Raw genomic sequence first — 72,089 nt, 5'->3', positions numbered from 1 at the left:
CTAGGCTACTAGAAAGTGCTTAAAACGATCATTCTCGTATCGATCTGATACTAACAATACCCTTGGTATTTACGCAATTAATATATGGATGGTTCCACCCACCCCGACTAGAAAATTGACAGTGCTACAATAGCATCGATACAATACTGACAATACCCTTGGTGCCACTCCAACCGATATTTGGAACGACCTGCCAACTCCTGCCAGTAAAAAGGATAAAACAGTTGTGCTAGTAAAGTTGACAAAACTGTTGTGCTCGTATCGTTCCAATACTGACAAGACCCTTAGTATTGATACAATCGACATTTGGATCGATCTATGCGCTCCCTGCTAGAAAGTGGATAAAACCATCAAGCTAGTATCGATCCCATACTGGCAATACGCTCAGTACTGATACATTGGGTATTTGATCTATAAACACCTGCTAAATGAAACCTTATGCTCTGAATGCTTGTTTGTATATGGCTGATAAACAAGTCTGCAATCTTCATGTATGTTAGAACTATATGAATAATCAATGTTGTGTAAATAATGCATACATTACAAACTCTTCTATAATGTTGAAATATATTATTGCTATAGATCCAATTATAATACATCTGTTGTTTAATGTGACACTTTCTAATATAGTGGTCCGTTTTGTCTGAAATAGAAATGGTTTATTGCTCTCAGTTCTTTTTTTGTTGTTTTTTTTATAGGATGCTGACATTTTGAAAAAAAAATCTGCTCATCTGTTGGGCGTGGGGGTTGTGAAGAAACCAGCAGGAAGTGGAACAAAAGCAAATGGCTGTGAAGTCAGCCAGTAAAAAGCTTGTGTTTTGACAAGGATTGCAGGGGACTATTACATTTCTCTGCAACGAGACCTTTATTGTATCCTGTCATGGCGAGCATGTGACCGTGGGCATGCAGGGCACACCGCTGCTTTTTAATAACGGAGGAAAGTAGATATAGAGAGAATGCACTGCAAAAACTGAAATCTAAGTAAGATGAAATACCTCAAATAAGGGTGATATTTGCTTATTTTCTGTCTGATAAGATAATTCTTCTCACTAAGCAGATTTTATGTTAGAGTGTTTACTTCTTTTAAGGGTTTTGGTCCTAAATGATCTCAGTAAGATATTACAGCTTGTTGCTGAGATTTGATGACCTATATTGAGTAAAACATGCTTGAAACTAGAATATCAACTGTTGCAAAGCTGTGTCATCAACACTCACAAGTATAAAACTACTTTTTCAAAGTAATAATTTCTTACTTCAAGCATGAAAAAAAAATCATGTTGCCGAGCGCATATCATTATGTCAAGATAATGGCACTAGCATTTACTTAAAGGCCTACTGAAAGCCACTACTACCGACCACGCAGTATATATCAATGATGAAATCTTAACATTGCAACACATGCCAATACGGCCGGGTTAACTTATAAAGTGACATTTTAAATCTCCCGGGAAATATCCGGCTGAAACGTCGCGGTATGATGACGTATGCGCGTGACGTAGTCATTTAAACGAAAGTTATGGTACCCCGTAGAATCCTATACAAAAAGCTCTGTTTTCATTTCATAATTCCACAGTATTCTGGACATCTTTTGCAATTTGTTTAATGAACAATGAAGGCTGCAAAGAAGAAAGTTGTAGGTGGGATCGGTGTATTAGCAGCGGACTACAGCAACACAACCAGGAGGACTTTGTTGGAGAGCAGACGCGCTAGCCGCGACCTCACCTTGACTTCCTACGTCTCCGGGCCTCCAAACGCATCGGGTGAAGTCCTTCGTCCTCCCGTCGATCGCTGGAACGCAGGTGAGCACGGGTGTTGATGAGCAGATGAAGGCTGGCTGGCGTAGGTGGAGAGCTAATGTTTTTAGCATAGCTCTGTGAGGTCACTCTCCCTTACCACCTGAGGGTACCACAGACTGTGGATGCTTTTTAAAAAAGGCTTAAAAACCCTTCTTTTTAAAAAAGCCTTTTTTTTATTTTTATATATATATATGCATACTAGTTCTAGCTATTTGGCTGTTCTAGTTTTAATTTTTATTTATTTTTTATTATCTTTTTATTTTATTTTTCTAATACACTGTAGCACTTTGAGGTTGTTTACTCAATGTAAAGTGCTTTTTACAAATAAAATCTATTATCATTATTATTATTAGAGTGTCCGCCCTGAGATCGGTAGGTTGTGAGTTCAAACCCCGGCCGAGTCCAACCAAATACTATAAAAATGGGACCCATTACCTCCCTGCTTGGCACTCACCATCAAGGGTTGGAATTGGGGGTTAAATCACCAAAAATGATTCCCGGGCGCGGCCACCGATGCTGCCCACTGCTCCCCTCACCTCCCAGGGGGTGAACAAGGGAATGGGTCAAATGCAGAGGACACATTTCACCACACCTAGTGTGTGTGTGACAGTCATTGATAGTTTAAATTTAACTTTATTTTTTCTACCAAGAAAAGTGCACTTGTTATTAGTGAGAGTATACTTATTTTAAGGTATTTTTGGGTTCTTTGAGGATAGCTAATTTTACTTGTTTTGGAAAGTCTTGACAAGCCAAATTTTCTTGTTCTATTTGCTTAGTTCAAGTAAAATACCCCTAATTTTTGTATTTTTTTTTCTTGTTTTTGATCACTGACTTTTTGCAGTGTGCGTGATGTGCTTAAGTCCGATTTCAGTCTCCCAGTCTTACATTATGTCGATATTATGTACTTCAATAGACACCAGGATGCTTGCTATGTCATGCTTTCCATTAACTTAATGGATTTCTTTGCTTATTTTGCAGGGAAATGCACACAAGTCCAAACATAAGATTTAGCGAAAGGGCATTTCAGAAACTGTTTGAAACTCCTATGTGTCCTCTTCTTAGGGTGGTTTTAAGTATCCTTGGCCTCATCAAACTTTAGCCATCGTCAAACCACATGAGGTTTGCAGCATGGAGCAGGGATGCTCGCTCAGACTAAAATGAAAAACTGTTTTAATAAGAAAGCTCTGGTTTCATGCAGGGGGTCGCCTGTTTTCTTGCCTGTGTGTCCTTGGGTCAGTTTTACAGGCAAAGTTCAGTGTTCATCTATATTGGAAGGTTAAATTAGTGCATACTTGCCAACCTTGAGACCTCCAATATCGAGGGGGGGGCGTGGCTAAGGGCGTGGTTAAGAGGAGAGTATATTTACAGCTAGAATTCACCAAATCAAGTATTTCATATATATATATATATATATATATATATATATATATATATATATATATATATATATATATATATATATATATATATATATATATATATATATATATATATATATATATATGTATGAAATACTTGACTTTCAGTGAATTCTAGCTATATATATATATTTTTAATTTTTTTCAATTTTATTATACATATAAATAAAAGACATACTTGGTTAAGAGGAGAGTATATTTACAGCTAGAATTCACCAAATCAAGTATTTCATATATATATATATATATATATATATATATATATATATATATATATATATATATATATATATATATATATATATATATATATATATATATGTATGAAATACTTGACTTTCAGTGAATTCTAGCTATATATATATATTTTTTCAATTTTTTTCAATTTTATTATACATATAAATAAAAGACATACTTGAATTTCAGTGTTCTGCAGGCTATCCAGTAGGTGGCAGTATTGTCCTGTTTAAGAGTGTCACAACATTGCTGTTTATGGCAGACAAACTGCTTTACGGTAGACTAAAGGTGACTGCTGTTGTTGTGTGTTGTTACCGCGCTGGGAGGACGTTAATGAAACTGCCTAACAATAAACCCACATAAGAAACCAAGAACTCTCTCTCCTTGTTGTGCACTCTACTCTCTAAAAGCCGTAGATGTTATGACGTGAGAACGGCTGTCCCCACTCAGGTCCGCATTGAGCTGGAGGGGGCGTGGCCTCCAGCTCCGGCTGAATACCGGGAGTTTGTCGGGAGAAAATCTCTGCCGGGAGGTTGTCGGGAGAGGCGCTGAATACCGGGATTCTCCCGCTGAAAACGGGAGGGTTGGCAAGTATGAATTAGTGGCTCAGTTTGGCCAATTCTGACATCCATCTATCCATTTTCTACTGCTTGTCCCTCTCGGGCCAGAGCTTATCCCAGATGCGAGACAGCCGAGTACCGCCTAGCTCCTCCCAGTCGACCGATCGAAAGCCAACCCGTCTGTCCTGGTTGTCCTGCATCAGCGCCCTGTCGGTTCGGTGTTTAAGTGCCCTGTAAATGCGAAAAAAGGGTTTCCATCGTGCTTTTGTGACACACTTCAATATGGAAACTGTCACGGCCCGGGCGCACACCAGTGCACATTCATCTGTGCGCTGCGCTAGGTGCACCTCCAAGAGCGCGCCGGCAAGCAGCTGCATTCAATCAATCATCAGCAATCAACACACCTGTCACTGATGACAGGCAACACAGACTGACAACATTCCCACTCACATTCACACACTAAGGACCATTTAGTGTTGCCAATCAACCTATCCCCAGGTGCATGTCTTTGGAGGTGGGAGGAAGCCAGAGTACTCGGGGGGGGGGGGGGGAACCCACGGAGTCACGGGGAGAACATGCAAACTCCACACAGAAAGACCCCGAGCCCGGGATTGAACCCAGGACCTTCTTATTGTGAGGCACATGCACTAACCACCGTGCTGCCCCGATGTATGTTTCAATGATGTTAAAATTATTCAATGCACTAAACCAGCATATTGATAAAAAAGTGGATTGTTACAAAATCAAGGTTCAAGATGTCAGGTTCAAACACCGATGACATCTATTAAACAAGACAAGAAGCAAAGAATTAAACAGAGACAGAATTAATTAAAGCTGCAAGCAGCGTTGGTCAGGTCCGCATTTTGGCTGGTGCTAGTCCTAGGTGTCCCAATACTTTTGTCCAGTGGTAGTCCTGAGTGAGACCTACATAGAGGTTTTTGTTTCGTGTCTCTGCGATATTCGTACTGGGAGTTACAGGAAGTCGTGTCTGTGTTTTTTTCCTAGGTGTTGCGGCACAGTGGTTGTTTTCTTTGAAGGCGCGTAAAATCACAGCAGCGGCGCAGCAAAACGGTAGCACTAAACGAAACGCCGTCGACAACTTTTAATCAGAAGGGTTCAATCTCTCTCCTGTAGCAGTTTGAAGCCGAAACGACAAACGCGCTCGGAGGAGATAATGTTTGATGTTAGGTGACCGGTTTTAACAAAAATTTTGTTTTGAAGGAGGGATAGCAAACTTCCTGTTGATTTTTGCTGAAGGATGTCAATCTAAGAAATGTAGGTCTAGGTGAGATCTACATAGAGGTATTTGTTTCATGTCTCTAAGACGTTACAAGCAGTTTTGTCTGAGTTTTCCTCTGAGAAGCAGTTTTTTCTCTGTTTTATTCAAAATTTAGAGCGCAATTTTGAGTTTTGGGGTTCGGTTTTTTTTTTAGATCGCAATTTCCACCAGTTCCGATGTGTGTGAGAAGTTGTGTGAGTTTTGAAGTGTTTTAAGGGGGTCAAATTACAGCTCAAAAAGCAAAAATGAGTGTTTTTAGTACATTTTTGTCTTAAATGGGAAATTGCCAACTTCCTGTTGGTTTTTGCCCGAGGATGTGTCATTATGAATTGTCGGTCTAAGTGAGACCTACATACAGGTTTTTGTTTCATGTCTCTACGACCTTCCTAGCGGGAGTTACAGGCAATTTGTTTTTGTTTTTTCCTAGGGGGCGCTAGAGCGCAATTTTGATTTTTGGGGTTTGGTTTTTTGACTAAAGTGTGCTGTCCCAGTTGTTGTATGTGTGAAAAAAATTTGGTGATTTTTGAAGCATGTTTAGGGGGGCAAAGTAGTGCGCAAAGCTGCGGAATAATAATAAAGAATAATAATGATAATAATAATAAAATAATAATAAAGGAGAGTGCGTCTGGGCTGTACTCTTGTACAGTCTCCCAGCATGCTCTGGCGAAAGATTGTACGCATCCTCTTTTATTTGGACTTTCCCTGATTACATGGCAACAGCTGTTTCTAAGGGAGGTGGGTCGTAAACAGCCATCGCCTTTGGTTACAGAACAGTTCAAACAGGTGATATTGGGGAAGGGGGGGGGGGGGGGGGAGTCAAATCCGCCCACCATGGGAAGGCAGGAACTGTAAGGGGAGGAGAAATTAAGTCAAAATACAAAGTCAACTGCACCAAAAGAGGAAAACTGAGTACAAACCACAGGGTGGCAGCAGGTGGTGACAGCTACATTCTTACTTTATTGTGCTTTTTTTTTTTTTTAATTTTGTGTCCTTTTTTCTTACTTATAAAGTTAATAAAATGTTGGATACATCCCTAGTTTATTAGTATTTTGAATTGTGATATTAATCGATATCGGATAATTTTTTTCTGCAATATCACCCAGCACTAAGGTCTGATAATCAGTTAAAGTTAGGTTAAAGTCCCAATGATAGTCACACACCCACTAGGTGTGGTGAAATTACTCTCTGCATTTGACCCATCCCCGTGTTCCACCCCCCAGGAGGTGAGGGAAGCAGTGAGCAGCAGCGATGGCCACGCTCGGGAATCATTTTTGGTGATTTAACCCCCAATTCCAACCTTTTATGCTGAGTGCCAAGCAAGGAGGTAATGGGTCCCATTTTTATAGTCTTTGGTATGACTCGGCCGGGGTTTGAACTCATAACCTACCGATCTCAGGGCGGACACTCTAACCCAAGGGTCACCAACCTTTTTGAAACCAAGAGCTACTTCTTGGGTACTGATTAATGCGAAGGGCTACCAGTTTGATACACACTTAAATAAATTGCCAGAAATGGCCAATTTGCTCAATTTACCTTTAACTCTATGTTATTATTAATAATTAATGATATTTACACTTAATTGAACGGTTTAAAAGAGGACAAAACAGGAAAAAAATGACAATTAAATTTTGAAACCTAGTTTATCTTCAATTTCGACTCTTTAAAATTCAAAATTCAACCGAAAAAAAGAAGAGAAAAACTAGCTAATTTGAATCTTTTTGAAAAAATTAAAAAAAGAATTTATGGAACATCATTAGTAATTTTTCCTGATTAAGATTAATTTTAGAATTTGGATGACATGTTTTAAATTGGTTAAAATCCAATCTGCACTTTGTTAGAATATATAACAAATTGGACCAAGCTATATTTCTAACAAAGACAAATCATTATTTCTTCTAGATTTTCCAGAACAAAAATTTGAAAAGAAATTCAAAAGACTTTGAAATAAGATTTAAATTTGATTCTACAGATTTTCTAGATTTGCCAGAATAATTTTTTTGAATTTTAAACATGATAAGTTTGAAGAAATATTTCACAAATATTCTTCGTCGAAAAAACAGAAGCTAAAATGAAGAATTAAATTAAAATGTATTTATTATTCTTTACAATAAAATTTTTTTTTTTCACTTGAACATTGATTTAAATTGTCAGGAAATAAGAGGAAGGAATTTAAAAGGTAAAAAGGTATATATGTTTAAAAATCCTAAAATAATTTTTAAGGTTGTATTTTTTTTAATCTAAAATTGTCTTTCTGAAAGTTATAAGAAGCAAAGTAAAAAAATAATGAATTTATTTAAACAAGTGAAGACCAAGTCTTTAAAATATTTTCTTGTATTTTCAAATTCTATTTGAGTTTTGTCTCTCTTAGAATTAAAAATGTCGAGCACAGCGGGACCAGCTTGCTAGTAAATAAATAAAAAATAAAAAATAGAGGCAGCTCACTGGTAAGTGCTGCTATTTGAGCTATTTTTAGAACAGGCCAGCGGGCGACTCATCTGGTCCTTACGGGCTACCTGGTGCCCGCGGGCACCGCGTTGGTGACCCCTGCTCTAACCAGAAGGCCACTGAGCATGTATAATCAAAAATAAGGAAGCTATAATAATAAAAAAGAATACAGGTAGTAAAAATGGTAAGAAAAAAATATTGATACCTAGTGGATAGAGTGTCCGCCCTGAGATCGGTAGGTTGTGAGTTCAAACCCATTACCTCCCTGCTTGGCACTCAGCATCAAGAGTTGGAATTGGGGGTTAAATCACCAAAAATGATTCCCGGGCGCGGCCACCGCTGCTGCTCACTGCTCCCCTCACCTCCCAGGGGGTGATCAAGGGTGATGGGTCAAATGCAGAGAATAATTTCGCCACACCTAGTGTGTGTGTGACAATCATGGGTACTTTAACTTTAACTCTTTTATCCACCATCCACTTCCCAGTAGGGGGTGGGCAGATCGATCCAAATATCGATTGTATCGATTACAAAGGGTATTATCAGTACTGTCAGTTTTCATTAAAACTTGCAAGAAGTAAAGGCTTCAAATACGTCATATAATGTATTGGTATCAGTATCAATAAAATCCTAATGATATACATCCCTAGATTGGACTAGTAATTAGTTTTAGCTAAGGGAAGAGTTTTTAAGTTATGAAGAGAGGAGAACTTTTTGTCCTAATAAAATGTCTAATAAAGTCCTTGTCAATTTTCAGATTGACCGTCTCAGATGTATTTTACAGTGTGATTGGTTGAAGAAGAAAGAGAGAACATCAGAGATCATCTCAGCCACCAAACCAAGCAGTTTTGTCTGCTCCAGAGGGTCTTTCCAGGAAGATTTTTTCCAAGGATGCCTGCCTCAGAATCTGTCCCTAATTTGCCCAGCACATCCAGAGCAGACTTTGCTCCACAGGGGTCCTCTGGCATCTCCCCACCTCCACTTGTGGGGGTGATGTATCTGCTTCACATCATCTTGTTAATGACAGCATCTGATAGCAGAGGCTCAAACGTCCCGAGAGCTCCGAGTTCATGACCATGACCCAAAGGTTACCATGAGGCTGATTACATTTCAAAGGAATGAATCTGACACAAAGAAAGGGAACTGATGAGAGCTTTAGGCCCCGTTTACACTAAGCCGGATCCAGGGTAAATCCCACCTAACCTTACCCCTGGTCCCCTCCGTCAGCCGGCGCAAGGCGACCTAGTACGCATGCGCGGAAAATGCGCACGTCATAATCACCTCTAGTGTTGCTTTGTGTGCAAGTTCTTAAATGTAACTTATCTGAACAATATCCAGTGTTGTGGTATTTCGATGAACTGGAATCCAGTGTGCTGTGGGGCCCTATTGTAGTGAATCACACCTGAGACATCATAAATGAATCACATTTTAATTGGACACATAAACAATGTGATAAAGAACATTTTCATTTTCTAGATAATTACATAGTTTGCAGGCATTTACTGGCTGCTCCGGTTCTGCCCATTGCAAAAAAAACTAAACAAATAAAAACATGTATGATTCATTTCCTATCAGTTTCATTGCTTTGTTACCAGATGAAGCGCTCTGGCAGCCATGCTGATATTTGAACATTAGGCTGTAACTTGTAATTTATCCGTTTTTGTCAGTTCAGGGACGGCATCTCCCAAGTCACACAACATAAGAAGCAATGCAGCAGGACTTGGAGTCAACCAGCGATGTAAAGCAAAATGTGACTCATTTTGCCACTGAAAACAAATGAAAAATAATACTACTTATCGACAACTTTAAAACATGTGTCTTCTTTGGTCAGCAACAATGTTTGGGGCCCTTAATAATTTTCTTTCCTAAGGTGAATTTTATTCAAACAACATTCATGTTCAGTTATTAAAAAAAAATAAAAAAATGAAACAATTTTGTCAGGTTCAAACACTGATGACATCTATTAAACAGACAAGAAGCAAGGAATCATGCAGAGACAGGAGTTCAATTTGGCTCATTGAGGAGACACGTGTTTTGGGCTGTATTCCAGTTACAGATCCAAACTACGTTCTAAAAGTCCAGCCCGCGTGCTTCCTCTATTTATTTGGGAGGTCCCTGTTACGTCGCTGAAGCTGTCGCTGAGGGAAGGGGGTAATCTCGACAACTCCAGTTAGACACAATATATAATTGTACAAAAATGCAAATGTGTTGACGCCGGTGATATCGCCTTGTCTCTGCTCTGTCACGGCGGTGTTCGGCCTTGGCCGTCAGCAGGCCGTTTCCTGGACACAAACACTGATACCAGACTGGCTTGCAATCTTTTGGATTGCCAGCAAAGAAAAATACCACTTCAGCACAATTGACAATAATTATAGCAACGGCCCTTAAGCATAAAAGTTGTGTGATAATATATACATAATTATTCTAACAAATTTTAATTTTTTTGGGGGGGCATTAGGCCTGCCTTGGACTCATGATTTTCATAGTCGAATCTGATTTTGCAAATAGTTGACGACTAATTGACTATATTTCTTTTAATGTTGTTTTTGTATGCTAGCCTACACGTAACATACGTGTAGCAGCCTGGCAGGGATCGTCTTTTGTTTGGTAGATAATCAAACTTGACTAATTAGATCAAATAAGAATTGTAACAAGGTTTCTGTGTGGGGGAACTTGAGAAAAGAACCATTACCCTTGCCAGAGGGGAGCAATTAAGGAAGCTTCCTGCCAGACCGGACTGGTCAAACTAGACCTCGGCAGCACAGGGTTGTCACACCGCGGTGAGGGATGTCTTGTCTTGGTTTCTTCTGTCTTGTGAATTGCATGTTTTAGTTTGAAAAGTAACTCCTCTCGTTTCAGTCTGACGTCATCCCTGATACCTGATTTTTTCCACCTGTTCCCAGGGGCGGATTAAGAAATTTTGGCCCCCTGGGCCTGACATGGTCTTGGCCCCTCAACCCCCCGCGCGTGTGGGCGCACACACACGCACGCACTATGCAAGAAATACTGTATACTGTGAACAGACATGCACACTGTACTGTACAGAAGAGTGCACATACTGCACACACACTATTAGGTATACCACACAGACACTGACAAGCACAGGTTTCACACAGACACAGGGGGAGGGGATAAATGGCCTAAAAATAAACATTTTTGAAAATGATTACGCCCACTTCAGTGATGGTGCATTGGGTCATTTGAGAGATATTATGTATTGGAAGTTGGTAGCTATCATGAAATAAACCCCCCAACCCACCCAAAAAACTAAATCGGACATGATTTTTGCCCCCTTTTCCTCCCTTCTATCATTAAAAATAAAATAATATCTTAGGAAAACACATTGGCATAACGGCAGCTGTGCAGCAAATTGAGGCTCAAAGTCTGTATCTATTTGTGGTTAAGCTTGAGGAGAAGGAGAAAGGTAAAATGATAACATGCATCGGAGAGCACCACAAAGAAAGGTGTAGGCCAGTTCATGGTACAAGGGCTGCATGCAGGTCAAGATAGCCCATTTCCAAGAATGCTATAGTGGCTGGACAGGCACTGGACATGTCCTGAACTCAGTGTCAGACGTGGCTGCCGAATACTTGGATGAAGTGAAGCAGCTGACAGATCTCATGCTGCCCCATCTGAAGACTGTCCTGGCCAGGCAGAGGATGGATGAGGAGACCTTCCCAATGGACCCTGTCAGTGAACAGGCTAGTAACATTGATGGCACCCCTGTGCACAACATTGGGATGGAGAGACAATGTGGCAAGGTGGACTACAAACTGAAGAAGTTGGGCACACTGAACGCAGTCAATAGGTCAATAATTTTACAGAAGAGCCAGGAGCTTCAGAGGTTTCAAGGCAGCAGCACAAGCAAAAAGGGAGGTTGAACTCAACTGGAGTAAATTCATGAAGGCAAAATTCGAGAGTAGGGCAGATGAGAAACAAGAGATGGCTCAAAGAAAGGAGAGTAAGAGACTAGACATGCTGGACACACTGAAATCTTTTGATGGCCCCTTCACGATAGTGGGGAAGTTGAAAAGTTCCTTGTGGATGAAAGTCTGCACAAGAATGCAAAGCTGCAGAGAATGAAGCTTGAGGTTCAGTTTGCCAGAGAAAGCACCAAGCTTCTGCCTAAAGTCAATCCTATCTTCACAATCCAGGTGACACTTCCCAGAAATGGCAAAAGTGCAATTCTCCAAGTCATAATGGATACTTAGAATTTTATGGTGGTGGTAAGTATTCATGAAAACAGGTAGCCTAACATTAGTGAATGGGTGAATTCTGGAAATAACCTAAAAATCTTACACAGTGCACCTTTAAGCAAGGGGTTTCTTTCGTGCTTTCAATTTTGCAAAATCATCCACCACATCATTGAAGTCCAACTCTCTTGTCAGCTCACTCTCAATTGCCATTAGAGATAACGCATTTAATCTTTTCTGAGTCATTCTTGTGCGCAGCTCATTTTTTACTCTTGACAAAAGAGAGAATGAGCGTTCTCCCTCACAGTTACTGACCGGTAGAGTGAGAAAAATCTGTAGCGCAATGTATGTATTAGGAAACGTAGGCTGTAGTCCAAAATGTATTATTGTTTTGAGCAGTCCTGAAGGGGTCCTCTCCTCATCAGTGTTGTTGAGCTGTACAAAAGATTTGAACTGTATAAGCTCCTGTCCAAGACTTTCATTGAGGTCAGATGGGTATGATTCAGTGAGAATCTTGGCCTTGTGAAGGACTGAAGCATTGGACTCTGTATCCAAAGAGAAAAGGACACTGAACAAATTGTTCAGATGTTTGTAGGCCTCCAGACGGTGATTAAGGCTTGAACTCAGTTGATCAATAGAGGCAATAAATGTCTCTATTTGAAACAGTTGCCTTCCCTCAAGCACAACATCTGGGGATGCTGATTCATCAGCAAACTTTTTACGTTTCCTCGTCCGTTCAGCCCTGTAAGATGGGGTGCCACCCAACATGTTTAAGGCTTTCTGCTCAAAATGATCAAATAGATCTCTTTGGGAGAGAACAAAGGTGCGCAGAGATTCCAGCAATCTAACTGCTGTACCAAGGTCCATGTCTGCTTTTTGAAGTTGCAGACTTGTGGCCTGAAATCTGGACAGAACAGTGTCCCAAAAGCCTGCCATGAAGGCCATCTCAAGTGAATCCAGCTTCCGCACTAGACTGTCAGCTTCAGTTCGTGTGTCTCGTTTCTCTGTGTCATCAGTGGAAATAACCTGTAGTGCTGCTTTTATTTTACTGTAGTTCTGCCACAGTGCTTTGGTAGATTCTGCACGGCAACTCCAACGCGTGTTGGATAAAGCTTTAAGTGTGAGATCTATGTTGGAATTGCCAAATACCCTGTCCCATCGGTGTGTGGATGCAGTTGTGAAGTTGTAAATAGACTGAATCAAGTCAAAATACTTAGAGACTTCATTTCCACATCTGTCAATGCTGTTGACTCCCACCAAATTCAAAGAGTGAGCTGCACATGGAATATAGTGTATTAATGGGTTGCTTTTCTTTAAGTGAGCCTGCAACCCATTATACCTCCCTGACATGTTGCTGGCATTATCATAAGCCTGCCCCCTGCAATTTGACAGCTCTAACCCTAGATTTTCCAACACAGACATGACACAGTTAGCCAAACTTTCACCTGTATGGCTAGTAATGGGCTCAAAACCCACAAAGCGTTCAACAACACTGCCCTCTTTGCTAACAAAACGGAATATGAATGTCAATTGGTCCACATGAGATAAATCTGGGGTTGAATCCACAATGATAGAGTAGTATTTGCTTGCTTGCAGTTCATCTGCTATAGCCTGTTTGGTTTTTGCACCCATCAATTCAATGAATTCCTCACAAATGGTGGAGGACAGATATGAGGTATTACCTCGACCCATCTGCCCAAACTTTCTGATGTGATCCTTTAGAAAGGGATCAAATTCAGCCAGGACCTCCAGAATACCAAGGTAGTTCCCATTGAGAGGAGACCCTAACGATTCATTTTTACCCCTAAATGCAAGGCCCCTTTCTGCAAGGAATTTAATGACTGCAACAACTCTTTGTAACACCTGCCTCCAATAGCTGCTCTCTGCCTGAAACTGTTTGAACAGGTCTGCATCAACTGTGGCACCTTTGGCGCGGTTCAAGACTGCTTGCATGCAGGTTATGTGCTCAGCACTTCGCTCATGTTCACCAAATCTTTCTGAGTGTTTCCAATCACAATAGCCTGTCACAAAAGAATGTGTTTTTGGGGAAAACAGTTTGCATGCAAAGCAGTAAACATTACCAGTAGAGGGAGAGTACATCAGCCACTCTCTTTGTACTCGTTGTCCATTGGGCAAGTGTGAAGTAAAATGTTCATTGTTTAGGCATCGGGTTTTGCCTCCTAGCCCACTGTTCCTCACAGAAGCTGGATAATGGCTGTGACGGTTGTGAAATGATTTTGCACCTCTTTGAATAAGAACTTCCTTCATTGACTCAGTGAGGGTCTCAGCCCATTTAGCGGGATCACTAGGTAGAGTTGTCACTGTAGATGGTGTTGAAGAAAGATTCAGCTCATTTTCTATGCTGTCCAGAGGTGCAGTGACCTCACATTCATCCGAGCAACTGGCTACTGCTGAATTGGTTGAATCATAAGCATCAGAAGCATTTGGTTCAGTGTCTACACTTGTAGTGGTCTCAGGATCTTGGGAGCTACATGCTAGCTCAGGTGCATTGCTAACCTTAGCTGAATTTGCAGTAGCATTTATAGAATTGCTTTCAGCAGATGTCTTTGTACTGAAGAAGCTGGAGATATTTGGAACACTCTCAAGTAAAACTGATTCCTTTTTTTTCTTTTCTTGCTGAATTTTTTTTCTAGCTCCTCCACTTAAACGTTTATGATCCATATTTCCCTTCTTTCTTTGCACATTGGCTCTTTGCCTATCACAACAGATAAACCAACTATGTGTGTGTGTGTGTGTGTGTGTGTGTGTGTGTGTGTGTGAGTTTGTTTGTGTGTTTATGATCGGTGCTGCTTCCTTCAAGTGTGTGAGGTGATTTAGAAAACTAGCAACCCAGCATCAACACTCCAAAGCAGAGAATAACAGCTTACTAGCATAGACAATTGAGAGCAGAGAATCAACTGATTCGTCTGATAGACAGCAGGAGAGCAGAGTGGTCAGTGATGATCGAATCAAGAAAATGTCTAAATGGCAAGGGAACAGACTGATTTGTACTGAGGAGAAAGAGAGAGAGAGAGCCAATTACAGTGAAATATATTCCAAAAGAGCCAAGTGACTAGCTGAAGGCAGGGACAAATGCCTTGGAGTGACCAACAAGAGTGCAAAGTACCAAATGGCAAAATGTGGAAAGACCAACAGGCAGATCTGCTTTTACCTCTTATCTTCACAACCAAAAAGTTGCTAAATGATGTTTTCAGTCGCTAGCCAGGTATGGCCAAAAGACGCGAAATCTAGCGGCAAAGTCGGTCAATCACACTGACAGTGAAACAAATATTTTGAAAAGATAATAATTGTACACCTTTGTGCACTTTAGTCTTCTATCTAAATATTTTCACAAAGGACACCAAGGCAGCTTGCTAGCTATGATGGGAGCAACAATGTCTGATAGACAGCAGGAGAGCAGAGTGGTCAGTGATGATCCAATCAAGAAAATGTCTAAATGGCAAGGGAACAGACTGATTTGTACTGAGGAGAAAGAGAGAGCCAAGTACAGTTAAATATATTCCAGAGCCAAGTGACTAACTGAAGGCAAAGACAACAGCCAGATACCTTAGCAGAGACCAACAAGAATTCAAAGTACCTAATAGCAAGATGGCGAGACCAACACAATAAATTGTATTAGGATTTAATTTATTAACGTTAATCTTAACAGCCAAAAAGTTGCTGAATAATGTTTGTAGTCGCTAGCCAGGTATGCCCAAAACAAGAGTCGCTAAACCTAGCAGCAAAGTTGCTTAATTGCAACACACTCTAGGATTCAGGGGAATTAAGGATAATAAAGATATTAATTGTACAACTTTTTGTACTTTTTTTCTAGTTTTTTGAGTCGCCAGCCATGTATGGCCAAAAGTCGCTAATTGAATGCCAACGTTGCTTAATCGCCAACACACTGGGACTCACTGAAGGACTGACTGAATAAAAAAGATAATTAAGATAATTGTGTACTTTTCTCTTCTGATATTTTCTCTAAGGACCCCAAGCTATCTGCAAGCAGCAATAATGTCTGACAGACAGGAGAGCAGAGTGGTCAGTGATGAATGGCAAGGGAACAGGCTGATTTGTACTGAGGAGAAAGAGAGAGAGAGAGCCAATTACAGTGAAATATATTCCAAAAGAGCCAAGTGACTAGCTGAAGGCAGGGACAAATGCCTTGGAGTGACCAAGAAGAGTGCAAAGTACCAAATGGCAAAATGTGGGAAGACCAACAGGAAGATCTGCTTTTACCACTTATCTTCACAACCAAAAAGTCGCTAAATGATGTTTTTAGTCGCTAGCCAGGTATGGCCAAAAGACGCGAAATCTAGCGGCAAAGTCGGTCAATCACACAGTGAAACAAATAATTTTAAAAAGATAGTAATCGTACAATGTCTTGTACTTTTGTCTTCTTTCTTAATATTTCTCAAAGGACACCAAAATGTCGCTATCTGCAGGCAGCTTGCTAGCTATGATGGCAGCAACAATGTACCTTAGAGTGACTGACCAACAAGAGCTCAAAGTACCTAATGGCAAAATGTGGAGAGACAGACACAATAAATTGCATTAAGATGAAGAGAACTGTTGCTATTATTAATCTTAACATCAACCAGAAAGTCGCTAAATGTCACCAGCCAGGTATGGCCAAAAGTCGCTTAATTGGCCACACACAGTAACAGAGAAACTAACAAAAAAAAGATCATAAAGATAATAGTTGTACAACTGTGTGTACTTTTGTCTTCTTTCTAAATATTTTCCCAAAGGACACCAAAATGTTGCTATCTGCAGGCGGGAGCGTGCCTATGTTCCCCGGGTCCTATGTTCCCCGGGTCCTATGTTCCCCGGTTGTTCCTGGGTCTTTGTATGCGACCGGGGAACTTAGGACCCTTTTTCTAAAAAAGGGTCCTATGTTCCCTGCATTGTATCTGGCGAAATTGCGAAATTGTGCCCTGACCAAAACCATCCCTAAACCTAACCTGTCACAGGGCGTTGTGGAGCACTTTTTTTTGGCGAAATTGTGCCCTGACCAAAACTATCCCTAAACCTAACCTGTCACAGGGCGTTGTGGAGCACTTTTTTGGCGAAATTGTGCCCTGACCAAAACCATCCCTAAACCTAACCTGTCACAGGGCGTGCGGCAGCAGATAGAGCAACTCAAACGCGAACTTCCTTCCTTCGACAACTTAAACGCGTCTCTGTCATGCGTGTCTGCGTGCGTCTTACTTAGTCGCGCATTGGAAGCAGCGGGGAACATAGAACCCTTTTCTGGAAAAAGTGTTGTACGTTCCCCGCAGCGGGGAACATAGAACCCTTTTTTTTAAAAAGGGTCCTTAGTTCCCCGGTAGAGGGGAACATAGGACCCGGGTAACATAGGGACGGGGAACATAGGGATGACCCGCTGCAGGCAGCTTGCTAGCTATGATGGCAGCAACGATGTCTGCCAGACAGGAGAGAGTGGTCAGTGACGATCAAATCGAGAAAATGACAAAATGGGTCAAAGACCAAAAAGTTATTAACTGACAGCAGTGACAAATGTCAGACTGTAAACTTTCTCGAAAGAAAAGGACAAAATGGGAAGATGCTGATAATAACAGCAAAATGGAAAATATAAGAATTTCCAAGTAATGCTCAACTCAAGTGTGTGTGTGTGTGTGTGTGCGCGCGTTAAACTTCTTGTTGAATGATTTCAAATTATCTCTGAGTCTGAACTGAGGGAAAGGAAACCAAATTTTGAGCAGTCTCTCACGAGTTCAAAATACCAAATGAGGAGATTCTAAAAGAACAGACCGGTTTATGAAAGACTTGATGGGGGAGGGGCACAGCTAAGAATACTTGAGTGAGATTCTGTGATCCAAATTCGAGATAGAGCTTTTTGATAATGATAATTTGTCAGAGTAAGGTTGTGTAATCAAAATTTGAGAATGAGCTTTGTCAATCAATCAAGAATATTTGCATTAAGTTCTGTGATCAAAATTCAGAAACAACCTTTAATAATTGATAAAGAATATGTGAGTGAGGTTGTGTGATCCATCCAATTTGAGAATTAGCTTTGATAATAATGATTGAGAGCCTCTGGCCCTCTGTGGATCATGGCCGCGGGGCCAATTTTGCCTGGCCCCTTGGGGCCTCTGTGGGTCGTGGCCGCGGGGCCAAGTTGGCCTGGCCCCTTGGGGCCTCTGACCCTCTATGGATCGGGGCCAAGTTGGCCTGACCCCTCGGGGCCTCTGGCCCTCTATGGATCATGGCCGCGGGGCCAAGTTGGCCTGACCCCTTAGGACCTCAGGCCCTCTGTGGGTCGCGGCCGCGGGGCCAAGTTGACCTGGCCCCTTGGGGCCTCTTACCCTCTATGGATCGTGGCCGAGGGGCCAAGTTGACCTGGCCCCTTGGGGCCTCTGGCCTTCTGTGGCTCGCGGCCGCGGGGCCAAGTTGGCCTGGCCCTTTGGGGCCTCTGGCCTTCTGTGGGTCGTGGCCGCGGGGCCAAGTTGGCCTGGCCCCTTGGGGCCTCTGACCGTCTATGGATCGTGGCCGCGGGGCCAAGTTGACCTGGCCCCCTGGGGCCTCTGACCCTCTATGGATCGTGGCCGCGGGGCCAAGTTGGCCTGGCCCCTTGGGGCCTCTGACCGTCTATGGATCATGGCCGCGGGGCCATGTTGGCCTGGCCCCTTGGGGCCTCTGGCCCTCTGTGGGTCGCGGCCGCGGGGCCAAGTTGACCTGGCCCCTTGGGGCCTCTTACCCTCTATGGATCATGGCCGCGGGGCCAAGTTGGCCTGGCCCCTTGGGGCTTAAGATTATTATTTTTGCAAAAGTAGTTTTGCTTGGGTCGCGGCCGCGGGGCCAAGTTGGCCTGGCCCCTTGGGGCCTCTGGCCCCCTGGGCCTGGGCCCGGTAGGCCCGGTCATTAATCCACCTATGCCTGTTCCCCATTACCCTAATGTGTCTTATAAGCCCACGCCTCCCTTTGTTCTGTGCCAGATTGTCTCGTTTATTCGTGCCTCTCTAGCTTCCTGTCCATGCCTTGCCTCGTCTCGTGTTTGAATACCTTGATCCTGAATTCCTTCGTTGCTATTTTGAGTTTTCTTTTTCTCCTCCTCAGCAAAGTGATTTTGTGTTATTTACTTTTACAGCCGAAGTGGTGAGTTTTCAGTTTTTCTTACAGTTCTTTCTTTTCCTCAATTTTTTGAGTGACATTTTTTGTTAACCTTTATTAGATTAGAGAAAGTGTAGAAGTTTCATAGCCATTGTTTCTTCCTCCTGTTGGAGCTTTTTGTGTTTATAATAAGTTTCATATAATATACGGTGCCAAGTATAGTTTGTCATTGTTTTTGTGTTTTCCTCCTTTTGGAGTGATTTTCGGTTGTTCCTTTTTTTTGGAACCTTTTTCGCCGACTTGTTTAGTTATAGCCTATATTGAATTGCCCTGACTCTGGAGGTGAAAGGAAGCTGTAGTGGAAAGTCCAGGTTGTCAATGAGAACCAAAGTAGATTTAACACAAGAGTTTTATTTTACTCATAATCAAATGGTACAATGGTTGGGTTGAGTTGTCTAGCACACAGAAAGTTTCCCCCCCGGGCGCACCCGTCACCATGAAAAAGAAGATGGTGCCCAAAACACTGTCTTCGTTTGGCTTTATCCCTTTCTTATCTCTCTTGTTAGTGCGTCAATGTCTTATTTTGTTTTCCCTATCTGTTCCATAGCAACTCGAATCTTTTAGACAGTCAACACATTCACTAGACAGGTTGGCATGACTCAAAGTTCACTTTTGTCCCACAGAAGAGGAAGAGAAATCAAAATGAGCATACATTTTTGACAGACATGAACTATAGGTCAAAGGTCAGAAATTCTACTACATACCCGCCTTCCAGGGTCTTAAGACCCTGGACCAAAACAATTTCTGATATAGACCACTAAATTAAATCTCTACCGCAGATAGAGGCAAAAACCTCAATGTTTTTATACGAGGCAAAAATTCCGTCTATGACCCTCCTTCAGAGCGATCGCTGTTACCAGCCTGCAGTAAAACCATCTCACAGAACACAATTAGTGGCCTACCCTTTGAGTTAGTAACGTAATACCAAAATACTTTGATCATGAACATAATTAGATGAATATATATATGCTTATTCAAGATGTATTTTCACATTAATAATGAATCAAACAAGATTTGGTTTAGAATTAATATAGACTTATGACTGTAAGCTGTTGCATTATTATTTTTCCCGGCATTTGCAATGAATGTAGTTACCAATTGATTTTGTACACACAACTGAATTTCGTATGAGTCCATGTTCGATTAGTGCTCGTATGGATGGCTCGGTGGTGCCTCAGGCTGGTGGCCTGCCGACACCTCGTTGGGCTTTTGGCTGCCTTGGTGAAGAAAGAGATCCACTCAAACAGTCTGTCTCTGTCTGTTCTTGGGGTGTGGTTCAGTCCATTGGGCAGACTGTTTAATGGCATGTCCGTGCTGGCCGAAATTGGGGAAAAGTATGGGGCTTTGGGGAAGGCGGGGCAAAGTATGGGGCGTTGGGGCTTTGGTCCAGGCCCTCGGCTTGCTTCAACGCCTCCTCGCTGCTTCGGCACTCCCGACACTTCTTTCCACAGCTGCTGGAGTCCCGGTGGACACATTGGCTGGCAACGTTAGTTGTTCTCGTCATCGCTGGCAAGGTGTTGTCTCTCCTCTCGGTTCCTTCCAGTCAGGTATCGGGTGTTGGTCCTGGATCGGCTTTGACCGTGCCCCTCTTAGCGAGTGCAAGGGAATCTGGAGTGGCTGCTTTCATCCTCAAATCTGCACAGAGGAACTGGCACACAAATTCTACATTTTGCAAACTTACCATTTTGGTCTCATGGTCTTTCCACCTTCCTAGGAAGCTGCTGGTCCTGAGAAGTGCTGATCTTGTGACTGAAGATGATAACCTGTTTTCTTAAAATGGGTGCCGTTGTTTGACCTAATCTTTTTGGGGAAACCATGTCGGGATATTAGATCATTCACAAAACATTTAATTACTGAATTGGCACCCTCCTTTGAGGTTGGGGTTGCTTCCGCCAACCACTGCAATTGTCAATCTCAATCATTACGTTCCTTTATCCTTGTACCGGATTGATCATATCGATTAAATAAAACCTCAACACGCTCAAACTTGACCCAATCCAAACTCACCTCCCCCCTCTGTCCCTCTCACAGGGACAGTGTTAGTCGTAGTAATAGTAATAGTAGTAGTAGTAGTAGTATTAGTAGTTTCAGAAACATCCAAGAAAAAGAAAAGGCAGCTGATAGTCAAGTGCAGCAAGAACAGAGGCGGAGGACAGGTCATGTTTGAGGTCACTGTTCGCTTTTGCAATAGTACTTTGATATTTTACAACACCTAGTGAATTATTGTGGCCTCAATAATTCACTAAATAGTTGTATTTAATTTAGTCTATCTATGATGGGACAATGCACAGAAACATTACGTTCAGAAACAGATATGTTCTGTACTAGATTATATCTAAATAGCTACTTTCCATCTGTAGTCCCTGGCTACCTAAATTAAAGGGATCCACAAATCAAGCAATAAAATTATGACACTAATTAATCATAATAAATATATACATTCATAATAATCAATAATTAATCAAAAATAATCATACTGTAGCATGTATTCAATTATAACAAAAGTCACCAAATGCCCCTTCATGGACACATACTTACCATACGATACAACCACACCTTATTTACATCATCACACAAAGACCATACATGCTCTTGTTCACATCTGTCATCATTCGTAAAAACAACCAAGATTTTAACAGCCATACCTCACAATTTACAACAAAAATGCTCTCATAGATAAATATAATACTCATTACATTGATTTGTCAACATAATGCCCCTCTTAGTGACCATCTGAGCAGCCTTGATTGCTCCAAAGCCACTTTTTAATTTCAAATGTTCTATTCCTTTTGTTATAACATGGAGAAAGCTAATTGGTCTGTACATGTTCTGGTCTTCTTTATTTCCTGCTTTATGGATTTAATCATAGTAGCAGTTTCTCCACGTGGTAGGGAAAGTGTTTTCCGTTATTGATTTATTTATCAATCGTTGTTATACGAGCAATAATACAATCCTTATATGTTTTTAGGAAGATAGTGTCCAACCCATATATATATCTCTAGATCGTGAGTCTGATAATGCAGTGAAGATTTTGTTTAACTTTGTTTAATTTGTTAATTCTAAAATTAGTCCATCCTGAATAAATGACAATTATTTGCACTGATTTTGAGGGATTTTTTATTCAGGGTTTGTACAGACTGGATGAAATGTTCATCAAAATTACCACTTATGTCCAGACTGTCTGCGATAGTAGCGCCATTGATATTTAATGTTATAGTGTTGTTTCTTGTTTGCTCTCTTTCCGTAAGTTTGTATCTGGTTTTCCATAACTCTCTATTGTTCCCTTTTACAGCTTTGATTAATTCTAAGTGAAAGTCAGCCTTTGTTCCTCAAAACTTTTGAAAACATACGATCTGTATTTAGACCTGTTATAATTGCTCTTATGAGAGCTGAGTCCTCATGTCTTTATTAGAATCCAATGGTATTTTTATTTTAACACTCTTCTTTCTGGTTTTGTATCCGTTTATTTACAGATGTTCTCTTTAATTTTTGTCATCCAATTGTAATTCTAGTAGGGCTGCTTTCATTTGTATTATGTAGAAGCCGTTTATAATATCCTTAAGTTTCTTTCTACGCGTCTTATTTAACCAGTCCAGATTAACGTCCTCCATGACGTTACTTCTGTCATACTATGCTGTTTGAGGATGTCTGAAAATGAATCAAGAAAAATGTCTTTAGCTGTGGTCGGTCGGTATACTACAATTAACTTGAAATACATTTCTGAGGAAAATGTGATTTTAATTTCAACATACTCAAATTGATCTACTTTTAATCTTTTCCCTTTCATAAATCATAATTCCTCCCCCCTTTGTCACTCGATCTGTCTTTTCTGTAATCTTGTCCCCCGGGACATTAATTAGAACGAAAGGTGTTGTGGGTTTTAACCATGTCTCTGATAGACTAGGTAATCCGGATTAGAGTCTGACAGTAACTGCTGTATTTGTTCAGTATGTTTCCTGTGGTAGAAAGTTTAATAATGCGGACACGTTTGTTACTGAATACTTTCTACAGACTTCTGTCTCTCTGCGACTTTGTGTATGTAATAAACAACTATAAATATTTGATATGCTTGAATTTTGTTTTAGCTCAGCTGTTGTGTAGCTGCTAGCTCTTTGTAGCCTACAGCAGAAATGTCCAAATTGCAACCAATAGCTATGTTTTTAACAGACAACCGAAATAATTGATTTGCGTATCGGTTCAATCAGCGGCAGCTACGCCCTGTTTTATCATTTGACCTAAAATTTTTTTTTGTTTCGTAGGCAGGACAGAGAGCAAAGGAACAATGTGGGTCATTAGTTGTCCATCTTATACCTTTCTAATTGTTTTAAGGATAGTTCACATGAGCGGCCATACCTTGAGTCCCACCATATATAAGAGTCAAAAGGCTCCTATTATGAGTCATCTAATTGGTGATCATACACTTTGGCGGTTTGGGTGGCAGGACACACGGACGCACCTCCGTCAGCCAGTGCTAGGACAGTAGGAGCAGTCCCCGTCTTCCACTCATTCCTGGGAGGCGTCCCCAGTAGTTGTCAGCTGATGTCGTGCTGTCAGGCAACATCAGGAAGTTCCTTCTGTGCAGTATTGAATTGTCAGGGCACAGTTTGTAAGCAGGTCATTACAAGGTGTGTGCAGGTTGACCACAAAGGAATGCTTCAAAGATTGTGTTGAACATTGTCCGTTGACACTTATGTCCAGCAGGGGTCTGTTTGTATCCTGCTGTTCGTCCTGCTGTCACACCTGTATTTTTTGTGAGCATGTTCTGGCTACACCTTTGGAGCTTGTCTTGTTCAGATTGGCAGTCCCCCGGCTGCATATCCTTTCCACCCTCGCTTGACCTAGCACAACCGTGGCTATCACCCAAGTCCGTCTGTATGGTTTTACGTTTTGTTGAGGTTTTTTCCTCCAGAATTTGGAACTCAAAACATGTACACCCATCGTTTTCATATCCTCTCGGTTAGTTCAATTTGCATATCACGTTTTAAAATTACAGTCTTAACTATCCCATTAATTGCTAATCAAAAACCTTAATTCAAAGATTATACGTACTACTTCATGTGTATTTAAGTACCCTTTTAATTCACTTAAAGATTATCTATAAGTTAATTTAAACTATCATTTGTCTATCAGTAGGCGCGAGCAAGCTGTCATGCTTGCACTCTGACCTCCCGCTGTGCGTGATACTCTCCAAAACAAAGAAATATTTTTATTCACGTTTCTCCTTATCTTTCAGCTAAATCTTTTAATCTTTTAACTTTTAACGTCCGTACTGTGTTTATTTTTATTGTCTGCATTTTAAAATATTTAAAATCTCAGGTACCCCTTGGCATACCTTCAAGTACCTCCCTTTTTTGTCCAGGCGGAAACACCATACCCTCCTTTGAGAACTACTGGTTTAGCCTATGAAAAATCATTTGTCTCATACATCATTACACTGTACAACTCCTCTTTGGGGGGCTAGGATGACAGGGAATGCAAAACAATAACAGTGCAATACTTTTTTTTATATCATGGTCGTTAATGCCTAGTTTCTCTTTTAATAGAATCTATTTTGTTTCCATTTATACCCTTATTAGTTACTGTTTACTTTTTAGTTCTTCTTCCAAAGGGAACTCTCCTGAAGGAATCAATAACGTTTTATCTGTCTATCTATCTATCTATTACTAACCCGAGCACAATTCATGACGTCATGCTCATCTTGCAGACAGTTATTTCCATTTAGTTTTATTCTCTATTTGTAATTCTACATGCACCAATGTCACATAGAAATTTGCTTTCTTTGTTATTTATTTACATTATTATTTCTGGTTTACTTGCTGTCTGTTTACTTAAGTTCTCATATTTTAGTCTGTCTTCCTTCTGATTAGAATTTGTTTAACGCTTCTCTACGTTTTGTTTTGACAACGGCGCTGAGTGGCTCTTATCTGTACTTCTTCAGACTCTATGTTTCACAGATGCCCTTAGATGTATTAGAATATAAAGTTAACTTTTGTTTTATTGTGTGTTTATTCCTAAAAAATTTAAAATGTCAATGTATAATCAATTTATCTTTCTCAAATTTAAATTCAATATTATTAATTTATTTGTTGTATAACTATTAATTCCAAAGTTACAGTCTGTCCTAATCTATGATGTTCGTGCGTGTGTGTTTGTCTCAACTTCCACACAGAAACTGGATGGATCAGATAAGCAACAAGGCTGTACCAAAAAAAATACTAGACATATAAATGAATGATTAATTAAACAATGTTTCAATGTCCCACAATCCGTATTTATTTATTGATATTTAAACGTGTAATTTTCCATATATCTATTATTTTACTGGACTTAGCAAGCACCTACTACTAACACACTCTACAGACCGAGAATAACTGTTTAACCACACTTAGTAATGCCAAGCTAGATGCTAACCTAGCCTTACTATGCCTCAGTAAGCAAACTTTTGCTAACCTAGCCCAATGCTATGCTAACACAATGCTAACCTAGCTCAATGCTATGCTAACACAATGCTAACCTAGCTCAATGCTATGCTAACACAATGCTAACCTAGCTCAATGCTATGTGTCACTCCTCTTCGAACTAATGCCTCACGCAGCTGTCATTCACACAGCCTCGTCACACGCACACACTCTTATCCATAGGTGGATTAATGACCGGGCCTACCGGGCCCAGGCCCAGGGGGCCAGAGGCCCCAAGGGGCCAGGCCAACTTGGCCCCGCGGCCGCGACCCAAGCAAAACTACTTTTGCAAAAATAATAATCTTAAGCCCCAAGGGGCCAGGCCAACTTGGCCCCGCGGCCATGATCCATAGAGGGTAAGAGGCCCCAAGGGGCCAGGTCAACTTGGCCCCGCGGCCGCGACCCACAGAGGGCCAGAGGCCCCAAGGGGCCAGGCCAACATGGCCCCGCGGCCATGATCCATAGACGGTCAGAGGCCCCAAGGGGCCAGGCCAACTTGGCCCCGCGGCCACGATCCATAGAGGGTCAGAGGCCCCAGGGGGCCAGGTCAACTTGGCCCCGCGGCCACGATCCATAGACGGTCAGAGGCCCCAAGGGGCCAGGCCAACTTGGCCCCGCGGCCACGACCCACAGAAGGCCAGAGGCCCCAAAGGGCCAGGCCAACTTGGCCCCGCGGCCGCGAGCCACAGAAGGCCAGAGGCCCCAAGGGGCCAGGTCAACTTGGCCCCTCGGCCACGATCCATAGAGGGTAAGAGGCCCCAAGGGGCCAGGTCAACTTGGCCCCGCGGCCGCGACCCACAGAGGGCCTGAGGTCCTAAGGGGTCAGGCCAACTTGGCCCCGCGGCCATGATCCATAGAGGGCCAGAGGCCCCGAGGGGTCAGGCCAACTTGGCCCCGATCCATAGAGGGTCAGAGGCCCCAAGGGGCCAGGCCAACTTGGCCCCGCGGCCACGACCCACAGAGGCCCCAAGGGGCCAGGCAAAATTGGCCCCGCGGCCATGATCCACAGAGGGCCAGAGGCTCTCAATCATTATTATCAAAGCTAATTCTCAAATTGGATGGATCACACAACCTCACTCACATATTCTTTATCAATTATTAAAGGTTGTTTCTGAATTTTGATCACAGAACTTAATGCAAATATTCTTGATTGATTGACAAAGCTCATTCTCAAATTTTGATTACACAACCTTACTCTGACAAATTATCATTATCAAAAAGCTCTATCTCGAATTTGGATCACAGAATCTCACTCAAGTATTCTTAGCTGTGCCCCTCCCCCATCAAGTCTTTCATAAACCGGTCTGTTCTTTTAGAATCTCCTCATTTGGTATTTTGAACTCGTGAGAGACTGCTCAAAATTTGGTTTCCTTTCCCTCAGTTCAGACTCAGAGATAATTTGAAATCATTCAACAAGAAGTTTAACGCGCGCACACACACACACACACACACTTGAGTTGAGCATTACTTGGAAATTCTTATATTTTCCATTTTGCTGTTATTATCAGCATCTTCCCATTTTGTCCTTTTCTTTCGAGAAAGTTTACAGTCTGACATTTGTCACTGCTGTCAGTTAATAACTTTTTGGTCTTTGACCCATTTTGTCATTTTCTCGATTTGATCGTCACTGACCACTCTCTCCTGTCTGGCAGACATCGTTGCTGCCATCATAGCTAGCAAGCTGCCTGCAGCGGGTCATCCCTATGTTCCCCGTCCCTATGTTACCCGGGTCCTATGTTCCCCTCTACCGGGGAACTAAGGACCCTTTTTAAAAAAAAGGGTTCTATGTTCCCCGCTGCGGGGAACGTACAACACTTTTTCCAGAAAAGGGTTCTATGTTCCCCGCTGCTTCCAATGCGCGACTAAGTAAGACGCACGCAGACACGCATGACAGAGACGCGTTTAAGTTGTCGAAGGAAGGAAGTTCGCGTTTGAGTTGCTCTATCTGCTGCCGCACGCCCTGTGACAGGTTAGGTTTAGGGATGGTTTTGGTCAGGGCACAATTTCGCCAAAAAAGTGCTCCACAACGCCCTGTGACAGGTTAGGTTTAGGGATAGTTTTGGTCAGGGCACAATTTCGCCAAAAAAAAGTGCTCCACAACGCCCTGTGACAGGTTAGGTTTAGGGATGGTTTTGGTCAGGGCACAATTTCGCAATTTCGCCAGATACAATGCAGGGAACATAGGACCCTTTTTTAGAAAAAGGGTCCTAAGTTCCCCGGTCGCATACAAAGACCCAGGAACAACCGGGGAACATAGGACCCGGGGAACATAGGACCCGGGGAACATAGGCACGCTCCCGCCTGCAGATAGCAACATTTTGGTGTCCTTTGGGAAAATATTTAGAAAGAAGACAAAAGTACACACAGTTGTACAACTATTATCTTTATGATCTTTTTTTTGTTAGTTTCTCTGTTACTGTGTGTGGCCAATTAAGCGACTTTTGGCCATACCTGGCTGGTGACATTTAGCGACTTTCTGGTTGATGTTAAGATTAATAATAGCAACAGTTCTCTTCATCTTAATGCAATTTATTGTGTCTGTCTCTCCACATTTTGCCATTAGGTACTTTGAGCTCTTGTTGGTCAGTCACTCTAAGGTACATTGTTGCTGCCATCATAGCTAGCAAGCTGCCTGCAGATAGCGACATTTTGGTGTCCTTTGAGAAATATTAAGAAAGAAGACAAAAGTACAAGACATTGTACGATTACTATCTTTTTAAAATTATTTGTTTCACTGTGTGATTGACCGACTTTGCCGCTAGATTTCGCGTCTTTTGGCCATACCTGGCTAGCGACTAAAAACATCATTTAGCGACTTTTTGGTTGTGAAGATAAGTGGTAAAAGCAGATCTTCCTGTTGGTCTTCCCACATTTTGCCATTTGGTACTTTGCACTCTTCTTGGTCACTCCAAGGCATTTGTCCCTGCCTTCAGCTAGTCACTTGGCTCTTTTGGAATATATTTCACTGTAATTGGCTCTCTCTCTCTCTTTCTCCTCAGTACAAATCAGCCTGTTCCCTTGCCATTCATCACTGACCACTCTGCTCTCCTGTCTGTCAGACATTATTGCTGCTTGCAGATAGCTTGGGGTCCTTAGAGAAAATATCAGAAGAGAAAAGTACACAATTATCTTAATTATCTTTTTTATTCAGTCAGTCCTTCAGTGAGTCCCAGTGTGTTGGCGATTAAGCAACGTTGGCATTCAATTAGCGACTTTTGGCCATACATGGCTGGCGACTCAAAAAACTAGAAAAAAAGTACAAAAAGTTGTACAATTAATATCTTTATTATCCTTAATTCCCCTGAATCCTAGAGTGTGTTGCAATTAAGCAACTTTGCTGCTAGGTTTAGCGACTCTTGTTTTGGGCATACCTGGCTAGCGACTACAAACATTATTCAGCAACTTTTTGGCTGTTAAGATTAACGTTAATAAATTAAATCCTAATACAATTTATTGTGTTGGTCTCGCCATCTTGCTATTAGGTACTTTGAATTCTTGTTGGTCTCTGCTAAGGTATCTGGCTGTTGTCTTTGCCTTCAGTTAGTCACTTGGCTCTGGAATATATTTAACTGTACTTGGCTCTCTCTTTCTCCTCAGTACAAATCAGTCTGTTCCCTTGCCATTTAGACATTTTCTTGATTGGATCATCACTGACCACTCTGCTCTCCTGCTGTCTATCAGACATTGTTGCTCCCATCATAGCTAGCAAGCTGCCTTGGTGTCCTTTGTGAAAATATTTAGATAGAAGACTAAAGTGCACAAAGGTGTACAATTATTATCTTTTCAAAATATTTGTTTCACTGTCAGTGTGATTGACCGACTTTGCCGCTAGATTTCGCGTCTTTTGGCCATACCTGGCTAGCGACTGAAAACATCATTTAGCAACTTTTTGGTTGTGAAGATAAGAGGTAAAAGCAGATCTGCCTGTTGGTCTTTCCACATTTTGCCATTTGGTACTTTGCACTCTTGTTGGTCACTCCAAGGCATTTGTCCCTGCCTTCAGCTAGTCACTTGGCTCTTTTGGAATATATTTCACTGTAATTGGCTCTCTCTCTCTCTTTCTCCTCAGTACAAATCAGTCTGTTCCCTTGCCATTTAGACATTTTCTTGATTCGATCATCACTGACCACTCTGCTCTCCTGCTGTCTATCAGACGAATCAGTTGATTCTCTGCTCTCAATTGTCTATGCTAGTAAGCTGTTATTCTCTGCTTTGGAGTGTTGATGCTGGGTTGCTAGTTTTCTAAATCACCTCACACACTTGAAGGAAGCAGCACCGATCATAAACACACAAACAAACTCACACACACACACACACACACACACACACACACACACACATAGTTGGTTTATCTGTTGTGATAGGCAAAGAGCCAATGTGCAAAGAAAGAAGGGAAATATGGATCATAAACGTTTAAGTGGAGGAGCTAGAAAAAAAATTCAGCAAGAAAAGAAAAAAAAGGAATCAGTTTTACTTGAGAGTGTTCCAAATATCTCCAGCTTCTTCAGTACAAAGACATCTGCTGAAAGCAATTCTATAAATGCTACTGCAAATTCAGCTAAGGTTAGCAATGCACCTGAGCTAGCATGTAGCTCCCAAGATCCTGAGACCACTACAAGTGTAGACACTGAACCAAATGCTTCTGATGCTTATGATTCAACCAATTCAGCAGTAGCCAGTTGCTCGGATGAATGTGAGGTCACTGCACCTCTGGACAGCATAGAAAATGAGCTGAATCTTTCTTCAACACCATCTACAGTGACAACTCTACCTAGTGATCCCGCTAAATGGGCTGAGACCCTCACTGAGTCAATGAAGGAAGTTCTTATTCAAAGAGGTGCAAAATCATTTCACAACCGTCACAGCCATTATCCAGCTTCTGTGAGGAACAGTGGGCTAGGAGGCAAAACCCGATGCCTAAACAATGAACATTTTACTTCACACTTGCCCAATGGACAACGAGTACAAAGAGAGTGGCTGATGTACTCTCCCTCTACTGGTAATGTTTACTGCTTTGCATGCAAACTGTTTTCCCCAAAAACACATTCTTTTGTGACAGGCTATTGTGATTGGAAACACTCAGAAAGATTTGGTGAACATGAGCGAAGTGCTGAGCACATAACCTGCATGCAAGCAGTCTTGAACCGCGCCAAAGGTGCCACAGTTGATGCAGACCTGTTCAAACAGTTTCAGGCAGAGAGCAGCTATTGGAGGCAGGTGTTACAAAGAGTTGTTGCAGTCATTAAATTCCTTGCAGAAAGGGGCCTTGCATTTAGGGGTAAAAATGAATCGTTAGGGTCTCCTCTCAATGGGAACTACCTTGGTATTCTGGAGGTCCTGGCTGAATTTGATCCCTTTCTAAAGGATCACATCAGAAAGTTTGGGCAGATGGGTCGAGGTAATACCTCATATCTGTCCTCCACCATTTGTGAGGAATTCATTGAATTGATGGGTGCAAAAACCAAACAGGCTATAGCAGATGAACTGCAAGCAAGCAAATACTACTCTATCATTGTGGATTCAACCCCAGATTTATCTCATGTGGACCAATTGACATTCATATTCCGTTTTGTTAGCAAAGAGGGCAGTGTTGTTGAACGCTTTGTGGGTTTTGAGCCCATTACTAGCCATACAGGTGAAAGTTTGGCTAACTGTGTCATGTCTGTGTTGGAAAATCTAGGGTTAGAGCTGTCAAATTGCAGGGGGCAGGCTTATGATAATGCCAGCAACATGTCAGGGAGGTATAATGGGTTGCAGGCTCACTTAAAGAAAAGCAACCCATTAATACACTATATTCCATGTGCAGCTCACTCTTTGAATTTGGTGGGAGTCAACAGCATTGACAGATGTGGAAATGAAGTCTCTAAGTATTTTGACTTGATTCAGTCTATTTACAACTTCACAACTGCATCCACACACCGATGGGACAGGGTATTTGGCAATTCCAACATAGATCTCACACTTAAAGCTTTATCCAACACGCGTTGGAGTTGCCGTGCAGAATCTACCAAAGCACTGTGGCAGAACTACAGTAAAATAAAAGCAGCACTACAGGTTATTTCCACTGATGACACAGAGAAACGAGACACACGAACTGAAGCTGACAGTCTAGTGCGGAAGCTGGATTCACTTGAGATGGCCTTCATGGCAGGCTTTTGGGACACTGTTCTGTCCAGATTTCAGGCCACAAGTCTGCAACTTCAAAAAGCAGACATGGACCTTGGTACAGCAGTTAGATTGCTGGAATCTCTGCGCACCTTTGTTCTCTCCCAAAGAGATCTATTTGATCATTTTGAGCAGAAAGCCTTAAACATGTTGGGTGGCACCCCATCTTACAGGGCTGAACGGACGAGGAAACGTAAAAAGTTTGCTGATGAATCAGCATCCCCAGATGTTGTGCTTGAGGGAAGGCAACTGTTTCAAATAGAGACATTTATTGCCTCTATTGATCAACTGAGTTCAAGCCTTAATCACCGTCTGGAGGCCTACAAACATCTGAACAATTTGTTCAGTGTCCTTTTCTCTTTGGATACAGAGTCCAATGCTTCAGTCCTTCACAAGGCCAAGATTCTCACTGAATCATACCCATCTGACCTCAATGAAAGTCTTGGACAGGAGCTTATACAGTTCAAATCTTTTGTACAGCTCAACAACACTGATGAGGAGAGGACCCCTTCAGGACTGCTCAAAACAATAATACATTTTGGACTACAGCCTACGTTTCCTAATACATACATTGCGCTACAGATTTTTCTCACTCTACCGGTCAGTAACTGTGAGGGAGAACGCTCATTCTCTCTTTTGTCAAGAGTAAAAAATGAGCTGCGCACAAGAATGACTCAGAAAAGATTAAATGCGTTATCTCTAATGGCAATTGAGAGTGAGCTGACAAGAGAGTTGGACTTCAATGATGTGGTGGATGATTTTGCAAAATTGAAAGCACGAAAGAAACCCCTTGCTTAAAGGTGCACTGTGTAAGATTTTTAGGTTATTTCCAGAATTCACCCATTCACTAATGTTAGGCTACCTGTTTTCATGAATACTTACCACCACCATAAAATTCTAAGTATCCATTATGACTTGGAGAATTGCACTTTTGCCATTTCTGGGAAGTGTCACCTGGATTGTGAAGATAGGATTGACTTTAGGCAGAAGCTTGGTGCTTTCTCTGGCAAACTGAACCTCAAGCTTCATTCTCTGCAGCTTTGCATTCTTGTGCAGACTTTCATCCACAAGGAACTTTTCAACTTCCCCACTATCGTGAAGGGGCCATCAAAAGATTTCAGTGTGTCCAGCATGTCTAGTCTCTTACTCTCCTTTCTTTGAGCCATCTCTTGTTTCTCATCTGCCCTACTCTCGAATTTTGCCTTCATGAATTTACTCCAGTTGAGTTCAACCTCCCTTTTTGCTTGTGCTGCTGCCTTGAAACCTCTGAAGCTCCTGGCTCTTCTGTAAAATTATTGACCTATTGACTGCGTTCAGTGTGCCCAACTTCTTCAGTTTGTAGTCCACCTTGCCACATTGTCTCTCCATCCCAATGTTGTGCACAGGGGTGCCATCAATGTTACTAGCCTGTTCACTGACAGGGTCCATTGGGAAGGTCTCCTCATCCATCCTCTGCCTGGCCAGGACAGTCTTCAGATGGGGCAGCATGAGATCTGTCAGCTGCTTCACTTCATCCAAGTATTCGGCAGCCACGTCTGACACTGAGTTCAGGACATGTCCAGTGCCTGTCCAGCCACTATAGCATTCTTGGAAATGGGCTATCTTGACCTGCATGCAGCCCTTGTACCATGAACTGGCCTACACCTTTCTTTGTGGTGCTCTCCGATGCATGTTATCATTTTACCTTTCTCCTTCTCCTCAAGCTTAACCACAAATAGATACAGACTTTGAGCCTCAATTTGCTGCACAGCTGCCGTTATGCCAATGTGTTTTCCTAAGATATTATTTTATTTTTAATGATAGAAGGGAGGAAAAGGGGGCAAAAATCATGTCCGATTTAGTTTTTTGGGTGGGTTGGGGGGTTTATTTCATGATAGCTACCAACTTCCAATACATAATATCTCTCAAATGACCCAATGCACCATCACTGAAGTGGGCGTAATCATTTTCAAAAATGTTTATTTTTAGGCCATTTATCCCCTCCCCCTGTGTCTGTGTGAAACCTGTGCTTGTCAGTGTCTGTGTGGTATACCTAATAGTGTGTGTGCAGTATGTGCACTCTTCTGTACAGTACAGTGTGCATGTCTGTTCACAGTATACAGTATTTCTTGCATAGTGCGTGCGTGTGTGTGCGCCCACACGCGCGGGGGGTTGAGGGGCCAAGACCATGTCAGGCCCAGGGGGCCAAAATTTCTTAATCCGCCCCTGCTCTTATCTCAAAATGTCTCCCAGCTCTTTTTTTTTTTTTATGCGTCACACAGTCACTCACACACAGAGAATTTACCAGCGAGCAAGAGCTGGTAAATTAAAACAACTGTAATATCGCACAGTCACAATCACCAGTATAGTTAAAAACAAATTCAAATGACTGGAATTAGCTCGCAGCGCCCACGAGGGGGAGCCTCCCTGCTTAGGCTGCTGCCTCCGCGATCCAACCTCTTGATAAGCTAAAGAAAATAATTATATGGATGGATCATTCACTCATGTGTTTTCTGTACATAACTTTGTCTATTTTCTCACACGCACACACATAACCAACAATTTCCCAGCTCTTGCAGATCAGCGTGGGTGCGAAAAAAGCGTTAGGGAACTCTCACAAAAGCATGAGGGAGAATTAAAACAGATAAGAAACCAGGTGCTACACAAAAGTTATTAAAATACACAGATATATATATAAATTTAAAAACACACATTTTTATCCCACTAAACACTCCCCCCTGGTCCGGACCAATATAAACAACTAATGCACGCGTGCTTTTGTGGAATCGGCCGTCTCATAACACACACACGCAGGTCATTCTTACTCATATAATGGCGATTAACCCATTCAGCGGAGCAAATCCTGCTTTTCCTTCCTGACCAACACGGATAACAGCCTAAGGCGCTGTAGAATTACCAGGAATCACCCTTCAATTTCTACAGTACATCGTGTCTGGTCAGTCCATATAGTTTCACCAAGGCTCTACCATATGGAGCCCTTACTCTATCCATCTATACTGCAGCAAATTTCCAAATTCGTGACAACTTGGCTCAGTTGATCTCCTTTACCGGAGTCACTGAACGATCACCTTATATCAGGCTTTTTACCCGGCTGCAGCTTCCACATAGACAGATACGTAGGACCTTCATAGACGTCATAAATTTGTGTGGGCCAAATGTCACATCAGTTTAGCCAACCTTGCCTTAAATTTCGCTGTGTCCAACTCCGGCTAACCATGTACTTGCCAAGAAATTTTTCGTCTCACATCGTCTATGCTTCTACACTCCAAACCACCAAAATTCTATCAACAATCCCCATTTGTTAAAAACAAGAGATTACAAGTTTTCAACAAACACACAGACAAATGATCACATATAATACAACTCAAACCAACCAACACATGCCCCAGTCTAGGTTGTTTTTGGAGAACTATCTTTTATGAAAAAAAATTTCAGTTTTCATCTTACCGATCCCGTTTCTCTTCAGACAGACAACTTTTACACAATAAGCAAAATAGCTTACCTTTTATTAGATGCGCGCGTGCAAGCGTTGTCTGCCTGAGAGAGAAGCCGGATCGGATGTTGACTTGCAGAGTTCTGGACCATCCTAGTTCGTGACGCCAATTTTGTAGTGGAAAGTCCAGGTTGTCAATGAGAACCAAAGTAGATTTAACACAAGAGTTTTATTTTACTCATAATCAAATGGTACAATGGTTGGGTTGAGTTGTCTAGCACACAGAAAGTTTCCCCCCCGGGCGCGCCCGTCACCATGAAAAAGAAGATGGTGCCCAAAACACTCTCTTCGTTTGGCTTTATCCCTTTCTTATCTCTCTTGTTAGTGCGTCAATGTCTTATTTTGTTTTCCCTATCTGTTCCATAGCAACTCGAATCTTTTAGACAGTCAACACATTCACTAGACAGGTTGGCATGACTCAAAGTTCACTTTTGTCCCACAGAAGAGGAAGAGAAATCAAAATGAGCATACATTTTTGACAGACATGAACTATAGGTCAAAGGTCAGAAATTCTACTACAAAGCTTTCAAAATAAAAGCCTGCCGAATTATTCCCCACTCTGCATCTGAGTCCTATCTTTTGACCAAGCCTGACAAGGGTCCATTTTTGGTGAGTCCCAGCAGGGCTGTGAGGCCGATAGTTGAACCAGACTCCTCCGATTAAAATCGTTAAATAGCCGACTCTTCATGGACATGCCCACTGTACGCAGAGTTTAAATTATACATAAAATATTGAAATAAAATGTGAATATCAAGAAAAAGTCATTGTAAAAAGGTAAAACCCATATATTGTATGACGTATTTGAAGCCTTTACTTCTTGCAAGTTTAATGAAAACTGACAGTACTGATAATACCCTTTGTAATCGATACAATCGATATTTGGATCGATCTGCCCACCCCATACTGGGAAGTGGATGGTGGATAAAAAAGTTAAAGTTAAAGTACCAATGATAGTCAAACACACTAGGTGTGGTGAGATTATCCTCTGCATTTGACCCATCGCCCTTGATCACCCCCTGGGAGGTGAGGGGAGCAGTGAGCAGCAGCGGTGGCCGCACCCGGGAATCATTTTGGTGATTTAATTCCAACCCTTGATGCTGAGTGTCAAGCAGGGAGGTACTGGGTCCCATTTTTATAGTCTTTGGTATGACTCGGCCGGGGTTTGAACCATACTTGCCAACCCTCCCGTTTTTAGCGGGAGAATCCCCGCATTCAGCGCCTCTCCCGACAACCTCCCGGCAGAGATTTTCCCCCGACAAACTCCCGGTATTCAGCCGGAGCTGGAGGCCACGCCCCCTCCAGCTCAATGCGGACCTGAGTGGGGACAGCCTGTTCTCACGTCCGCTTTCCCACAATATAAACAGCTTGCCTGCCCAATGACGTCATAACATCTACGGCTTTTAGAGAGTAGAGTGCACAACAAGGAGAGAGAGTTCTTGGTTTCTTATGTGGGTTTATTGTTAGGCAGTTTCATTAACGTCCTCCCAGCGCGGTAACAACACACAACAACAGCAGTCACGTTTAGTCTACCGTAAAGCAGTTCGTCTGCAGTAAACAGAAATGTTGTGACACTCTTAAACAGGACAATACTGCCATCTACTGGATAGCCTGCAGAACACTGAAATTCAAGTATTTTATTTATATGTATAATAAAATTTTAAAAAATAAATAAATAAAAAAATAAAAAAAATAAAATATATATATATATATATATATATATAGCTAGAATTCACTGAAAGTCAAGTATTTCATACATATATATATATATATTATATATATATATGAAATACTTGATTTGGTGAGTTTTAGCTGTAAATATACACTCCTCTTAACCACGCCCCAACCACGCCCCCCGACCACGCCCCCCCACCCCCCACCTACCGATATCGGAGGTCTTAAGGTTGGCAAGTATGGTTTGAACTCAGATACTGACAATACCCTTGTTACTTATACAATTGATATTTGAATGGTTCTGTCCACCGCTACTACCAAGTGGATAGTGGATAAAACCATCATGCTCGTATTAATACAATATTGAGAAAAACTTTTAATATTGACAGGATTGTTTGTGTAGCTTTTCTTCCTGGTTCTTGGGACCGCAAAGTCTTGGGAGAACTTGTCAAAAATCATCAAGATTAAAAGGTTTACAAATTGTATTAAAAATGAAAGGGATTAATACAGATCAATATTTTTTAATTCAGCGCTGGTCTCTAGGAATGGCAGAGAGAGAGAGAGAAGAATGGACATGAGGTTGTATATGTATTCATATAATGAGAAACAAAGCTTTCTTGAACCAGTCGGCCTATCTGTGGTTTCCGAGGCCTTCTCTCTGGGTGTTCCCACTACGTGTCCAGTCATGTTCCATTCTAAGGCATGCTTGTGTATTGATGAAAGGGTATGTGTATGAGCCATTACAATAAATAACATATCAATACCTAACATAATTATTATTCGGATTGATCTGCCTCTACACCCCCTGGTACAAAGTGGATAAAACCATCAAGCTAGATTTACCCCAAAACTTGTTTTAAAATTTATCTCGGAAAGTCCCTTTGGGATTAAGAATATATTTTTCAAGACAGTACTGCTACAAACATGAGTGGCACTGGGCGCAAGAAGGGTACAGTGTCTTACCCTAACTCTTGCCAGAGGACCAGTGGTCTTTGGTCTGATGGTCTTTCCAGTATAGGGGAAGCTATTTTCAGCTACTTTCTAAACACAAGAACAGTCCCCAATTTCTGTCAATCAAAAGGGGATTAAGCCTTGGACGGCTCATCCAATTATCATGCAGAAGCTCAGCGCCAAGGCTCGCCTAGGGCAAGCCCACTCCTCATTCACTTCCAGACTGGGCAGTAACCAGGAAAACAATGGTGGTCCAAGAGGCGCTTTGAAAGGCTGAAATTATGGGTTTCTCAGCACCATATAAATAATATTACTAGAGCCAATAAATGCTTTAAAATGTAATATCGGAAATTATCGGTATCGGTTTCAAAAATATCGGTATCGGTTTCAAAAAGTAAAATTTATGACTTCTTAAAACGCCGCTGTGTACACGGACATAGGGAGAAGTACAGAGCGCCAATAAACCTTAAAGGCACTGCCTTTGCGTGCCGGCCCAGTCACATAATATCTACGGCTTTTCACACACACAAGTGAATGCATAGCATACCTGGTCAACAGCCATACAGGTCACACTGAGGGTAGCCGTGTAAACAACTTTAACACTGTTACAAATATGCGCCACACTGTGAACCCACACCGAACAAGAATGACAAACACATTTCGGGAGAACATCCGCACCGTAACACAGCATAAACACAACAGAACAAATACCCAGAACCCCTTGCAGCACTAATAGCTCTTCCGGGACGCTACAACATACACCCCCCGCTACTCCCTACCCCCTTCCCCAAACCTCGCCCTCCCCCAACCCCGCCCACCTCAACCTCCTCATGCTCTCTCAGGGAGAGCATGTCCCAAATTCCAAGCTGCTGTTTTGAGGCATATTTAAAAAAAAAAATACACTTTGTGACTTCAATAATAAATATGGCATTTTTTTCCCATAACTTGAGTTGATTTATTTTGGAAAACCTTGTTACATTGTTTAAGGCATCACAACAAAATTAGGCATAATAATGTGTTAATTCCACGACTGTATATATCGGTATCGGTTGATATCGGAATCGGTAATTAAGACTTGGACAATATCGGAATATCGGATATCGGCAAAAAAGCCATTATCGGACATCTCTAAATATTACCTTGCGCAACATCATGAATTTCCAGAACAACAAAAGTTTTCATTGAGCTAGAACCATCACATGTTGTATTATCTAACATCTTTGACAATCATCATATTTTGGAACAGTCCACTTTATTTTTTATTAATAGGCTGACTTTTAGCGTAATACATTTTTCTGACATCGATGAAACAAATTCAAAAATTTTACTGAACTTTCAATTCGAACCCGAGACCTACTGCTAAGTACTAATGACTTTACATGTGCTTCTTCACATAAAACTGGCCCACCCACCCTCGGATCGCAAAGAAACTGACTGACATGACAATGTTATTATACCGACACATTTCACATCAATTTCATTCAGGTGAAGCCAACATTAGTTACGTCAGTATAATTTAATGTCACGTTACGTTGACAGCACATTTCGGATCGGATGATGTTGAAAGTGAAAGTGGACTTTATTGCGTTACGTTGATACAAAGATCGTATATTGAGAGAGGATGATCTACCGCATGGTGATGTACGGCCCCTCACAAAGTAGATTTGCAGGGAGTCATGTCTGTCAGGTTCAAACACTGATGACATCTATTAAACAGACAAGAAGCAAGGAATCATGCAGAGAAAGAGTTCAATTTAGCTAATGAGGAGAACGCATGGAGCTGCACACTTAATCACAGTCTCGCCCTACGCTCTAAGGTTCAGCTCCCGCGTCCCTCTATTTCAGTGGTTCTTAACCTTGTTGGAGGTACCGAACCCCACCAGTTTCATATGCGCATTCACCGAACCCTTCTTTAGTGAAAAATAAAATGTTGTTTTCTTTCAAATTCAAGACAAAGTTATATGTTGTTGGTAACACTTTAATATGGGGAACATATTCTAAGTAACAAAGACTTAATCTAGAGTTATTTGGTTAGGGGTTAGGGGGTTAGGGTTATAATAAGGCCATGCCGAATAAGGCATTAATAAGTACTTAATAATGACTAGTTAAGAGCCAATATGTTACTAATTTGCATGTTAATAAGCAACTAATTAATGGTGAATATGTTCCCCATACTAAAGTGTTACCATTTTACTGGATGAACATCACCTTGTTCAAACAACAAAACCAACACAGTGCATAATCACACAACAAATTACACACCTGCAAATCAGTCTGACTTCTGCTGTTGCCGTATCTGTAATACGCCGATAGGGACAAGTTTTTATTTACACGATGAGTCGGGTGTCTCTTGACCTCCGCCGAACCCCTGAGCCCGACTCACCGAACCCCTAGGGTTCGATCGAACCCAGGTTAAGAACCGCAGGAGTTCCACAATCAACATCACTGAGGCTGCCTCTAAAAGGAGTGGTCACACATATCATGCAAAGCAGGTCCAGTACGCACAATACGTGACGGAATATGCTGGGCCTTGTGATTTCGCCTTGTCTCCGCTTCGTCTGCGTGCTGTCGCCTTATCTGCATTGAGGTCCTTGTTGTCTATGCTTCTTCTGCGTGCTGTCGTCTTATCTTTGTTGAGGTCCTTGAAGTCCTTGGCTGTTAGCGGGCTAAAATAAAGATAACATCTGCGGCTGAGGCCACCCCTCAGACAAGAAGTTTCATTCTTACACAGATACAAAAGTCTAACTTGAGCACAATAGCTAATAACTATAGCAACGGACTTTAAGCATACTAAAGTTGTGTGATAATATATATATATATATACATGATTATTCTAACAATATCTTCTGTTTGTCACTTAAAAAATACCGAGGACAAGACCTCGGTGTCCTCAATGGTAGTTACGGCCCTGCTTCCAGAGACGCTCGGTGTCTAACAGGCTGACGCTCGGTGTCTAACTGGCTGCAGGGGACCAGCCTTTTATGCAACCCAACTGGAGTTAATGGAAGCTGAGCTTCAACGCAGTTTAATGCACTGTGACGCTACCATAATGAATAAAAAGAAAGTTGCCTCCGCAGTCGAGAAATTTGCTGATTCTGAACTAAAGTTGAGTGCATTCTAGCGCATATTTAGTTAATGAAATGTGAACTCAAGAGTACATATTCGACCAATTAATTTTTTACATTTTAGGGGAAGCTGAGCTTTCCTTTGCAGTCTCAGAGCAATTGCTGCTGCCAAGGACAGAACAATGATTAGGAGGGTGGAAACTTGATTTGTACCTGGAACCCTTCAAATTTCTGGATAAACATCTGAGTTTCTGAGCCACTACACTGTCTCGTAAACATCTTCCTCATAATCTGTGAAAATCAGCTCCCTGATTATTGACATGGAGAGAAGTCTCATTTTAAAGCTGCTTCTGTCTGGGCTGTGCGCTGACATCGGAATAGTTAAAAGAATATTCAAATATTTATACACCAGAGGGATGCACTCTTGCTTATCGATAACTTGAAGCCTGCAGGCTTTTAGAAAAGATGGATATTTTGGGGCAAACAGTTATGATTAACATGTAAATAATACATCATGGATGATCGGATCATGCTCTGCTTTTCTGGACACCTGCTCACTGTTACCAGCCCAGTCAGTCTTCACTCAGTCACACACCTGGGCCATCATGTAACTAGCTAGTAGGGCTGTACGGTATACCGGTATTAGTATAGTACCGTGGGTTTTGTCCTGGGCATGACGTTAAAGTGCATCCGGCAGTGGAGGCTCCTCTATGGGGTCTTGGGGCACTAGGAGGTTAACCCCTTTACTACTGTTACCCCAGGTGGCCCTTGGCAAAGGCCTAGTACCTGACTGCCCCCTAGCCAGGAATATGGTGAAGACTTCAACGGCGGAGCAGGCGGAAGACGGTAGATTTTAAGAACGACTACAACGGCTGTGATGGCGGGAGAAGGCTGCAGCAGAAAAGGGTCCCCAGTCGTCTTGGACTCCATGTCACTGGACCCTGACCCGTTTCTGTCAAGGATCGTGTGGTGACTGTCTGTGCACCAGTCTCCCCACGTTAAACTAAGTCACGCACAGGCATCCTCCATAAAGGGATACACCACTACCAGGAGGATCGTCATACTCGTTCGAGTGACCGCCGATGATGATGATTGTACCTTGATAGTAATTAATCATATTCGGTACTATTTGGTATTATCCAAGGCAAGCATACCATAGAGTTTAATTCTAGACAACATCTGACCTGTAGCAGGCCGTCGAGGAGCAGGGTCGATCACTGGAGATCTGGATCGAGGAGAGTGAGTAGCTTGAGTGTGACGGCAGATGCTCAGTCTTGCCACAAAACAAACACAGCAGCAACTTAAGTTGCCGACTCCTTTCAGTGGGGGTGAGACGATTCCTTCCAAGCTGCATAGGATATTGGCAAGGCATCGACGTTGGGTATCGGTCTGATAGCAGTGTGACAAGCACCAGGGCCACTCCCACTGTACGCCAAGGCGCTGTATCCCGGCCATCAGAGTCTCTATCTCTCTCACAGTCAAGAAGACAATTTTCTATTTCCACTGCAAGGGCAACAAATTTGACGAGGCTGTCGGGGTTTTTAGTGGGATCATCTGCTTCCGGACTGAATCAGCAAGGCAGAGGGAGAAGACATCCACCAATGCGGAAGTGGGCCATCCGCTCTCAGCAGCGAGTTTTCTGAACTCAATGGCGAAGTCTGTTATGCGCCGCTTTCCTTGTTGCAGTTACCATGCTGCATCTAGTCCTGGCGTTACCTGCTGAAAAATGTTCTCCATGGCCTTGGCGAAAGCAAAATAAATCTCACACCGGCTGAGAAAGGGTCGTATGCCACCTGACTCACTGGCTTGGAAAGTGGTGGACAAGTGGCAAGGGGGGTGTCGCCAGGTGACGGAATGTCAGCTGGTACTGGAGGACTCAGCTGGACCATTGGATCGGCAGTGGGTAGAGTCAACGCCTGGAGTGTTGTGAGTACATTACCCAGCTGTGTTTCAAGAGCATTAAGGCGTTCTGCAAGCACCAAGAACGCCAAACTTTTTCTTTTGTTGGCCAAGAACCATCTTGACTGGGTCAGTCTCCGCGAGGTCCATGATCTGGCTTGTTTTTATGTTGCGACTTCGACAAGGTGTTGACCCCAAATGCAGCGACGGGATGCAAAATGGAATGAAAAAACCCAAAAAGTATTTCATAAAGTCCAATATGTAAACAAAAAGGATGATGGGGCAAAAACGCACACCATAAAATGCAGTGCATAAACTGGAACCTCCGAGGTCGGCCAGGGGAGTGTACAGGAGACACGGGGCGTAGGAAAAGTCCACAAAAAGATATTGACTCCATCTCAGGGAGGATAGAAAAAACACACAGAGGTTAAGCGTAATTTAAAAAGGCAAAACAACGCATCAGGATTGGGAGGTCAAGCAAAGCGTGGGAGGACAGGAACAACAACCAGCAAGACACAGCTCTCTGTGCTAAGCTTAAGTAGTCCATGAACTGATACACAGCAGGTGTGCCCAGAGGAAGAATAAACTGAGAAAGAAGAAAAGACCCCCACAAAATGCAGGGACAAAACAAGACAACAAAGACAACATGCGCACACTTTAATACATCTGATTTGTTTTGCATAAGCCGTTTTCTGGAATTGAGTGTGCATCAATTTTTAGTAGGAAATCCACACAACTCCTAATACATGAGGCCCCAGATGTTTTGCGTGGATCATACAGGGTTCACTGCGACATTCGCTACGGCAACTAATGGCAGCGATGCTTTGAACTCCGATTTTTGCTTGCAATTTAAAGCATGACAATTAGCTGAGAGACAGCTCTTATATCAACACATTCTTAAAAGTGGGGCACTCTTAAGTTGAGGTACCACTGTACAACAATTACTCTCAACAAAATAGGAGAAATGGTAATTTTCTACCTTCAAGGTACTCAAAGGGCTTTGACACTATTTCCACATTCACCCATTCACACATGTTAGAATAATTATGTGTAAGTTACCACAAAAGTTTCCGTTTTCGGAAACTTCCGGCGAGCAGACATAGGCTGTCTTTGTTGCACCAAGCCAAAGGCTTGGAAAATTCCGCTGTGTACGATGGAAAGAGACGGGAGGGGTTATCTATTGTCATCCAAGACCTGCCCAAGCTCGATCCAGGACCAGTCCAAGCCTGTGGCATCTTTTTGTTTTGTGTTAATGTGACCGAAAACAATGGCTGTTTACATACCCCCCATTCCTTTAGAAACAGCTGTTGTTATGTAAACAGGGAAAGTCCAAATAAAAAGAGGTGGTGTACAATCTTTCCCCAGAGTGTGATGACACCTTGCCCTTATGTGGGCTCTGAACCGAGGATGTCGTTGTGGCTTGTGCAGCCCTTTGAGACACTTGTGATTTAGGGCTATATAAATAAACATTGATTGATGATTGATTTTACTTTTTTAAACTATTATTATCATTGATTTAAAACGGAAATGGTGGGCGATTAAAAATGCTCTCCTTCCTCTTACCCCTTAAAATGTGAAACCTAAATATGTGGTGTACCACATTGTAACTGCATGCATGCTCCAATAAAAATAAGACCATGACCATAACCATAACAGTAACTATATGGCAAGGTGGGGGAGGGGACACGCATAATTATCCCGCCTAATTACCAATCACACACGCTCACACAGATTCAAATGTTAATGTAAATGAAAGCTCTGATAATAAAATACGTCAAGCTGTCATAACCCAAAAAGAACAAACGATCGCCTCACTGATCGTCCTCTGCATACAATGCCGAGGTGTCATAAGGAAAATGATTGTTTGGGTGACATATGCAATTGAAAAAGCAGATTGTAACAAAGGTCACATTAGCATCTGAGGCCTGACTTCCATCCCTTACATCAGGGATGTTTGCAAGCTTCTTCGGTAACACTTTAGTATGGGGAACATATTCACCATTAATTAGTTGCTTATTAACATGCAAATTAGTAACATATTGGCTATTTAATTAGTCATTATTAAGTACTTATTAATGCCTTATTCTGCATGGCCCTAACCCTAACCCTAACCCTCTAACCCTAACCCTAAGCAAATAACTCTAAATTAAGTCTTTGTTACTTAGAATATGTCCCCCATACTAAAGTGTTACAGCTTCTTCTTTTCATTTTTTGTTTCATCGCACATGTTGAGTTGAGTTTGAGTTCATTTCGAACATGCAAGCATACAACATGATACATCACAATTTCTCTTTTCAACATGTTCGAAAAGGAGTAGGAAGAAGCAGAGCTCATTTAATCCTACCCCTTTTTCTTTTACATAACAGTTGCTAAAGCTTTTCTTCACTTCCTGTTCTCAATTTATTCACTATATACTCCATAAGTCAGAGGTGTCCAAAGTGCGGCCCGGGGGCCATTTGCGGCCCGCAGCTAATCGTTTACCGGCCCCCCACACATTCTGCAAAAAATTGCAAAATTGATAGTATTGCAAAAATAAAAAATAAACATTTTAAAAAAGTGGAATGAGGTGAAATGTAATGAGAAAAAGTTGCAATGTTGACACAAAACTGCCATGCAGGCTGTTTTTTTTTCTTTTGTCTTTGTTTATTTTTATATATTTTGCCATTGCTCAGAAAAAAAAAAAAAAAAAAGACAAAAAATCTATGTTACAATGAATTATTACTTAAAAAATGTCACTTTAAAATGTTTTATGTGGAAAAAATATTGCATATATCGTGTGGTTGCCGTATAAAAACATCAAAGTTTTATTTGACAAAAGAGCATAAAACAAACAAAATAATAGTTCAAACGTAAAATCGACAGATATATCTGAAGTTGATCTCGTAATTTAAGTGTGAAAAGTAAAAAAAACAACTAATAAAAATGTATCACTTTATGAGTGGAAGACCTTTTGGATCCCAAATATATTTAGTGGGATTTTATGTAACTTTTCACTGTGATTACCCAAAAATATTAAATAATTCAAATCAATGGTGTCCTGCATTATTGATCTTTTAGGGCTCTAATTATTAAATACTGCATATTTCAGTTTTACTATAAAAAACAAAGTTGTCTTTGACAGAAAAGGCATAAAACCTGTTTTGTTTTTTTTACTTGATATCAACCTGAAGTTGATATAGAGATATACTGTAAAAAATAAAAATAATAATTTGACTTATTTTTTAACATTTTATTGACTGAGACCCTTGACTGGTCCCCAGGAGCCTTAAAGGTTAAAAAAAAAAAAAATCTATATATTTTGTTATGGTTTGAAAATGGAAAATATCAAAATGGCCCCCGAATGCTTACATTTTTCTGTGTGTGGCCCTCAGTGGAAAAAGTTTGGACATCTACATTTCTACTTGCGTACGCCGTTTTCAGGATTGGACCGTAAGTCTATTTATAGTAGGAAACCCACGCAACCCTTGTTTTATGAGGAGAATCATTTTTTATTTAAACATGTCTGTTGCATTTCTGTCATTGCATCCCTGCATTTCCTTGTTTTCCGCTCGCTCTCCATATTTTTTTTTCCATCCTCAGTTGCTATGGCGCCGGGAGAGGGCAGGAGTCGCTGAGCGCTCTGTAGGCAATCATCACCAGGCTTGTTTAGCCAATTGCATGGACCTGGTAATGTTGGATCTTTTTCTGGTGAACCTCGCTGCCAAGACTCAGTATTTCTATTGGTACTCGTTTTTTTGTACTACCTCCGGAATTAAACTTCTTATACACTACACTAATTTCTCCTTTTTGTCCCGCATGGACGCAACCTAAGAATGAATGCCAACACTATAAAAAAAGGATATGAAAGACTGACTCTTGTTTGATTACTCCTAGATGGCTCTGGGTCTAGAGATCGTAGGAAAACGCAACATCAGTGAATAAACTACAAAAGGTGTATATTAAAAACAACGATGCCAAGAACTGAAAACAAAACTAGTGTTATTGAAAGGTAACCATGGGGGGGTTACAACAAGACAACACTAGCCTAGCTCAGGAATACAGGTGCTGTCAAAGGAATGACCAAAACATACCAAAAGACCAATCTGCCAATGAAAGGTAAGCTTGCTAACTAAAGCTATTTAATTAGCATAAACCAAAAACCTACCTACCTACTCTAGCCAAAGAAGGAGTCCAAAACCTCCAAGGGTGACAGCCACCACTAAGCCTGGTGTCTCTATACTCAAGCAAGTTCTACATGTGTAGTGTATAGAGACCTCTGTCTAACCTTTCCCAAGACTAGACTGCACACTTTAGAGCAGTGGTTCTTGACCTTGTTGGAGGTACCGCACCCCACCAGTTTCATATGCGCATTCACCGAACCCTTCTTTAGTGAAAAATAATTTTAATTTTTTTTTCAAATTTAAGACAAAGTTATATGTTTTTGGTAACACTTTAGTATGGGGAACATATTCTAAGTAACAAAGACTTAATTTAGAGTTATTTGGACACTAGGGGAACATATTCTAAGTAACAAAGACTCAATTTAAAGTTTTTTGGACACTAAGGGAACATATTCTAAGTAACAAAGACTTAATTTAGAGTTTTTTGGACACTAGGGGAACATATTCTAAGTAACAAAGACTCAATTTAGAGTTTTTTGGACACTAGGGGAACATATTCTAAGTAACAAAGACTTAATTTAGAGTTTTTTGGACACTAGGGGAAAATATTCTAAGTAACAAAGACTTAATTTAGAGTTATTTGGTTAGGGTTAGGGTTAGCGCCAGGGTTAGATGGTAAAGGTTATAATAAGGCCATGCCGAATAAGGCATTAATAAGTACTTAATAATGACTAGTTAAGAGCCAATATGTTACTAATTTGCATGTTAATAAGCAACTAATTAATGGTGAATATGTTCCCCATACTAAAGTGCTACCATGTTTTTTTACTGGTGCACAAAATGAACCGTGCATGAACACCGCCTTGTTCAAAGAACAAAACCAACACAGTGCATAAACTCACAACAAACTACACACCTGCAAATCAGTCAGCTGTTGCCGTATCCATAATACGCCGATAGGGAGAAGTTTTTATTTACACGATGAGTCGGGTGTGTCTTGACCTCCGCCCAACCCCTGCGGCCGACTCACCGAACCCCTAGGGTTCGATCGAACCCGGGTTAAGAACCACTGCTTTAGAGGTACAGGTTACTTGCAAAACACGGACAGTTGAAAGGTAAAAAAAAAACAAGGACAAAAAAAACGGATGGCACAAGTTAAGCAAATAGCTTAGCAAAAACGGGTACAAAAACAAAGTATAGTCAAAGACAAAGTAGATCTGACAATAGCACAATCAAGTAAATGGTAAATGGGTTATACTTGTATAGCGCTTTTCTACCTTCAAGGTACTGAAAGCGCTTTGACACTATTTCCACATTCACCCACTCACACACTGATGGCAGGAGCTGCCATGCAAGGCCCTAACCACAACCCATCAGGAGCAAGGGTGAAGTGTCTTGCTCCAGGACTAGGTTGGTAGAAGCTGGGGATCGAACCAGGAACCCTCAGGTTGCTGGCACGGCCACTCTCCAAACCGCGCCACCATGTCCCCAGTAGTAGAGTAGAGTCTATCTAGGCTACACCACAGCATGGCAGAAAACAAATCCCCCTGATCCAGTGGTGAGCAGGTGGTTTTAAGCAGGGTGGGAGGATGAATGGTGGACTGGGATTGGCTGGATGATTAACAGGTGAAATGAGAAGAAAGCTGGGAACAGGAAGTTGTTGATTGGCAGCAGAGGCAGTCAATGAGTGTGATGTGTAGAAACAATAGGGGAAGAAACACAAACAAAGCACCACTACGTGGAACGTAACACTCAATGTATTATCACCATACAGGAGAGGACTGTCAGTACGTGACAGAGTCGGACCCAGACACAGTCTGTTTCTGTGACTGCAGTAAGAGGCAAAATATATAAATTATTAGATGCACTAATATGAATATGAATATGAAGCATTAAATGCATTGGCGAAAATGGGAATTTTGTATCATAGCCTCGATCTTTTTTACATTGTTGAAATCAAATGTTGCCGAGCCCGAATGTCGGGGGTTGTGTATTTATTCATCTGTCTCTGATGGGCACATCAATCAGTCTGAGGAGTAAAAGTTGGCGCTTTTTTCAGTTCCACAATCACCTCTGAGTCGCTAAATTATCCACGGCACGTAAAAATGTACAAACCCCGTTTCCATATGAGTTGGGAAATTGTGTTAGATGTAAATATAAATGGAATACAATGATTTGCAAATCATTTTCAACCCATATTCAGTTGAATGCACTACAAAGACAACATATTTGATGTTCAAACTCATAAACTTTATTTTTTTTTTGGCAAATAATAATTAACTTAGAATTTCATGGCTGCAACACGTGCCAAAGTAGTTGGGAAAGGGCATGTTCACCACTGTGTTACATGGCCTTTCCTTTTAACAACACTCAGTAAAGGTTTGGGAACTGAGGAGACACATTTTTGAAGCCTCTCAGGTGGAATTCTTTCCCATTCTTGCTTGATGTACAGCTTAAGTTGTTCAACAGTCCGGGGGTCTCCCTTGTGCTATTTTAGGCTTCATAATGCGCCACACATTTTCAATGGGAGACAGGTCTGGACTACAGGCAGGCCAGTCTAGTACCCGCACTCTTTTACTATGAAGCCACGTTGATGTAACACGTGGCTTGGCATTGTCTTGCTGAAATAAGCAGGGGCGTCCATGGTAACGTTGCTTGGATGGCAACATATGTTGCTCCAAAACCTGTATGTACCTTTCAGCATTAATGGCGCCTTCACAGATGTGTAAGTTACCCATGTCTTGGGCACTAATACACCCCCATACCATCACACATGCTGGCTTTTCAACTTTGCGCCTATAACAATCCGGATGGTTCTTTTCCTCTTTGGTCCGGAGGACACGACGTCCACAGTTTCTAAAAACAATTTGAAATGTGGACTCGTCAGACCACAGAACACTTTTCCACTTGGTATCAGTCCATCTTAGATGAGCTCAGGCCCAGCGAAGCCGACAGGCGTTTCTGGGTGTTGTTGATAAACGGTTTTCGCCTTGCATAGAAGAGTTTTAACTTGCACTTACAGATGTAGCGACCAACTGTAGTTACTGACAGTGGGTTTCTGAAGTGTTCCTGAGCCCATGTGGTGATATCCTTTACACACTGATGTCGCTTGTTGATGCAGTACAGCCTGATGGATCGAAGGTCACGGGCTTAGCTGCTTACGTGCAGTGATTTCTCCAGATTCTCTGAACCCTGTGATGATATTACGGAGCGTAGATGGTGAAATCCCTAAATTCCTTGCAATAGCTGGTTGAGAAAGGTTTTTCTTAAACTGTTCAACAATTTGCTCACGCATTTGTTGACAAAGCGGTGACCCTCGCCCCATCCTTGTTTGTGAATGACTGAGCATTTCATGGAATCTACTTTTATACCCAATCATGGCACCCACCTGTTCCCAAATTGCCTGTTCACCTGTGGGATGTTCCAAAAAAGTGTTTGATGAGCATTCCTCAACTTTATCAGTATTTATTGCCACCTTTCCCAACTTCTTTGTCACGTGTTGCTGGCATCAAATTCTAAAGTTAATGATTATTTGCACAAAAAAAAATGTTTATCAGTTTGAACATCAAATATGTTGTCTTTGTAGCATATTCAACTGAATATGGGTTGAAAATGATTTGCAAATCATTGTATTCCGTTTATAATTACATCTAACACAATTTCCCAACTCATATGGAAACGGGGTTTGTACGTACGGCAACTATGGAGAAGAAAGGACGTATGGCAGGTTTTTGTGCGTACGCAAGCTTGTTACACGAAGCCTTTGGACACACTCAACTTGTGTGCCCTTCTCCTATAAAGACGACGAAGACTTTCCCATCGAGGCTCATTTTTGCTTACACTGCCCGACAGATGCACTTGCAAGAGTGAAACCAACACTGTGACATTTATCAGTCACCAGTTTTGAATAAATCTTGTGAAATTTTCAACCCTTCCAAAGATGTCATATTATTACGTTGTTTATGCATGTTGTACATTACAATTTTTGGTAACACTTTAGTATGGGGAACACATATTGACCATTAATTAGTTGCTTATTAACATGCAAATTAGTAACATATTTGTTCTTAGTTGTCATTATTAAGTACTTATTAATGCCTTATTGTGCATGGCCTTATTATACAACCAGTAAACCATTAACTAAGAGTCTTCCCTCAATAACTTCAGATTTATTGCTTATTAGTAACCCTAACACTAACCCTAACCCTTATATGTTCCCCTAGTGTCCAAATAATAATAATAATAATAATAGATTTTATTTGTAAAAAGCACTTTACATTGAGCATCCAACCATCCATCCATTTTTCTACCGCTTGTCCCGTTCGGGGTCGCGGGGGTGCTGGAGCCTATCTCAGCTGCATTCGGGCGGAAGGCGGGGTACACCCTGGACAAGTTGCCACAACCTCAAAGTGCTACAGTGTATTAAAAAAAATAAAAATAATAAAAAGATAATACAAATCAATAAAAATAAAAACGAGAACAGAACTAGTATGAATATCTATAAAAAGTTTTTTTTTTTAAAGAATGGTTTTTAAGCCTTTTTAAAAGCATCCACAGTTTGTGGTGCCCTCAGGTGGTCAGGGAGAGCGTTCTACAGACTGGGAGAAATAACTCTAAATTAAGTCTTTTTTACTTTAATAAGCAACTAATTAATGGTGAATATGTCCCCCATACTAAAGTGTTACCCAATTTTTTTATTATCACTTTTTTAAAATTATTATTACAGCCTTAATTTCGACGAGATGTGTTTTCTTAAGAAAAGAAAAAACACAGAAAAAAAGAAATTGGAAAAAAATTGCAAATTTGCAAAAACGTGCCTGGCGAATTGCGTAAATTTAAATCTCAGAGCAAGAAAAGCTGCGATACCTTTAATCAATTCCAGTAACCTTACGTACGCTGCAGTAAAAACAAAAACATTCTAAACTCACACGTAAAATGTCTCTTTTGATTTGTAATACATTTGCATCCGTTAGCATGTTAGATGCCAAAACCCCTGGGGGTAGTGGAAACATACTTTGTATGAGAGTCCCCTTCTACACTAAGCCGGGCAGGCATCCGACCCGGGGGCGCTGCGCCGTTTCCCTTCCTACCACGTGGGGTGAAGCGGCGAAGGCGTGGGATGTGGGGGGCTGGGGTACGTGTGTGTGTAGCGCGTATTTTCAGTGTATGCGTATGTGCGTTTAAGACTGCAGAGTGGCTCTGTTTCAAAACCTTTGTGCTCGATGACACAGCCATTGTATGTCCATGAGAGACAGGGAAGGAGTTTGTAGCATATTTGCTGCAATGTCCTTTAGGGGAATCTCGAAGGAACAGCCTTGCCACGTCGCTTGCGGCGAGGTAAAACATTATTAAATACTGTATATTTCTAGTCCTCAAATGCATCATACCGTATTTCCTTGAATTGCCGCAGGGGAGCTAATTAATTTAAAACCTCCTGTCACTCCGGCGCTTACCAGAAGCCTGCGGGATGGCCAATCATGCGCTAATTATTTTAAAACCTCTTCTCACTCCGGCACTTACCTTATCATGAAAAGCACATTTAATAAAAAAAACGTTATTATTGTCTTACCTTTAGGTATAAATGATTCCATGACAGCTCCTTTTGAAGAAAAGCATCGATAAAGAAGTCTTCCTTATCTTTCTTCAGTTTTAAAAGTCTCTCTGTCTCGATGGAGATCTTCCTTTTAAGTATTACCTCCTGCTTCGATTGAAAGTCCAGTTTAGAAAACGGTTTTATTTTAGATATGTAATCCTCCATGGTAAAAGTCCAAGCAAACAATGGCTGCGCACTCTTGCTGCCGGTTGTCTTCTTCTGCAGCACTCTTCTGCAGTACCAGCAGTCACAAGAAGGATCACTAGCGCCCTCTACCACCAGGAGGCGGGAATCATTTAATGACTCATATTTGACCCGGCGGAAGTGCCAAGCATGCGCTAATTATTTTGCGAAACGAGTTTGACCCGGCTGTAATTCGAGGCATGCGAATACCATATTCCCGGCACCAATTCAAGGAAATACGGTACTTTGTCATGCAGAGCAGACGGCGTCTCCAAGATGTTGTCCAGTTTACGGTTTAGACCAAAATCACATACTCTTGAGTGCCGACAGCTCTACCCCGCATCCTCCACTCATTTGTGGCAGTTTTGGAGCTTCTTTTAATTTGTCCTGCTATCATGATTCCGGTAGATGTCTTCAACGTCCTTGACTGAAAGGGTTGCCAGGCACTCCGCACTCCAAGGAGTCAGTCTTGTGCCGAGGAACAACCATTCCATCAGGACAGGCAGGTTGCCCCGAACCCGAGATCTTGTCAATTTCTTTGAGTGGCCAGTAGATCAATTCCATTGTTTAGACACATACATCAATTTTGGAGAGCAGTGCAAAAAGAGGCTACAGGAAAGTTAAGACAATACAAAACACAGAGGCGAGCAAGACAGATAAGAGAGAGGGGAAGGGAAAGCGTCCGCCTTTGAAGAGTGCCAGAGAAAAAGATGAAGCTTTGGCGGATTTAAATAGTGCAAATAGGATGAATTACAATTAAAATTGTGTAAAATGTTCATAAGAAAACTTCATTAAATGTCACAAGTGTGTTTATGGTTTGTAGGAGTAGAATGTTGTCGTGTTTTTGGCAAAGAGTAAAGGATGCCTCTTTTTTTAGTGTGTGTGACCCACATAAAACCAACTTTATACTATCATAAAACTGTAGTGCATCAACATAGTGATATGTTACATGTGCAATGTTGTGTATCAATCAATCAATCAATCAATGTTTATTTATATAGCCCTAAATCACAAGTGTCTCAAAGGGCTGTACAAGCCACAACGACATCCTCGGTACAGAGCCCACATACGGGCAAGGAAAACTCACCCCAGTGGGACGTCAATGTGAATGACTATGAGAAACCTTGGAGAGGACCGCATATGTGGGTAACCCCCCCTCCCTCCCTAGGGGAGACCGAAAGCAATGGATGTCGAGTGGGTCTGACATAATATTGTGAAAGTCCAGTCCACAGCGGATCCAACACATCAGCGAAAGTCCAGTCCATAGTGGGGCCAGCAGGAACCATCCCGAGCGGAGACGGGTCAGCAGCGTAGAGATGTCCCCAACCGATGCACAGGCTAGCGGTCCACCCCGGGTCCCGACTCTGGACAACCAGCACTTCATCTGTGGCCACCGGACCTGTGCAACTCTCCCTCCATAAGGGAGAGGGGAGCAGAGGAGAAAAGAAAAGAAAAGAAACGGCAGATCAACTGGTCTAAAAAGGGAGTCTATTTAAAGGCTAGAGTATACAAATGAGTTTTAAGATGAGACTTAAATGCTTCTACTGAGGTAGCATCTCTAACTTTTACCGGGAGGGCATTCCATAATATTGGAGCCCGAGTAGAAAACGCTCTATAGCCCGCAGACTTTTTTTGGGCTCTGGGAATCACTAATAAGCCGGAGTTCTTTGAACGCAGATTTCTTGCCGGGACATATGGTACAATACAATCGGCAAGATAGGCAGGAGCTTGACCGTGTAGTATTTTATACGTAAGTAGTAAAACCTTAAAGTCGCATCTTAAGTGCACAGGAAGCCAGTGCAGGTGAGCCAGTATAGGCGTAATATGATCAAACTTTCTTGTTTTTGTCAAAAGTCTAGCAGCCGCATTTTGTACCAACTGTAATCTTTTAATGCTAGACATAGGGAGGCCCGAAAATAATACGTTACAGTAATCGAGACGATACTGTACATTATATCGAAAATCAGAGCACATGGAGGAGAATGTTCTTTTACGTTACTGTGGGGAGGCGTGGCCGGCAGACCAAAAGCGAGGCAGGGCACGCCGGGGCCGACTCCGAGATGGCGGCGAGGAGGTGTGGCCGGCTGGCCAGCGGCGAGAGGGGGGGGGGGGGTGCGCTGGGATCGACGCCGAAACAAATGTCAGGTGCGTGGATCGCCCACCTGGGCACAATTATATAATCTCCTCCCAGTGTGTAAAAGGGCGGCAGCCGAGAACGACGGGGCAGAAGGCGTTGGAGAACCAGCAGTGAAGGCAGCGCGGAAGAGAGCGAGAGGCAGACGAAGGCGAAACGAAGAGCGAGCAGGAAGCGACCCGACGAGACTGAGTATTATTAAAAATAAACGAAGTCGAAACTGCTCGAAGTCATGTCTGTGCTTGGTGGTCCATGGAACCCGGACGACAGCGGAAGACTGTCACAGTTACGTTTCATAAGGAACGTGTGTCTGCCTGGTTGTTATTTACTTAGCAACCTTCATTCTTAAGTAAATAAGTTCAAGTTCGGTCGTTAAATAAGATTTGAAACAGTAGATGATGTTGGACATTGATATACAAGACCGCTGTGTTTGACAGTCAGCCGATTAAGTAAAACAGTTTAAAAAATATTGTGATATGATTTGGGGTAACACTTTAGTATGGGGAACATATTCTAAGTAACAAAGACTTAATTTAGAGTTATTTGGACACTAGGGGAACATATAAGGGTTAGGGTTACTAATAAGCAATAATTCTGAGGTTATTGAGGGAAGACTCTTAGTTAATGGCTTACTGGTTGTATAATAAGGTCATGCAGAATAAGGCATTAATAAGTACTTAATATAACTAATTAAGAGCCAATATGTTACTAATTTGCATGTTAATAAGCAACTAATTCATGGTGAATATGTTCCCCATACTAAAGTGTTACTTTCTTAATTTAGAGTTATTTGGACACTAGGGGAACATATAAGGGTTAGGGTTAGGGTTAGGGTTACTAATAAGCAATAATTCTGAGGTTATTGAGGAAAGACTCTTAGTTAATGGCTTACTGGTTGTATAATAGGGCCATGCAGAATAAGGCATTAATAAGTACTTAATAATAACTAATTAAGAGCCAATAAGTTACTAATTTGCATGTTAATAAGCAACTAATTCATGGTGAATATGTTCCCCATACTAAAGTGTTACCTGATTTTGTTCTCTTTTTGATGTTTTAACCAACAGCACTGTGGCTGGGGAGAGGAAAGTCTGGGCTTCCCTGCTTAGGCTGCTGCCCCCGCGACCCGACCTCGGATAAGCGGAAGAAGATGGATGGATGGATGGATGGATGGCACTGTGATTGATGTGTCTTTATTGATTTTATATCATCTGAAGAAGAGGAAAAAACAAATTCAGCATTTTTTTATTTATTGCTCAGAAGTGTTCTTACTGTTTATTGTTGCGTTAACTTCAGCACTTTATTATGGATCCGATGTATTATTTTAGTAAATGGCAAAGAATGTATTTTCTGTAAAAAAAAACCCAAAAAAACCTTTATAAAGCAACTTTTTGGTTGTGCAGTATAGCCATCCTTTGATCTGTCACAATAATGTCATGAACTTAAATAAAATACCACCATTTGAGGGATTTTCTTAGCATGTTTCGGTAAGACAACAATTAATAATAATTACAATAATTATTTACGGATCATAATTGATGAATCTCTCATTGTTTTTTAAATTGCTTGACGGCACATATAAAGCGTGGTTAGAGTGTCCGCCCTGAGATCGGGAGGTCGTGAGTGCAAACCCCGGCCGAGTCATACCAAAGACTAATGGGACCCATTACCTCCCTGCTTGGCACTCAGCATCAAGGGTTGGAATTGGGGGTTGAATCACCAAAATGATTCCCGAGCGCGGCCACCGCTGCTGCTCACTGCTCCCCTCACCTCCCAGGGGGTGGGATAAGGGGATTTCACCACACCTAGTGTGTGCGTGACTATCGGTGTGTCACAACGAGGTTTTCGCTTACTGCGGGGTCGTTCTCCCAGGAAGGCAAACGGACGACTCCGGACAGGACTTGCAAGTAGGAACATGATTTAATTTTAAGAAACAATCGACGAGGTACAAAACAGAAAATAACCCGAAGGCATGCGTGCCTATCGCACGCGGAAGCTAAGGCAAAAACTTAGGACATGAAACTACAGACATGAACCTCACGAAACTGTGGCATGAAAAAAAACACGAAACTGTGGCATGAAACAACTAGCATTAACTATGGCATAGAACAAACACGAAACTGTGGCATGAAACAACTAGCATTAACTATGGCATAGAACAAACACGAAACTGTGGGATGAAACAACTAGCATTAACTATGGCATAGAACAAACACGAAACTGTGGGATGAAACAACTAGCATTAACTATGGCATAGAACAAACACGAAACTGTGGGATGAAACCAATAATGACGCCATCCCGACTGACTGGCAAATGCAGGCTTAAATAGTCCTCTGATTAGAAGCAGAAGGGCGTCCCGAACACCAGAGGCAGGTGAAAATCATAAATAGCCATGGTAACTAAAACAAACTCAGGTGTCAAACAGGAACTAAAACAGTCCAAAACTAACAGAACATAACAAAAACATGATCCGGGCCGCGGATCATGACACAATGGTACTTTAAAGACCTACTGAAAGCCACTACTACCGACCACGCAGTCTGATAGTTTATATATCAATGATGAAATCTTAACATTGCAACACATGCCAATACGGCCGGGTTAACTTATAAAGTGCAATTTTAAATTTCCCGCTAAACTTCCGGTTCGAAACGCCTCTGAGGATGACATATGCGCGTGACGTCAATCATTGAAACGGAAGTATTCGGACACCATTGAAGTCAATACGAAATAGCTCTGTTTTCATGTCATTATTCCACAGTATTCTGGACATCTGTGTTGGTGAATCTGTTGCAATTTGTTCATTGCATTATGGAGAAAGAAGCTGAGCAAGCAAAGAAGAAAGTTGTCGGTGCGAAGCGTCTATTTTGCGAGGGAAGTCAGCAGCAACACGTACACAGCCGGCGCTTCTTTGTTTACATTCCCGAAAGATGCAGTCAAGATCGAAGAACTCGGACAACAGAGATTCTTACCAGGAGGACTTTGATTTGGATACACAGTTGCGATACCGTGAGTACACAGCTGCGCTTCCAAACATTTGATCGCTTGCTATAACTAGCTCGAGCTAGTAGCTAGGAGCTAGGAGCTAGCATTAGGATTAATTTGTGGCATATTAAATATAAGCCTGGTTGTGTTGTGGCTAATAGAGTATATATATGTCTTGTGTTTATTTACTGTTGTAGTCATTCCCAGCTGAATATCAGGTCCCACCCGCGCGCTTCCAAACATTTGATTGCTTGCCCGTACGTGCGTGTCATGTACGTAGCTTTGGTTAAATATATAAGCTTTATGAACCTTGGGTTAGGTGAACGGTTCTTTGGGCTGAGTGAGCGTGTGTGTTGTGCAGGTGTTTGAATTGTATTGGCGGGTTATATGGACGGGATCCCGTCCATATAACCCGCTCGAGCTATAACTAGCTCGAGCTAGTAACTAGTAGCTAGGAGCTAGCATAACAAATACCTAGGTGTTTTTTTTTTTTGATTAATTTGTGGCATATTAAATATAAGCCTGGTTGTGTTGTGGCTAATAGAGTATATATATGTCTTGTGTTTATTTACTGTTGTAGTCATTCCCAGCTGAATATCAGGTCACCCCCGGCTCTCACAGCATCTTCCCTATCTGAATCGCTTCAACTCCCCACTAGTCCTTCACTTGCATTTTCCTCATCCACAAATCTTTCTTCATCCTCGCTCAAATTAATGGGGAAATCGTCGCTTTCTCGGTCCGAATCTCTCTCACTTCATGCGGCCATCATTGTAAACAATAGGGAACTTTGCGTATACCGTATTTTCCGCACCATAAGCCGCCCCGTGTTATTAGCCGCACGTTCAATGAACGGCATATTTCAAAACTTTGTTTACCTATTACCCCGTGCTATTAGCCGCACCTACGCTACGCTAAAGGGAATGTCAACAAAACAGTCAGATAGGTCAGTCAAACTTTAATAATATATTACAAACCAGCGTTCTAACAACTCTGTTCACTCCCAAAATGTAATGTGCAAATGTGCAATGACAAAAATAGTAACACTCAAAATAGTGCAGAGCAATAGCAACATCAATAACTCAACGTTGCTCGAACAATAATGTCACACAACACACAAAATAAACATTTAAAGCTCACTTTCTGAAGTTATTACTCATCCACAAATCCATCGAATTATTCTTCTTCGGTGTGCTTCACTTGTTTTTTGACACCATCTGTGATGTGGACGCGCATGCAGTCATAGATCAACAGGGACGGAGCTGCGTGAAAAAAGTCACCCGGTGTCTTCGCTCATCTTTTCTTCATCCATCCATCCCTTCGAGTTAGCTGGAAAGTTCTCTTTTGCCAAGGTCTTCCTTTTGAATATCACCGTGGGTGGAAGTTTCTGGCCGTTAGCATGGCAAGCTAGAACCACGGTGAAGGACGACTTCTCATTCCCTGTGGTGCGAATATTCACCGTACGTGTTCCCGTTGTATCCACAGTGCGGTTCACAGGAATATCAAAAGTCAGTGGAACCTTGTACGCGTGTCTCTTAGTAGGAGACATTTTGTGGTCTTTACAGAAACACACAAATGAAATGAAACGTAATATCCGCGCGCTTCTTCTTCTACGGGGGCGGGTGCTCACCTTGGCGGTTGCTTACAGTAGAAGAAGAAGCGCTTCCTCTTCTATGGGGGCGGTTGCTTACCGTAGAAGAAGAAGCGCTTCCTCTTCTACGGGGAAAAAAGATGGCGGCTGTTTACCGTAGTTGCGAGACCTAAACTTTATGAAAATAAATATTAATATTAATCCATATATAAGGCGCACCGGGTTATTAGCCGCACTGTCAGCTTTTGAGAAAAATTGTGGTTTTTAGGTGCGGCTTATGGTGCGGAAAATACGGTATGTTCAATTGACTACGTCACGCTACTTCCGGTAGGGGCAAGCCTTTTTTTATCAGATACCAAAAGTTGCGATCTTTATCGTCGTTGTTCTCTACTAAATCCTTTCAGCAAAAATATGGCAATATCGCGAAATGATCAAGTATGACACATAGAATAGATCTGCTATCCCCGTTTAAATAAAAACATTTCATTTCAGTAGGCCTTTAACTTAATTTTATGTGTTGTCCCCGCCATGTGTTCTGATTTTAAATATAAACTACACATCCTTGCACATGTAATATATCACTATATTGATATAAAGTCAGTTTAATGTGGGTCAAAATGAGGAACATATATTCACATTTTGTTCCTCCCAACCTTGGAATACAATGCCAACAGTACACGTGAACTGTCCACCCTCAGCTCGCTTATGAAATATTTATATCATGGCTGCTGGACAATCAAACATGTCCAGTAGCCAGAGAATCACTTAATTGTTACACTCAGAATGAGTGTAAAGGCGTTCTCGTTTTGCCATAAAAGAGGGAATTGTTCTTCCTCAAACAGGACTAAAACTAACCATTATCTTCTGTTTTCTTCGAACTGTTTTTTTTTTGACTGCATCGTACTGTGTGTTACGGTATTATGTTGTGATGGTGTCCTGGGCATGGTGTTAAAGTGCATCCGGCAGTGGAGGCTCCTCTATGGGGGTCTTGGGGCACTAGGAGGTTAACCCCTTTACTACTGTTACCCCAGGTGACCCTTGGCAAAGGCTTAGTACTTTACTGCCCCCTAGCCAGGGATACGGTGAAGACCTCAACGGCGGAGCAGGCGGAAGACGGTAGAAATAAAGAACTACCACAACAGCTGAAGAAGGCTGCAGCAGAAAAGGGTCCCCCAGTTGTCTTGGACTCCATGCCACTGGACCCTGACCTGATTCTGTCAAGGATCGTGTGGTGACTGTCTGTGCACCAGTCTCCCCACGTTGAACAAAGTCACGCACAGGCATCCTCCATAAAGGGATACACCCCTACCAGGAGGATCGTCATACTCGTTCGAGTGACCGCCGACGATGAATATAATCATGATTATAATCAGAAAAAAACACAGAACAAAGATTTTGGGCAAACAAAAACATGATGTGTGTATTTATAAACGGTTTAACAATACATAAATACAACAAAATCAAACAGTAAAAAGACAAATGATGACTATCATTACGTATAAGGTGGCCCTTGGCAAAGACCTAGTACCTGCCTGCCCCCTAGCCAGGGATACGGTGAAGACCTCAACGGCGAAGCAGGCGGAAGACGGTAGATTTTAAGAACCACCACAACGGCTGTGATGGCGGAAGAAGGCTGCAGCAGAAAAGGGTCCCCAGTCGTCTTGGACTCCATGTCACTGGACCCTGACCTGATTCTATCAAGGATCGTGTGGTGACTGTCTGTGCACCAGTCTCCCCCACGTTAAACTAAGTCACGCACAGGCATCCTCCATAAAGGGATACACCCCTACCAGGAGGATCGTCATACTCGTTCGAGTGACCGCCGATGATGATGATATGTTGTGATGACTTTTCTAATTACACATCCAGCATATTTACTGCAATTTATTCTACGTTGATTAATATGCAGTGTCACGTCCAAATACAGAAACAAACACAATTATTAATAGAACACACCCATCATGGACATGAATGTCAATTGCGGGCTTATAATGATGTTTGAATTTGGAATGTATTAATGGAAAAACCCCGTGAGATGCAGCATCTCGTTTTCAAGGGGGACCAAAGGCATTTAAAATGAACACGATACAGTACAACACAGGACAAGTTACACAACAAACAATTACAGACAATCATTAAAGACAATTTTGCTCAGATACCTCTCAGCTCACACACCTCTCTCAGAATGTACAATAATTACAATAGAATAACATAATGCAGGGTTAGGGTTAGGGTTAGGGTTAGGGTTTGGGTTAGGTTTAGAGTTAGGGTTAGGGTTAGGGTTTGGGTTAGGGTTAGGGTTAGGGTTTGGGTTAGGTTTAGAGTTAGGGTTAGGGTTGAGGTTAGGGTTGGGGTTGGGGTTAGGGTTAGGGTTAGGTTTGGGTTATGGTTAGGGTTAGGGTTAGGGGAAGGGGGTGGGGAGTAGGGGGGTATGCACGGTCCGTCTATGGCAGTTTTCGGCAACCTTTACCACTCAAAGAGCCATTCTGACCCGTTTCACAAAATAAAGAAAACAATGGGAGCCACAAATCTCTTTTGAAATTTAAAATGAAATAACACTGCATAAAAAGTTTTTTTTTTTGCTTTGTGCTATGTATAAACCAGGGGTCTCAGACACATGCATACTTGCCAACCTTAAGACCTCCAATATCGGGAGGTGGGGGGTAGGGGGTGGGGGGCTTGGTCGGGGGTGGGGGGTGGGCTTGGGGGCGGGGAGTGTGGTTGGGGGCGTAGTTATTTACAGCTAGAATTCACCAACTCGAGTATTTCATATATATTTCATATATATATATATATATATATGTATATATGTATGAAATACTTGACTTTCAGTAAATTCTAGCTATACATATATATATATATATATATATATATATATATATATATATATATATATATATATATATATATATATATATATATATATATATATATATATATATATATATATATATAATATATATATATATATATATATATATACATATATATATATATATATATATATATATATATGTATATATATATATATATATATATATATATATATATATATATATATATATATATATATATATATATATATATATATATATATATTTTTTTTTTTATTTTATTTTTATTTACATAGAAAAAAAAACAAAAAACTTGAATTTCAGTGTTCCAGTGGCTATCCATTAGATGGCAGTATTGTCCTGTTTAACTTCTCCGTTCATGATGAGTATATCATTTCGGCCGCCATGTCTGTAATTTCCTCGTTCTTCTGCTTCGTCTCCTTGTTGTGTGCGCAGTTGTGCACTCTATAAAAGCCCTAGATGTTATGACGTCTTTGGGCAGGCAAGCTGTTTATATTGTGGGAAAGCGGACGTGAGAACAGGCTGTCCCCACTCAGTGTCAGGTCCGCATTGAGCTGGAGGGGGCGTGGCCTCCAGCTCCGGCTGAATACCGGGAGTTTGTCGGGAGAGGCGCTGAATACCGGGATTCTCCCGCTAAAAACGGGAGGGTTGGCAAGTATGGACACACGGCCCGCACCTTAATATGAACATTTAATGTTAGTGCGGCCCGCGAGTTTTATATGAATGCCACTTGACAGCATCACACTTGCCAACCCTCCCAATTTTTCCGGGAGACTCCCGAATTTCAGAGCAACTATTCTCTCGAATGTCTGCTGATTTTCAGCCAAACAACAATAATAAGGGCGTGCTATGATGGCACCGCCTTAAGCGCCCTCTACAACCTGTACAAACAGCGTGCCAGCCCAGTCACATGTTGTATGCGGCTTCTGCAGACACACATAAGTGACTGCAAGGCATACTTGGTCAACAGCCATACAGGTCACACTGAGGGTTGTGATATAAACAACTTTAACACTCTTACTAATATGCGCCACACTGTGAACCCACACCAAACAAGAATGACAAACACATTTCGGGAGAACATCCGCACCGTAACACAACATAAACACAACAGAACAAATACCCAGAATCCCATGTATCCCTAACTCTTCCGGGCTACATTATACCCCCCCCCTCCGCGAGTCGGTTGAGGTGGGCGGGATTGGGTGGGGCGGGAGTGTATAATGTAGCCCGGAAGAGTTAGGGATACATGGGATTCTGGGTATTTGTTCTGTTGTGTTTATGTTGTGTTACGGTGCGGATGTTCTCCCGAAATGTGTTTGTCATTCTTGTTTGTTGTGGGTTCACAGTGTGGCGCATATTAGCAAGAGTGTTAAAGTTGTTTATATCACAACCCTCAGTGTGACCTGTATGGCTGTTGACCAAGTATGCCTTGCAGTCACTTACGAGTGTAAGCAACCAACAAGTCGCTTCGGCGCTACGTCACATCTATGAAATCCCATTATTCATTATTTTTTGCTATCTCGAAGGAGTTTGTATTACCCTCGATCCCAGATCCTTGTGTGGAGCTCAGCGAACTGCAAGGATCTGGCGAGAGTCAGGTTACTACTCAATCAACATTAAATACACTTTGGCTTAAATATGTCAATTTAGAAAGGATGATTTCAGACTTTTATAAAAAAAAAAAACAATCCCTAATAGACTTGGTGCGACACACACTTGCACAGAAGCAAAACGTTTTTTAATTGATTCCCTCAACATGCCTCAGGCTGCTGGCGCTCCACACCATCACTCATGCAATATGAACATTTTAATACCGGCCCATAAATCTACACACACAAACTAACGCAGTGTTTACCACCAAATAAATCTCATTGGAAACAATATATATCGCAAATAAGCATAAATAAAAAGAATCGCACATGACCGTGTGCTTTACATTTCGAATGGGTTTGTAAACAAAGATGGAGAGGAAGAATGTGGAGTAAGGTGGAGTCAAGGTGCAGTTTGGTGATCGCTGCTGTTATCTGCAGACATCGTCTGATGGCTTCATCAGGATAAAGTGAAGTTAAAGTCCCAACGATTGTCACACACACACTAGTGGTGAAATTTGTCCTCTGCATTTGACCCATCCCCTTGTTCACCCCCTGGGAGGTGAGGGGAGCAGTGAGCAGCATACTTGCCAACCATCCCGATTTTCCCGGGAGACTCCCGAATTTCAGTGCCCCTCCCGAAAATCTCCCGGGGCAACCATTCTCCCGATTTCCAACCAGACAACAATGTTGGGGGCGTGCCTTAAAGGCGCTGCCTTTGCGTGCCGGCCCAGTCACATAATACCTACGGCTCTCCACACACGCAAGGCATACTTGGTCAACAGCCATACAGGTCACACTGAGGGTGGCCGTATAAACTACTTTAACACTGTTACAAATATGCGCCACACTGTGAACCCGCACCAAACAAGAATGACAAACACATTTCGGGAGAACGTCTGTACCGTAACACCACATAAACACAACAAAACAAATACCCAGAAGCCCTTGCAAAACTGACTCTTCCGGGACGCTACAATATACAACCCCCGCTACCCCTTACCCCGCCCACCTCAACCTCCCCCCCCCCCCCCCCACATCTCCCAAATTTGGAGGTCTCAAGGTTGGCAAGTATGGTGAGCAGCAGCGTGCACCGCCCTCTGGAATCATTTTGGTGATTTAACCCCCAATTCTTGTCTGTCTATCTGAGTTGGCCCTGCGATGAGGTTGCGACTTGTCCAGGGTGTACCCCGCCTTCCGCCCGAATGCAGCTGAAATAGGCTCCAGCAACCCCCCCAAGGCATACTTGGTCAACAGCCATACAGGTCACACTGAGGGTGGCCGTATAAACAACTTTAACACTGTTACAAATATGCGCCACACTGTGAACCCGCACCAAACAAGAATGACAAACACATTTCGGGAGAACGTCTGTACCGTAACACAACATAAACACAACAAAACAAATACCCAGAAGCCCTTGCAACACTGACTCTTCCGGGACGCTACAATATACAACCCCCGCTACCCCCTACCCCGCCCACCTCAACCTCTCCCCCCCACATCTCCCAAATTTGGAGGTCTCAAGGTTGGCAAGTATGGTGAGCAGCAGCGTGCACCGCCCTCTGGAATCATTTTGGTGATTTAACCCCCAATTCTTGTCTGTCTATCTGAGTTGGCCCTGCAATGAGGTTGCGACTTGTCCAGGGTGTACCCCGCCTTCCGCCCGAATGCAGCTGAAATAGGCTCCAGCAACCCCCCCCCAAGGCATACTTGGTCAACAGCCATACAGGTCACACTGAAGGTGTCCGTATAAACAACTTTAACACTGTTACAAATATGCGCCACACTGTGAACCCACACCAAACAAGAATGACAAACACATTTCGGGAGAACGTCTGTACCGTAACACCACATAAACACAACAAAACAAATACCCAGAAGCCCTTGCAACACTGACTCTTCCGGGACGCTACAATATACAACCCCCGCTACCCCCTACCCCGCCCACCTCAACCTCCCCCCCCCCCACATCTCCCAAATTTGGAGGTCCCAAGGTTGGCAAGTATGGCGAGCAGCAGTGTGCACCGCCCTCTGGAATCGTTTTGGTGATTTAACCCCCAATTCTTGTCCGTCTATCTGAGTTGGCCCTGCGATGAGGTTGCGACTTGTCCAGGGTGTACCCCGCCTTCCGCCCGAATGCAGCTGAAGTAGGCTCCATGTACGTTATATGAGGCATAAATAACCAACTGAGAACGTGCCTGGTATGTTAACGTAACATATTATGGTAAGAGTCATTCAAATAACTATAACATATAGAACATGCTATACGTTTACCAAACAATCTGTCACTCCTAATCGCTAAATCCCATGAAATCTTATACGTCTAGTCTCTTACGTGAATAAACTATATATTATTATTTGATATTTTACGCTAATGTGTTAATAATTTCACACATAAGTCGCTCCTGAGTATAAGTCGCACCCCCAGGCCAAACTATGAAAAAAACTGCAATTTATAATCCAAAAAATACGGTAATTCCCTTACAACAAACAACAGGAATATAGGAAACTTCACCTGCAGTGTCCAGTATTTACTTTACAGTCACACTGGTTGAATTTTGTTTGCTAAAAATCAATTGAATCAATCAATCAATCAATCAATCAATCAATGTTTATTTATATAGCCCTAAATCACAAGTGTCTCAAAGGGCTGCACAAGCCACAACGACATCCGCGGTACAGAGCCCACATAAGGGCAAGGAAAAACTCACAACCCAGTGGGACGTCGATGTGAATGACTATGAGAAACCTTGGAGAGGACCACATATGTGGGTGACTCACCCCCCCTCCCCCTCACCTCTAGGGGAGACTGGATGCAATGGACGTCGAGTGGGTCTAGCATAATATTGTGAAAGTCCAGTCCATAGTGGATCTAACATAATAGTGAGAGTCCAGTCCATAGTGGGGCCAGCAGGAGACCATCTCAAGCGGAGACGGGTCAGCAGCGCAGAGATGTCCCCAACCGATGCACAGGCGAGCGGTCCACCCCAAGTCCCGACTCTGGACAGCCAGCACTTCATCCATGGCCAATTTAAGCATGTGCCTCACAATACAAAGGCCCTGAGTAGTCCTGGGTTCAATCCCGGGCTCGGGATCTTTCTGTGTGGAGTTTGCATGTTCTCCCGTGACTGCGTGGGTTCCCTCCGGCTAGGTTGATTGGCAACACTAAAACATTGGTCCTATTGTGTGAATGTGAGTGTGAATGTTGTCTGTCTATCTGTGTTGGCCCTGTGATGAGGTGGCGACTTGTCCAGGGTGTACCCCGCCTTCCTCCCGAATGCAGCTGACATAGGCTCAAGCACCCCCCGCGACCCCAAAAGGGACAAGCGGTAGACAATGGATGGATGGATGGATGAATCGTTTATGATTCATATTGTTCTAAAAACATAATATCGTCCCTGAATCGTCTCAGCAACCAAGCATTCTGAATCAAATCTAATTGTTGTTCAAACTAACTGTTGCAGCCCCTACAAAAATGCCGTCTGCTGGGTTGAAGAAGTTGACATATTGTGCATGTTATGACTGTCACAAGACGCTTCCAACACACATTTTAAACACGCAAACGCTCTGATCCCAGCACACTGAATACAAAGAAAAGGTTCTGTTTTTGCAGAGTTGACAGTTTCTTTTCAGTGGAGCCCATTAAAGTCCAGGTAATTCTGGCGGAGGTGACATGTCCCCTGTACTCAAAAAAGCATTTTTTTTTTTTACCCAGCACTTCTTAATGTCCAAAAATAATGTTAAGCTTTTGAATGGAGACAAGTCAAACACTTGTGCCAGGAGGAAAATAGCCACTCAGGTTCAAGTTTGTCCACTGATTGGCTTTCTGGGGCTGCCTTCTTACTGGAAGTGTAACGATGTGGCCAGATGGAAGCTATTTCTTACTTTGAAAAAAATGCCAAAATGCACCCGAAAGACTCTCAGACCATGAGAAACTGTTAGAATAATTATGTATATATTATCACACAACTTTAATGCTTAAGGGCAGTTGCTATAATTATTGTCAATTGTGCTGAAGTGGTATTTTTCTTTGTCTGTGCAAAGCTGGCAATCCAAAAGATTGCAAGCCAGCCTGGTATCAGTGTTTGTGTCCAGGAACGGCCAAGGCCTAACACCGCAGTGACAAGGCGATATCACCGGCGTCAACACGTTTGCATTTTTGTATAACTGGAGTTATCGAGATTACCCCCTTCCCTCAGCGACAGCTTCAGTGATGTAAACAGGAACCTACCAAATAGATAGAGGAAGCACGCGGGCTGGACTTTTAGAACGTAGTTTGGACCTGTAACTAGAATACAGCCCAAAACGCGTGTCTCCTCATTGAGCCAAATTGAACTCTTGTCTCTGCATGATTCCTTGCTTCTTGTCTGTTTAACAGATGTCATCAGTGTTTGAACCTGACAGAAACAAAATGATCTGGTCTGATGAGACAAAGATTGAAGGCTTTGGCGTTAATCCCAGGCGTCATGTTTGGAGAAAACCAGGCACCGCTCATCCCCAGGCCAATACCATCCGTATAGTGAAGCATGGTGGTGGCGGCATCATGCTGTGGGGATGGTTTTCAGCTGACTCGTAGATAGATAGAGGGAAGGATGACTGCAGCAATGTACAGAGACATCCTGGATGAAAACCAACACTTCCCATCGAACCTGATGGAGCTTGAGAGGTGCTGCAAAGAGGAATTAAATGTGCCAAGTTTGTGGCATCGTATTCCAAAAGACTTGAGGCTGTAATTTCTGCCAGACGTGCATCAACAAAGTATTGAGAAAATGCTGTGAATACTTATGTACATGTGATTTTTTTTTAGTTATTTAATATAATAATAATACATTAGCAAAATAATAGAAAAAAATAACTTTTCACATTGTCATTATGGGATATTGTCTGTAAAAAAAATAGATTTGTTTTTGTGGAGGGGGGGCGTGGCCTGCGGACCTGCAGAAAAGCGGGGTGTGCCAGGACCGGCTGTGAGATCAGCGACAGGTGCGTGGATGGCCCACCTGGGCCTGCTTATCTAATCACCTGTCGCTCTGTTAAAAGGCAGCAGCCGGGGAGGAGAGAGGAGTTGGAGGTGGAGGTGGAGGTGGAGGTGGAGCTGGAGCGCGAACGAGAGAGAGACAGAGGAAGAGACACTTGCTGTAAAGCCCAAACAAAAAGACTTTATTGAAAAATAAAACAGTGTTCTAAACCCTGAAAAGGAGCTGTCATGTCGGTGATTGGTGGTCCGAGGAACCCTCCACATTTTTATTTTGGAATAAGGCTAAAATGTGGAAAAAGTGAATACTTTCTGGATGCACTGTAGAAACCACAGGGATTTCTGCCTTTTTTTATTCATTTAAATCTTTTTATTACCGTATTGTATACGTTCTTCACGTGTTCTGCGTACAGTGTGAGTGACTTTATACGTAGACCTCTTGTGCCTGCGCTCTTGTAGACCACCCCCACCCACACACCCAGGTGGGAGTTTGCACCAAAGTCGGCAACAGTTTGATTTTCTCATACCTCACTGAACACTTGTGAACACTAAAAAGTATGCATGTGCGCACCCTCCACTTCTTGGATGTACTGTAATTAGCATGATGGCATGGCGAGGAATGAATAAAGCAGGAAATATCTTGGCGCTGATGAGTCTCTGCCGTGTAGCCTGCCTGGCGCCTCTTCACAGAAGGCAGCTTTAAAGTATCCATCCAGACAGAGAGTGTGTTGCAGGGAGGCTCATTTAGGAAGCACTCATGAACAAAGTTGATTACGCATTCATTAAAGCCCCGCCGCCTTGTTCACCTGCTCGGACTATCCAAGTGCGTGCATGAGAAGGTGCGTCATTCAGATATTTATATATTTTTTTTTATAAGGGCTGTCAAAAGTAACGCGATAATAATGCCTTAAATATCAATTCTTTCAACGGTATTCATTTTTCTAACGCGCTTAAACACAGCGTTAGGGAACTGTAAAGCCTATTTACTGTTGAGCCACAAACGGGAAAATAGAGAGCAGAAAAGGACAAAGGAGAGGGTACAGTACGGAAGTCCCATGTCTGAAGCCATGACAAGTCATTCAATAGAATAGAATAGAATATAATAGAATAGAATACAATGGCTTTATTGTCATTATATTTGCATATAACGAGATTAAGGACTCCAATTTAAGGTGCGGTAGTGGTAACAAATATGGGGTAAAAATAAATAAAGAATAAAAAAGAAAAAAGCTAACAATTGAAATAAACAGACTACTATCCAATAAAAAATAATAAGCAATCCTGTACAATATACAAAACACTATAGAAATACAAAATACTGTACAATATACAGAACAAGACAAGAGTACCGGAGTAATAAATAACAATCAGTGTCGGACGTATTGCACTCGAAGGGTAATATTGCACAGTAGAGTATTAGGGTAGGATATTGTATAGGGGTGAATTATTATTATAAGTTAGAGTTCAGGATGGTGACAGCTCTGGGAAAGAAGCTGTCTCTGAGCCTGTTTGTTCTGGCTCTGATGCACCTGTAGCGCCTGCCCGATGGTAGCATGTCGAACAGGTGGAAGCCAGGGTGTGTGCTGTCCCTGGTGATGCTTTTTGCTCTGTTGAGGCAACGAGAGTTGTGTAAATCCTTCAGGGAGGGGAGGGGGCAGCCGATGATTTTTTTTGCTGACTTTATGACCCCCTGAATCGCCTGTTTGTCTGCTTCAGTGCAGCTGGCGTACCACACTGTTATGCAGTACGTCAGCAGGCTCTCGACAGCCGAGCGATAGAAGGTCACCATCTGTTCTTCCTCAGCACCCTCAGGAATTGGAGTCTCCGCTGGGCCTTCCGGATGACCGCAGTTGTATTTTGGGTCCAGGAGAGGTCAGCAGATTCAATACAATACTTTCCTGTGTTTAGATGCAGTTTATTGCATCGATAACCTAAAATGTGGATCGTTACGGTGACTACTTTAGTAAGATGGGGTAAAAGCTCGACTCAAACTGAAAGGAAAGAAAGAAGCAGAGAGTAGGCAGGAAGTCTTTAAAATCTCTATCCTTGTGGTCAAAACATGTCGGTATCGATTCCCGGGCATCGTGAACTGGTACCGTACGGATTGAAACGTGAAAGTACCCATCCCTTGCTACGTAGGTTGATCAAAATCATTGTTTGTAAAAATGTAATTTACAATTGTAGCGACCAATCCATCCATCCATTTTCTCGCGCTTGTCCCTCTCGGATTCTTTTACATTTTCCAGATACTCGTCGAAATAGTGTTCTGGTATTTACCCTGATCGATCGGTTCAGTTTGTCATCACACAGATAAACACGCATTTTTGCATTTTGGATGAACATGAATTGGATTTTTGTGTTTATGTAAAAACAAAATCCATAAAAGGAAAATAGCACTAAATCACATTTTATGGCAATATTCTAATGAAAATCAACCCTTTTTGTTTGTTTTCAAATCTGCCAAATATAGTAAAAATCGAAAAACGGCCCTTACTTTGTTTTTTGATTTGCGTTTCAGAATTGGAACTAGAATGAACGGAAGAGAGATACTTTGCATGTGCAATTTACCATTTGTCTAAACTAGAGATGTCCGATAATATCGGACTGCCGATATTATCGGCCGATAAACGCTTTAAAATGCAATATCGGAAATTATCCGTATCGGTTTCAAAAAGTAAAATAATGACTTTTTAAAACGCCTCTGCACGGAGTGGTACACGGACGTAGGGAGAAGTACAGAGCAGTTGCGTCTCCCAGTCATACCCAATTTTCCCAAGAGACTCCCGAATTTCAGTGTCCCTCCCGAAAATCTCCCGGGGCAACCATTCTCCCGAATTTCTCCCGATTTCCACCCAGACAGCAATATTGGGTGTGTGCCTTAAAGGCACTGCCTTTGCGTGCCGGCCCAATCACATAATATCTACGGCTTTTCACACACACAAGTGAATGCAAGCATACTTGGTCAACAGCCATACAGGTAACACTGAGGGTGACCGTATAAACAACTTTAACACTGTTACAAATATGCGCCACACTGTGAACCCACACCAAACAAGAATGACAAACACATTTCGGGAGAACATCCGCACCGTAACACAACATAAACACAACAGAACAAATACCCAGAACCCCTCGCAGCACTAACTCTTCCGGGACGCTACAATATACACCCCCCAACCCCGCCCACCTCAACCTCCTCATGCTCTCTCAGGGAGAGCATGTCCCGAATTCCAAGCTGCTGTTTTGAGGCATGTTAAAAAAAATAATGCACTTTGTGACTTCAATAATAAATATGGCAGTGCCATGTTGGCATTT

This window comes from Entelurus aequoreus, linkage group LG06, assembly GCF_033978785.1.
Source record: "Entelurus aequoreus isolate RoL-2023_Sb linkage group LG06, RoL_Eaeq_v1.1, whole genome shotgun sequence".
Taxonomy (NCBI): domain Eukaryota; kingdom Metazoa; phylum Chordata; class Actinopteri; order Syngnathiformes; family Syngnathidae; genus Entelurus; species Entelurus aequoreus.
The sequence above is the reverse complement of the archived record's forward strand: the minus strand, read 5'-3'. Positions refer to the sequence as shown.